Consider the following 72089-nt stretch of genomic DNA (forward strand, 5'->3'; position numbering starts at 1 on the left):
TTCTCCTTAAGGTTTGTTGAATTCTGATAACAATCAACAAAGAAAAGTTACATGATGCTCTAAAATAACCGTCAGAATAAAAGTATATGCTATATTAGAAAAAAATACAAATAAGTTTCTAATTATTGTTTTTAAGAAACACATTAATTCCTAACTAAATTTAAATACTTATAAATCTTTAATCATTGAAAAGCAATACATATAAATTTTTCTGTTGACTGATAAACAATTTCTCTCTCTTTTTTAATAGTAAAAAACTTATTTATAATTAAATTTTGTAAATAGCTTGATTGTAGTTGCGACAGAAAGTTAGAAACTTAATTATTATTTTTTAATTATTGTACAAACTGATAAAACTGTGGCAATATATATATACTACGGTAATTATTGCATAAGTATTGTTAAAATTAAAATGATATTTTTTTATATTTTGATCACATTTTTTTAGCAACACTTTTAAAAAAACATTATTAAATAATACAAAAGCGATACTTTAATTTTAGCAACACACAGTAATCATTTTTTTTTCGATTATTGTTAGAAATTTCAACCCAAAAAGAAAGATTGTTTAGACAAATTACAAATAATTCATAATCTCAAAAAGACTATCTCCTAAGTACCTATTATACTTAATCACCTAAAGAGATATTTTCTTCGAACAATCCACGTAATCATTTCATTAATCTCTGTAATGTCTCTTCGGCATTGCCATCAAGACACTAGAAGACTAATTATATATGTAAAATTATAACTGCTAAATCATATACAACTCACATTACTAATTATACCAGTTCGCACAGAATTCATCACTATCTTTTGCTATTTGTCTCCAGTTCTCAATCAAAGAAAATTTCTTGGGCTTTGTCAATATAAATTCAATGTTTCTAACTTCTTGCAGCAAATTCCTTAGCCTGTTTCTTTCAAAGTTTTGTGTCCAGCAACTCCTAGTATCCTCCCTTTGCCATTTGATAATATTTTCTTCTACAGTTCTTATTACAAGTTCCTTAAGTTGTCCTAATGATTCTTCAATAATAAATTGTACAACAACTTTAACATTATGGACAACTGCCATTAACCTGTTACCTGCACATATTAGTTCACTTACAATGGCCAGCAACTTGTTATTAGTACCAAAAACATATCCGGACTACTGTATATCTCTGTTTTTCTGGAATAAATTCAATACATAACCACCACTATAGTTTATGAGCCGATTGTGGTATACGAAGAGAAAGAGTTGGACTCGCTTGATTTTTTGTACACACAAACCTCTTATTTTGAATCTTTTTCCACTCCTTCCAATGACTCATTATCTCCTTGCATGCCTACTCTTCCTTCGTTTCTTTCAACTCGAAGACTCTACGATTTCTAATTCTCCATGTCACTCATATAATTGCAAAGAAGAGATTAACCCATTTTCTAAACCCATGGCCATACCCTTTTGTGCACACCAAGCTTCAAAAAACTCTCTAATACTACTCGGACTTACCCACACCACACCCCCAACATTAAAGCTAAACACCACAACTTGTAAATGAATTTACAATGCACAAACAAGTGATTCTCAACCTCTTCATCCACATTACACAGCATACATTTAGATTCATCTGTACTTATAATATTAATTCTAGCTAGCCTTTCTTTGGTATTTAGTTTACCAAGTAAAGCAAACCATCCCCTCATCTCCACTCTAGGTGGTACCATTCCTCTCCAAATGTTGCCAAAAAATGTCTTGATTCTGCCACCCCCAGCTTTTCTTCCATGGCGGTACTAATTAGCGATTTCACCGAAAAGCACCCATCCTCAGAAAGAGACCAGATAGTATCATTTTTAGTACCTGCATTAAGGATAACATTATGTAAAATAGTGTGTAATTCCTCACAGTGTTTACTCTCTCACTCAAAGAAACGCCTTCTCCATAAAAGGTTCCAGTTCCAACATAGACTATCCCAAAAGCCACAATTTAAGATCAGCTCAGATTTTTACAAAGAAATAGAATACAACCTTGGAAACTTATTTTTCAGATACTGTCCGCGCGCCCAGACATCTTCCCAAAATTTTGTTTTGCCTCAATTTCCCACACACATTCTGAAGCCTTTCATTGGTATTTCTTTAAAAAAAATTATCTTCATTTACCACTTGTATAATATCTCTCCATGGTCCATTCGATTTTGGCAAATCACTCTCCAACACATGGTTATTCAGATGTCCCTTATTACAAGAGATGACAATCTTTTTCCATAGTGGTTTATCTTCCTTTGCAAACCTCCACCACCATTTGAACAATAATGCCGCATTCTTGATTGTGATATCACCCACTCCCAAATTGCCAAACTCCTTTGGTTTTTGAATGTCACACCACTTTATTGTTGGCATCTTCTTCCTTCTATCTTTGGAATCCCAGAAAAAGTCTAATTGAAGAGAGATGATCTTTTTCGCCACCGTCTTTGGTAGTTTGAACAAACTCAGATAAAAAAGCAGTAGGTTATTGACCACCGCTCTTATCATAGTTATCTTCCCTGCCCTTGATAATAAGCCTGATTTCCACTTACTTAATTTCTTCTCAATTTTGTCTAATACTGGTTTTCATGTTTCAATTCTTCTCGGATTAGCCCCTAGTTGAATCCCCAAATTCTTCATTGGTAGACAACTTACCGGACATTTCAATTCTTGGGATAGATATCTTGATTTCGAGTCTAAAATATTTATTGGAATAAGTACTGACTTTTGATAATTGATTATTAATCCTGACATGATACCAAAACACGCCAGAATTCTCTTGTGGTTCTTCAAGGTTCCCTTGTCCGGCGCACAAAATAGGATAGTATCATCAGTAAATTGGAGATAGGAAAGCGGTATTTTATCTTTACCCACCTCCAATCCCTTGATGAAACATTTTTCCTTTGCTAACTCTAACATCCGATTCAACACTTCAGCCACTAATATAAAAAGAAAATGTGATATTGGATCACCTTGTCTGAGTCCTCTCTTCATCGGAAAAGGATCCGACGGTGAACCATTGATGATAATTGACATAGCAGCAGTTTTGAGAAGTCCTTGTATCCATCCTCTCCAAACTACTCCAAACCCCATTTTTTCCAAGATGTGATATAAAAATGACCACCTTACCATGTCATATGCTTTTTTGAAGTCCAGCTTCACAATTACTCCATTTTTCTTTTTTTTTTCAGCCATGCTACTGTTTCACATGCGATGAGAGCACCATCCAAGATTTGCCTGTCCTAAATAAATGCTGATTGAACCTCCCCCACCAAACAATTCATAACTCCCTTCATTCTCTTGACCAGAATTTTTGATATGACTTTGTAGATACTTCCAATCATACTAATTGGCCTGTAGTCTTTCATCTCTGAAGGCACATCCACTTTTGAAGCCAAGGTTACCAATGTCATGTTGAGATTCTTTGGGAGGTAGCTTGTTCTGAAAAAGTTCAGCACGGCTTCACTAAACTCGACCCCGATAATATTCCACATGTTCTTGATGAAGAACATATTAAATCCATCAGGACCAGGAGCCTTAGTGGATCCACAACTCCACACCGCCTCTTTAATTTCATCAAGAGTTGGCATTTTCTTCATTTCTCGCGCTTGCTCCCATGATATCTTATTCAACAACCCATCTTGAATGATAATTTCCTAAGCTTTCTCTTGTGAATATAAGTTTTTATAGAATCTCCTGGCCTCTTGCTTTATTCTCCTAGGGTTCCTTATAGCTCTGTTTCTAATTTTAAGTTCAAAAACCAGCTTTCTCCTGTTTCTAATGGTTGCCACAGTATGGAAGTATTTCGTATTTTTATCTATGTTTTGAATATATTTGTCTTTGGACATTTGTCTTCAGTACTCACCTTTTTTCTTGTACTATAATTCTAGTTGACATTCCAGCGCCTTCCTTCTTGCCAAATTCAATTCTAGTTCTGCATTCCTTTCAAAGTTCGAATCCACTCTAGCCATTTCCTCTTCCAACTTCTTAATTCGGTCATCAACATTTCCAAAAATCTCCCTATTCTATTTTCTAATACTTCCTTTTAGTAGTTTCATTTTCTCTTGAATTGGTATGTTGTTGAGCTGGTTTCATTCATTTTCGATCATTGGCATAAATGATGGATGAGAAAACCATATATCCAATGACCAGAAAGGTTTAGGTCCCCAATCAGTGTCATCCACCTTCAAACATAAAGGTACATGATCTGATCTTGAACACTTTATCGCCTCTATTGTAGATTTTGGAAAATTTTGAATCCAGCTCGGATCTACACATATTCTATCAAGACGGCTAGCTTGACTTCCTCTCCTCCAAGTGGATTTTCTTCCATTCAGTGGTAAATCCACAAGGTTCATATCCTGGATCCATTGTTTGAACTCTGACATGCCCACCGCACTACCTCTACCACTATTCCATTCTTCAGTGTTCAATACTTCATTAAAATCCCCTATTACAATACATGGCATCCCACAACTGTTTTTAACATCTACCAATTCCTTCCATAAATTTCGTCTTCCCACTACTGAGTGATCACCATAAACAACCATAATTGCTAGATCCATTACTAATTGTTTTAGTTTTCCACATACACAGATCCACCTACTCCCCTTTAATCTGTCACTTTCAGCAAAAGCTTCCGTATCCCACACACAGAGAATACACCCCGCAGATCCAGTTACATCTATCTTATCCCAGCCAAAATCTCCTTGACCCCACATCTTATTAACGCAGCTAACAGATATAATAGAAGACTTCGTTTCTACCATTCCAAAAAACCATGGACAAAAATTTCGAATAAACTCCTTCACACACCCCATTTTTCCTTTTCCCCTAATACCTCTACAATTCCAAAACAGAATCATTTTAAAAGGTTAACAACACCAACCTGGCTAGTAGCTCGCTTCTTTTTTCCTCTACTTCTTATCTTGACCTCAATGTCTTCTATTATGTTCTTACCTCTGATTTCTCTTCTCAACTGTTCAATTGTTTTTTGTTCTTCACTACAATCCAGCTTTAATTGAAATCCTATCTTCCATGCCTTCCTTGCTTCATTTTCCGTATCTTCATCTTCCACATCTTTGTCTTCACTAAACACTTCTTCATCAGATTGTCCACCGGGATCATTATAACTACCGTTGCATTAGTAGAAGCCACTATATATTAGTTTTAATGCATTGATAGTATAAAATATTTTACGCAGTTGTTCAATCGTATTCATTTTTTTAGATAACTATTTACATTATCTATTCTTAATATATAAAAGTAGGTACATAGGATTACCCACATTACTTCTAAGTTATTTCTCTTCTTCTACTTACGCTATGTTAGCACTATCGTTTACTTGGCAAAATTTTAGAACCCATCACTCAAATCTTGCCAAATCAACTTTTATTTTCAAATAAAATAAACACAAAAAACAAAACCAACAACTTAACTTTTTTCAAAAAACTTTGAAAACCAAAGAGCTTATTACCTTTCTCATACTTCTCTAAACCCTCTTCCTCTTGGCACTTCTTCCTTACCAAGATCCTATTTCCTCCATCCACTTCCGGTCCCATGAGCCATTATTTTTTTCTCAAAACAAATTGTCCATCGCGATGTTCATCCCCGACGGAGCCGCATTGCATAAATTGTAGAAACCAGGGCAAACTATATTCCTCCTGTTGCAGTTTTTCTGCTGGAGCTTGATTCTGTGTCTCAGACCAACGTCACCATTCGGCATCGCCAACGTAGTAAATTCGTCCCAGGTATCTTCCTAAAGATTTTCGACTTTGCCATTTATTCTTCTCATTCTGTTGTTCAATATCATTTTCAATAGTCCTATTTATTTGTTATAAATAATATTTTAATTGTGAACTCATTGCAAGTAGCACAGATTTTTCCTCTTTTTTAAACAGTTCTGTTTGACCGTCACAACCAAAATTAATGTGCTTTCACAATTTACATTTATGTGTTCTTCTTTTTCAAATTATTATTCCACATGTACAGTATTGCTTCCATAATTTACTTGGAATGGATTATCATTTTTTGACCATGTCTTATTCTCTTTGTTGTAGAGGGATTTGCAGTGGTAATGATAGATGAGAAGAGTTAATACCCAAAATTGCTAGATTAAAGAGGCAGAGAGCAATCCTTTCAAAGAAAGGAAGACAAGAAGATATGTGCCTCCAACATATGATTATGCAGCTTGATTTGTTTAACATAATTTTTATTACACATTCCTTATTTTATTATAAATTGATTCATAAGGTGATTTTGATGCTTATTTTGAAAATGTAGAAACACAATTATTTGAAACACTTATATCTATCCAATTTAGACAAGCAATGATGAGGAGAAAGCAATATCTTCGGTCAAAGAGGAGTGCCAATTTACCTTCCACTTCAGGTTAGTACAAAAGATGAAAATCAACCAATCACTATTTAGTAAAATGTTTTAAAAAAATTAAAACAAAAAACTCTTATCTATTATTATTCAATTGAAACATCAAGTACTAATTAAATGCAATAAACTACATTAAAAGTGTCATAATAATAATAATTATAAAAAATTTCAGTTACAAATATTTAAATTCTACAACTTATACATATTAAAACTCTTACTACTCTTCATTTTTTAATCTCTCATACTAATTATCAAAAATTTCTTAAATTTAATGTAACATTTTTTTTATGTTTTTCATTCTCATTCATTTATTCTTTTAATTATTTACAAACAAAAAAAACTGCAGAAAAGACAAAGAGTAGCCATTAATGCAAATCGAAAAATAAAAAAAAAGGAAGAAAAATACAGTTTTATATAACTCTAATATAAATAACTTATGTCTTTTTTAAAAATAAATAAATTCAAAATCTATTTATAACATGTTCTTTAAAATATTTTTAATATAATATTTATTAAAATATACTATATAGTATAAATAATCTACTTCTCTATGCATTGCGCGGGTCTCATTCTAATTAATATAAAAGATATTTATTTTTATTGGCATGGAATGTCATCAGATATATGTATAAACTATTTTATACTGATAATGCATTAAAATACATCAAAATTAAATTTATATATATGCCTATAAAAATAAATTACAAAAGAGAATTCCTAACTTTATCTTAAATTTATATAATTAATTTAAATTAATATTAGAATTTAGTTATTTATTTATACAATTCATAATAAACCACTTAAACTTTATTATATTAAAATAAACATTTACAATGTTTTCTAAATACCTCATAATTATCTTTGTTCTCACTTTCTTAATCAAATCATAGCCTCTTAATTTTTTTCCTTAATTTCTCTTCACAACTAGATTCTAGATATATAATACAAAGATACATAAATACAAGAGAATCTTATTTTCCATGTTTGATTTGATCACAAGAAACATTTGGACGGCCTTAGGAAAATAGTAAAAGTAAAACCAATCATGGTCTAATCATTGTTTTGTAACCTTTTTCAGTTTCCTTTATATAAGATCTATGTCTGATTTTACATATGGTAATGAATTTCAGAAGATTTTACTTTGATTTGGTCGGAATATGGCAAATATTTATATACATTGAAGATTCAGGTTGCTTACGTAGCTCACTAGTCCCAAAAAGAATTAAATAATACATGCAATGATTCTTCCCGCATCTAAATCTTCTCACGAGACTGAAAAAGTTGAACATATCTAATTGTCTGGTGAATTTAAACCGACGGTAGCATGCTTTAGTTTGTTTATATTTGTTTCGTCTAAGATTGAATATATGCACTTCCATAGTTACTTTAATATAATCTTGGGCGGCTATTATATAAGTGGACAATGCAATACCCTCCCATTTGAATATACATAATGTCGGTTAACTTGATTAATATTTTAAACTAAAAGTTTTATCAATAATTATTACTAATGACACCCGATTATGATTGACCAAACAATATATCTTTTAACCTTAGTCGTAAAGATAGATATGTAACAACATGGACTTTAGTATAACTTTACATAATTACCAAACAAACAATATAACTTTACATCAGTAACTCGTAATAAACCTACACCAAGTAAAATTTGGTGCATTCAACTAGTTTCTCTCAATCAAGAAAACAGAAAAGCAGCTGGAAAATCAACCACCAAGCATATCATAAGGGGTCTCAACCTTCATTCAATGTTGATCCTAACTACTTTCTTTGTTCTTCCACTTTGATCGGTTCCTGTTTCATGATTTGATCCAAATCCTCTCCCTCTTCCAGCATTCTCCCAAGATGGAACTGCCCAAACCTGGTTTCTGTTCTGCTCACTACCACTAGAACCTATAACAATCATATGCTCAAAATTTAGGTAACGCTTTATATTCATGTCAAATATTGTATTGATACGAACATGGACACGACACCATTTCAAATTCAGAAAAACAACGAATTCATAAAGTTAGCGAACATAAATGCGACAGATATACATATGTGAGGGAAATTCAGAAACTCAGTTTGCACATTTTGAAGTTTAAGACTTTAAGGGCTAAAGTACATAAGCCTAAAGTTCAGAGGTGAAAAGTGCAATTAACCCTTGCTTCATACAAAAAAGCATACCATATATTCATAAATATAGCTCAAGCTCATCAAACACATGTTTCGAAATAGAGTAACAATTCATGGTCCTAAATTAGGTTCAAACTATTTAGCATCATGATTCTAGCCAGTAATAGCCACATTACAGCAGAGCATACAACATTATAGTAAACATAATTTTCCTAGAGTTTTCAAAACAACAGATATTGAGCTGAAAGAAACTTGATTATATCAACTGGAAGCATACAAAACTTACCCTGGTTTGAGTGGTTTCTATGCACATCAAATCCACTCTTCACACCATGCTCCATATTTTTTCCTTTCCAAGCTTCCTCGAAGCCGGCAAGCTCATCTGCAATGTCAAGAAACAAATACATATATATTCACAAAAGAAAAGCCTCGCTACATGTGAAATTGTCAAATACAGCAGGAACAAACCTTCCTCAAGATTATGCAGTGTCTGTTTGGTGTCAAGCTTGCCGTCCGACCCAAGCTTCCTCAAAAGGGAATGACCCTACATAAGAGACGCAAAGAGTATAGTCTCATTATTTAAAACACTAACAAATTTGTTTGATTTCTTTTCACACAAATGCACATCATAACAACCACATGACACAAAGCTAAACAAGGTTACCCAACTGATGAATTTCAAAACTCTTTGCAAACTCAGTTTTGGAACCTAAACTAGTAAAATTGAAAAAATTTTCCATCAACTTCGGAGTTTGAAATTTAACAATGTGACACTAGTAACTGCAGAATGCATTTTTCTGGCAGTCATATTTACACACCTTATCATGGATTCCTCTGCTTATCCTATGTGAAGCCTCCCCCGTTCTTGTGTCGGCTTCTTTCCTTTCCTCAATTATCGCCTAACTCGCATTAACAGAGATGACATTAGTTCTAAACCATAATCAACGCAACAAACCACCATGCGAGTAAGTTACATACCCCGTCCGTTCCTGTCCTTCTGGTTCTAGTTGAAGTATAATATGCACCATCCACGCCGCCATACGTTACTCTGCTTGTCTGAAAAGAAGCACTGCGAGATTTTGGAGGTTCCACCTTGTAATGATCATTCTTGTAAGTTACATTACTCTTCTTTTTCTCTAATACATAATCAACAAATTAGTAAGTACATGTAAGTGAAACATATATGCAAGTTAAACAAATAAGTCTTGTCCTACTAAGTAACATCGGTTCTATATAACGAAACAAATGATCTATTTCAAAATAACCCTCATACAACCAAAAACACATTGATAAAAGTACTAGACAGATATTGGTAGCAACTAACATAGACAGAATTACTCAAAAATAAGTAAATGCATCTAATTAATGAATATTGAATCATCAAATATTAAATTAAAGGTGTCACTGAAAATACTAATTAATATTATCTTGACAAAAAAGAAGCTACTATAGTGAAACTTCACTGTTTTTGAAACTTCACAGATATATTAAAACAGAGGAAGTATATAATAATATATATAAAATTACCATTATCATCATCATCTGGATGCTCCACAGAAGGTTCCATGGTTGATCTATGAATGTTCTGATCAGGGAAATCACCATTTCCCTCTTCATCATCTGAGCCTAATTCCTTTATGACAACTCCTTTTTCTTTGCTTGGGTTTTGCTGCATTGTGGTTCTATTACTTGGACCAAAAAAGCTATCAAAAGGGTCACTGAAAAAAGGATCATCAAATGGATCTCTGCTTCCAAACACACTTGGCATCATCATCATACTTCTACCGAATCCAAAATCTCCAAACCCATATCTGGATTCAAAAATATTATCTCCAACTTCTCTACCCTTCTTCATACTCATTATAATCTAATCTTCACAATACAAAGCAACAAAAGTCCAAGAAACAAAAATTAAATAAACACAATCACGCAGAAGTTTGTAGCCAAAAAAATTCACCCTTCTGCCACTCCTAATATCTAACATCTAACATCTAACATATATATTCATAAGATAAATATTTTAAACTACACAAATTGCATGTCTGCACGTAATAAATGGTTTGAATAGATTAACACATTGTATAATTCAGTTTAAAATTTCATTTATTTATAATTTTGGATAAACCAATAGGTTATGATCACAAAAACATCAAATTAGATTAAATTAAATATTATACATAGCACGAAATCGAGGATGAAATTATTACCTCAATAGATTGAGTATTAAGATTGAAGGAGGGGAGAAGACAAAGAAGTGAAAAACGGAACAATCTACGCTATTCTGTTGGATTGTAATTTTTTTTTTTTTTAAAGATTTGAAACTGAAGGGAAACAAAAGGGCCAGTTTATATGTTAGAGGCACATCACGGAGAGACTGACACGTGTATTTATTTCATTTCATTTGGCGAAAGCTAGAACCTTCTGGCTCCCTCTCTTTCTTCCTCACCGGGTTCAAATTTTAATACGTAGCTAAACTTGTAGCATGTTCTTGTAAGTTGCAACTTGTAACACGCTGGCAATTAACATTTAATGCATTTTCTTTTTTCTTTCATAATTTTAAATTTGTTCTTTATCAAGTGATTTTTTTTAGTATTAGAATTTAAATTTAGTTTTAATGTATTTATTATGGTGAAAATCTATATGCATTTATTTTCATGTGAAGTTGATATTTAAAAATCATTAAATGATTCAATAAATTTGACTGAATAATTATTTAACGATTTTTAACAATCAACTTCATATTAAGACATCTGTAAGTCTTCACCATTTATTATAATAATATAAAAATTGTTTAAAGTATGATTTAATAGAAAAATAATTAAACTGGAGCGATTTTCTCGAGTGTTGGAATGTTATTTGTAAATAAATGTTGTTGGAATGTTATTTGTAAATAAATGTTAATGTCAACATTTATGGTGAATTCAATTATGGAAGAGTTTTTTACCCCCCCCCCCCCCCAAAAAAAAATTCCAACTGCGTTGTACTTTTGCAATGATTAAAAAATTGTCACGTTTTAATTTTTAAAATAAAATGATGATAGATATTTGTTTATTTTTAATATTACATATTTGAATATTTTATTTTACTTAATAAATATGTTACATTTTTGTTAAAAAATTTCTTCCTCATATTTGTTGCCATTTGATTATACAAAATTAAACTGGATAATTTTCCATTTTCATCGTAATAGCAGATCCAAATTCGCAAGCTTAAAAAACAACGTTTAAAAGTAATAATTTATGTGAATATAAAATGTTAAATATAATAAGAAGACAAACTCGTTAAAATAATAACGACCATTTGAAGGAATTAATACAACCGTTAACCTTTTCCTTCTAAAATCATAATCAAAGATAATCATTACTAAGCTAAAATTCACGGAATTGGATTAGATTTCAAATTTCCAATCAAATATATGAAAGCTAAAGAAAAGAAAATTGCATTACCTGTTGAACATTTCCTAACATTATGAATTAACTAAAAAAAACAACAATGGCTCCCTCTTCAAAACACACCAACAACTTGCACCCCATTGATCTCTCCTTCACTTCAACATTACACAAGCATCCATTTTGAAATGACCCCATTTTTTTTTCTCTAAATAATTGATGCTAAGTGCTTATGCCTATGAATTGCTAGGAGCTCAAATCAGATATACTTTACAAGTTACATCTCTGTTAGAGACAGAAAAGTAGACAAGGGTTGTGGAGTTACCATGTCATTTTGTTACATAATGTGCAAATATATTTAGCTTCTTTCTGTTTTCTTAATAACTATTGGGAATCAAAGTCTGGTTTTGATGGATAATCAAGACCTTGTAGTGCTGGCATTTTTCGTAAATCTTCGTCTGAATATGCAGGGATGAACCAGTATTTCTTGTCCATCCCAAATACCTGATACCAAAGCAAAGAAAAAACAGAATTTAGCTTCAACTCACTACATATTGTTTAAGAGCTCTCTACAAAGAACTTTCTATTGAGGAATAAGCGCACTGCACAACTGTTGAGGAACTTTCTACAAAGAACTTTCTGGGTGGATAATCAAGAAGAAAAATATCATGGTATAAACATGGGATTAGAACATATTCAGCATACTTACAAAGGACGCAACTTAATCAGAAGCAGAAGTGGAAGCAACAAATAAAATAAGACAAGGCTGACATATTTGTTTTCGCTCTTGTAGAGCCCCAAATCGATGAGTTTGACAAAAGCTTCCTACATTACTTTTTGCCTAAAGCATGGTTTTGGGATTCTAAAAGCAAAGTCGAACATGTTATAAGTTCCAATGGTATTTAGCACTGCTACTTAGGACCCAAAAAAAGCTACAACAATCATTTGTAGTTACCATAGTAAGGATATTAACAACATTTATGCCAGATTTTAATGCAGCGGGTACTGAATAAAGAACATCTAATGATGAAAATATACTTAGAAGAAAGAATTCTGAATATAATATCACACACAAACCTGTTCAAAATTTTTTCGACGACCAAGATCATAACGCCATTTTGGAGTTGTTTTCTTCTCATATGCCTGCTCACAACAAGAAATAAAGTTCTGTCAGCTACATAACCCAACTTTCATACATCAAAAAAGAAAGAAAAGCGTATGAAAGACTTATATATATCACAACCCACATAAAATAAACAATATTAATTAATAAAATAAAAGGATCTACATTCATACAGCACAAGGATCTACTTTCCCAAATCCAAGAAGCAAAATGCAAAAGAGAGAGTTTACCTCAATAGTTGTTGTATTAGCAGCCACCAATGATATGTGCATGATTAGAAATCCCATGACACTCAATGCGAAGGCCAGATTCAAAACTGCAGTTAATCCAGCGTTATAAAAGTTCACAGATGGAACGTAAAACAAAAGCAGTGTTTTGAAACCCTACCAAAAGCAAGAAAAGTTGTAGCAAGAGATCCAGGTGTTCCAGGAATTTCTCCATCACTAAAGAACGCTATGAAATGTGGCAGTAGGCATGCAGTCACAAGACTTGTCTCAAGAAATGTATAGAACTGCACCAGTAATTGACCCGATGAATTAACCATGATGTGCATTTTGCAATTTAAGCCACAAATAAAGAACAAATAAATCCACAACCACTCATGTGAAAAGTACAAAGACAAACTACACGTCAAATGCAAAGTTCATACCGACAGCATACGTAAAGAAACTCACAACTATAACCTTTTTAAAGTATCATTCAATCATTGCCTCAACTGGCGAATTAGCTACAGTTCATGCAGGACAGGACACTTGTATAAACTAAAGCACATAAGCCAGAACTAAAATGACATTTCCATTATCTATCCAGTAGGATTAGACTACAAAACTGAAATTATAAAACGTTCAGCTATTCCAAAGGTAGAAATTAGCCTAAGCCATGAATATAGCAATAAAAGTAACGGTCCCCTTTTAAACGTTAGCCGCTTTGCGTTGTAATAAATATGCTCCGAATTTCAATCCACATCAGTCTAACATTATTGTGCATGAATATCCCCTATGGCAGTCCAGAATAAGAGCAACAATCCAACTTTAATAGCCAAAACTTTTATCTGTTTTAAATTTCAGTGTTATGCAATAGAAAAGGAAATTTCAAAGTAATAAAGGAGGTCAAAGTATAGTGTGTGTTTCTATGTTCTATGCTAGCATAGCTTATGAAAGTGTTAAAGATATCAAAACACCATCCTAGCAAGCCGGAAGCAATAGCTAGATAACAAGATAATAAATAACTCTAGTTAAGGCACCATACCAAGAAAAGGAGGAAATACTTGTAATTTAGAGCACCAACACAGTTAACTACCCAGACGCAATGGTGGTCCATCTTCAGCACACATCGTCCACCTAGTAAAAAAAAAAAAAAAAAATGAAAAAGACGTCATCCTGGCTCGGCATTGATGTGTCAGTACAAATATGGAAGATTTTGTCCAAAAACTCACAAACTGAACAATGATGGCATCGAGGCGGCTTGAGCTGGTTGCACTTCCGGCAGTAACGGACACGTTGACCAGAAGGATCAGATTGCAGATTACCAAACTCGGAGGCAACCAATGGATCGTCCTCTCCTCTTTCCTCATCAATTGCAGGCCTCCAGTTTGGAGGCACACTTCCCGGATCCGTAAATACGACAGAAAAGTAACTCCACAACAGCATAATCAACTGCATATCATCAAACAATTTTCAACCACCACATTATTTTTAAGCTAAGATACTTCATTAATCCATCTAACTAACTAAATAAATCAAAACACAAGCTATACACATTTTTGTCAACTTGATGCAGGGTTTCCAAATCAACAGTAAGCTGAAGATATCATACAAATGGGTTCCATTTAATAAAGTAACAAGCATTTTTTATTCCATCCTCTTCCCAAAAAACTCAACTTTTCAGTTTCATCTACCAAACAACACAGTCTAAGCCATTCACTGTACCAACATATCGATCCCTATTCCCTAAGTGACAACCATTTGCTAATTGCAAGTTATAACAAGCTGAGTTTCAAAATTAAATTAGCAAACATCTCATCCTGAGCTAAAAAAAGCTCACATTTTCAATGAGCTTTAGCTCAAATTCAAACAAACACAATTTTGAAGGCAAAAAAGAACAAAAGATGTGGAATTCAGGAATTGAAGTTTACCAAACCATGAAACAAGATCAACACTGCGATGGCAAGAAGACAATCAAGGCCTCCAGCAGACAACACAGGACCGTAATTGGTCAAAACAACAGCATAATAAGTAACACCAACAACCCCAAGAACCAAAAGTATCATGATCGAACCCAAGCCTCTGAGGGCGGTGCAGAACTTGAACACGTTCCAAGCCATTGTAGCTCCAGATCTATGCATAATCGAGGAGCAACAGTCCCACCACGATTCAACACCAAAGATCTTAACTTTCCGATAATCGGAGCCACCCCAGAATCGGAACACGACCCGATAGTGCTCAAAAAAATTATAAAAATAAAAAATCAGCCGCTTTTTTGCACCCAAAAATAACACATCGCGAGAAAGTAGAAACAACGTTGCTCCGACACCAAGAGAATGGGAGCTGTGTTTGTGTCGGTGAGTTTGGTGAATCTAGGGTTTATGGTGAATTGGGGCGAGATTTTCTGTTTTCGGTGAAGAAGATTTGAAGAAAACACACCACAGAGACAGATGCTATTATGAGACGAAAATGGTAAAATTTATTTCTTTTATTTTTGTATTTTCTGTTATTTATTTGTTGGGAATTTATTACAAGGACTGAGGGATTTTTATGTGCTAAAGTTGATCTCTTATTTATTTTGGTGATAAATTAACTATGATGATGATGTTTTTCTCAAACTAATAATATCCATTGTTGTTACCAAAAATGAATAATTAAGAATTCAAAAGTAGAAGCTTTTTACTGTAGTACAAAACAAGATAATATTTTTAACTTTTAAATAATATTAAATAAAAATAACAATTTAAAATTTTCTACTTTATTATTAGGTTTTTTTTTCAGACAATGTTAGTAAGAGCTTATAATAAAGTGATTAGTTGTTTAGTAATATTAATTAGAAAAAATATAGGTAAACAATGAAAATATTAAACAATGTAAACAATGATATATCGAATGTTCATTTTACTAGTGTACAGATGGTTATTTTAATATTAAAATTTAAAAAATTAATTTAGAGGTGTAATGTATTTTAATTTAATTGATAGTTGTTTATATTGTTCAACAAAATTATTGTCTCCTAACACTCCCCTATTAATTATATCATTGGTATCTAGTAGTGGTTGTTGATAACTAATAATCAGTGACGGAATACCTAATTAGTTAATTACGGCTTCATTTTGGTCAAAGAATCTAGAAGGAGACTTGGATAGAATTACATTACTTGAAGTACTCAAAATTATATGACAAATTGAAATTTTCAAAGCAGTGTGGAAAGTGACCAAGGAGTTTTTCATTGGGAAAAACCGTATCATAGTGTATTTTTGGGAGATAATAGCTTAGATGGGTTCATATTCACCATCTTATTAAAGTTGGGACATTTTTTCAAATTTAATGTGTGTTTTAGAGGTATTAAAAAGCCTTAAAAGGTACTTTAATCTCTAAGTATTTTAAAATAGAGTATAAAATTTTTTTTCTCAAAGATTAGAGTAAGTCTTAAATTTATTTTTAATACTTTAATCGTTTTATTTATATTTCTAACATTTTAAAATCATATCAATATTATCCTTTAACTGAATATAAACAGAAACATCAAAATGCGACTCTAAAAAATGTATCCGTCACATAACTCTCCAAACTTAAACCCTCATAAGAGAATAACCTTCTTTTAAATTATGAGTTTATTATGATGGATATTTGACATTCAAAATTTAGATTTAGTATAAATAGAAAATAATAAATTCTTATGTTAATTAGGTCAAAATCTAAATCATAACGAATTCATTTCAACTAAGCAATACAATTGAGAAGAAAAGAACTTAAAATATATCTTCTATATTCTTTTCAGATTTACTTCAATTAGCATATGCATATGTTCTTATTATCCGATCCGAAGGCAAAAAAAAGGAGGAATAAATGTGATTGAAACCTATGTATTCTGAAATGTTCATGAACTTTTTCCTCACAATATATCTCACCACTCCCTTCTTCTGAATTATTATCATGTTTTGTTTTTTCTTTTGTGTTTTTCTCTCTCATTTGATCTTTGTTTATTCTGTTTTCTGTATGCTACTCAATTCAGTACAATTTTAAAGAAAGATATGATTTGATAAAATTCACAAAGATAATACAAAAAGTCAGTCTCTACGTTCATCTTTGCATTGGTCCTGATCTATGATAAATAAAATTTCGAGTACTTTTATTTTTCACTACTATTTTTATAATTTTTAATTTAATTTAATCTATTATTTTTTAGTTGTATATAGAGGATTTCTCGTGTGATTGAAGTATGTTCTAGGAATAAGCTTTAAAATAGACAATAAATCTTTTAAAGTGTGCCACATAATTAAATTCAACATTTTTTTTGGTTCTAATGAATTAAACCAATTGAGAACTTGATTTGCAAAGAACAATACAAGAATTTTTCAGAAGAATGTAGGAAAAAATGTTTGCTTCTTTAGCTGCTTTTGAGAGACCTAGACATGGAGCTTCCAATACGGTATGTTTTATTATTTTATGCTTTTTTTCATCTTTGATAGAATCAAATAGCTCAAAAATATAAAAGAAATGTTATTGTTTAAGTAATTTGAGCTAATGCAGAAATGATTTGATAGAAGTTTGAGCTCAAGGAGGAAGTTTTAGTTTTCTTAGTTAAGTATTCTTAGTTAAGTGTTGGTTTTCTTGATGCATTAGAATTTTCTCTAGTGTATTTAGCTAATTAGCTTATTCTAGTAAATATTGAGAATTTACTCTAGTGTCCGTTCAAATATGTTAGATTTGTAGATGTTATTGAAAAGAAATAGCAGTTTTTAATGTAGAAGATTTAAAGGATTAGGGTATAGATATCAAACTGATTGAGAAGTCTCTATTTATAAATTGAATGCATTAATTAATTGAATATGCTAAATAAAACCACTAATACACTCATATACTGATCTGCATTGTGAAAAGGATGAAAAGCAAATGAAATAATAACTGTCTTGTAAACATTGATATTTGATGGATCTTTTACCTGGATGATTCTAGCATCAATTTTTGTTACTCTTCCTCCTATTGTTTTATTTCATTGTCCATGCTGGATTTTTTTAGTTATTATTTTTAATATTGAATTGTCATTACTAATTTTTTGTTGTATTTTTCTTTAGCAAATTTTGATAACTTGGAATAGAAATTTTACAAGGCCGGATTTACGTAATGAAAATTTGGTTTGAGTGAATATTGTCTTGTGTATATATAAGAAATTGTTATCCTTGTATAGTTATAGTTAAAAAATTATGTTATATTTGATATTTTGTATACGAGTTATTTTTTATTTTCTATGCTAAAAAATTATATATTATATTTAATACTTTGTTTATGAGTTATATAATATTTTATTTATGGGTTATGATTTTTGTTATTGTGAAATTTTGATAAAAAAATTATTTGTTTAACGCGATAAAAACTGCATTTTCAAACAATAAAAATGGTCACTTTTACTCGGTAAAAATAGCAGTTTGTAACTGTCATTTTAAACATCATGAAATGCCATTTTAATTCGGTAAAAATGACGGAATCAAATATCATTTTAACTAATAAAATGCCTTGTCAGGATTAAAATGGGGTTCAAAAAGCCGTTTTAACCAATCAAAAATACAATTTTTACCTTGAAAATAACGGCGGTTTGAACTGTCGTTTTAACCTATCAAAAAATTACCGTTTTAACCAACAAGAAAACGCCTTTATTTGGAAATAATGGCGGTTTGAACTATTGTTTTAACCTATACAAAAATCGCCGTAATAATCAAAATGGCGTTCAAAATTACGTCGCTTTCTGAAACTGACGTTCTTGGTAATAATGGCGGTTTAAACCGCCGTAAATACTAAAAAAAACTGCCGTTTTTATCAGCTTTTTTTGTAGTGTCCAAAGTAAAACAAACATTGTTCAAATCATATAATTAAACATTATCAAAGTCTCTAATCAATCAAATATAATCCAAATTATAACTTAAAGTAAAATGAACAAACATTCCAAATATAAGAAAAAAAATAACGTTTCAAATTCGATTAACATATTAAAGCCAAAAGTCCATCAGACAAGTCCACCCACCTCACCAAAACCCATGAATTAGGCGAGCTTTTTTGTTATAGCGGTCTCAAATTTTTATCATGACCTACCTTTTTTAGCGAGTTATACGAAATGGCTCGATGAATTTCGACCCTTTTGTCACCCCTATTTTACAAAAATAAATTAGAAAATAAAATTTATCGACGAAAGCGTTAGATTTACATAATTTACGTAAAAAAGTAAATATTTTACTAAATAAATATAATATAATAAAATTATAAAATTAAATAATTACTTTATCTTAATCAAATATTTAACGGGATATAAAGTGATTATTAGTGATATTATTTTAGTTTAACCAAATTCTTTTTAAATAGATCTTAAATGGATAATATACTCAAATCAAATTCTTGATACAAAAATATAAAATAAAACTTTGTGATATTATATCTAAAATCAAGTTTCAATTATTTTTTAAAATACTAAATCAAATGGTATAAACACTCAACCTAAATATAAAAAGAATATACCAAAAAATACAAAATTAATTCTTCTCTAATCAAACGAGTGACTAATAATATACCCAACAAATATGGAGACACAACTTTCAAAAAAAAATCTTATAATTTTTTTTTAATATTCGTTACATTATTACTTTTATCATACCAAACTAAACTACCCAAACTAACTATTTATACTAACTGATAAATAGTAAAATCACATGGCAAATATGACAACTTGTTTATCAACTTACATATTTATGAATTGTAAATTGATAACTTCGAGTTGAAATCTTTGATCAAGTAGATTAAATTTTGACCTTTAAATATAGTCACACTTTGCAATTAATTCACTCTCTAGTAATATATATGTTTATCGACTTGTATCTAGGGGTGTCTGCGGATCGGATCAGATCGGATATGGCTAAAAATTCGATCCGATCTGCATTAAAATCATCGGATCGGATCGGATCCAATATCCGCAACTTTTAAGGTTGGATCCGATCCGATCTGATCTGCACATTTGCGGATCGGATCGGATATCGGATATATCCGTAAAACACAAAAATATTTTTAAAGGCTTGTTTTTATTAAAAAATATCAATAAAATTCATTTTTTTTATTCTTTTAAATATGTTTACTCTTAAGATAATATTAAACATACTTTTTTTAAATAATAAATTAAAATAATATAACATATATGATAATTATTAATTGAAATAAAACATAAAAAGAATATTTATTTATTTATTTCTTTAATTTTGCGGATACGCGGATATGCGGATACCAACACAAAATCCGCAATCCGATCTGATTAGTGTGCGGATCCGATCCGATCCGATCCAAAAGCCTTGCGGATCGGATCCATATCCGCAATTTTCGAATCGGATTCGAATAAACACCGCGGATATGCGGATCGGATCCGATCCATGGACACCCCTACTTGTTGCATCATTATTTTCAACTAGTAGATAAAGAAAAAATGATTTCCAATTTACCACAATAAAATTGATTTTTTCTAAGCTTTATGTTTCTTCTAATTCAAACTAAGTTGTTTAATCGTCAAAATTAATTTTACTTTTTTATAATCTCAACCTCAAAGTTAACTTTTATTTGTTAATTGCTTTATAAACTCCACTTAAAATAAAATATTAGTACTTAAAATATAAAACATCAAAATTAAATCTCTACGAATAATCATCCAATTTGGTTAATATCTAAAAAACATCTCTGTCTTTAAGAATATTTACTGAAACATTTGAATCGTCTTTTTTCTTTTTTCGCCATAAAATGTTGTTCTAACATCGTGCTGTGTAAGTATTGTTGTCGTACAAATTTTTTACATTCCATAATTGATAGGGTCATCGAACTATTGAATCTCGAGCATCATGGACGACATTTTTGAATAATTGGCCTAGAAATATGCGAGATTTATACAATTGACACAAAAGGAACACCAAATATTTTATTAAAGAAATATAATATAACAAAGTTATAAAATTGGATAATCATCCTACTTTAACTAAATCTCTAAGGAGATACAAAATAGTAATTAGTGATGCTATTTCACCTTAACCAAACCTCTTTTAAAGAGATCCTAAACACGTAACTATTTTACCCAAATCAAATCCTTGACACAGAGATATAAAATGGTAATTTGTAATACTCCTCTCAAAATCAAATATCGATCACACTCTAAATATTAAATCAAATGTAGAGATATAACACTAAAAAATCTTACAATTTTCTTTTTAACACTTGCTATATTGTTATTTCCATCATACTAAATTAATATAGCCAAGCTACCTATTTATACTAATTCATAGATAATGAAATCGCATTGCAAATATGACTTGTTTATCAACTTACATATGTATGAGTTGTAAGTTGATAATCTCAAGTGAAAATATTTGACCAACTAATTAATTTTTTATATTTGAATATAGTCAAACTATGCAATTAATACAATTTTTAGTAATATTTATGTTTATCGATTTGCATCATTATTTTTAACTAATAGACAAATCAAAATTAATTTCTAATTCATCACAATAAAATTGATCTTCTTTAAAATTTTATATTTCTTCTAATCCAAGTCAAATTGCTTAATCACCAAAATTGATTTTGCTTTCTCATATGATATCCAATTTGGTATGAAAAATAAATAAATAAATAAATAAATAAAAATAATGGAGCTTTTAACAGGTCTATATGTCTCGAAACAATCATTGCAGAAATCTTCTTCTCTAAATGAAGTCATCGGCTATAATATGCATCATTCTTAGTATCACTGTTAGTAAGTCAGCCACCATAAAATAGGCTAAAATACATTTTTCAAATTCTCTAAAATATATTTTCAATAACATCTCATTCAACATGTCAATGAAAATTTGCTTGTTTTGCACCAAAGAGAAGATATTGGACGAGTTTGTCTCACAATGGCCTTGTCAAAAATTCGCTATCTCAAATAAAAAACAAGTCTCTTTAAAAATTTAATAAATTCATATTCGATCTGTAGAATCTGTATTCGATTCAAATTTTATGAATATTATTCAATTCACAATTTTATTAGATTTTTTTTATTTGATCTAAAATAAGTTGAATCGAATATCAAATTTTATCAATTTAAATTAAATGTGATATAGATAAAAATGTTAAGATGGATGAGTGTTCATATCTGATTGGATAGAATAAAAAATAAAGATATAAGAGAGAATTGGAATAACACTTATTGTAAAAAAGATGGTAGAATTGCGTCTCAAGTGATTTGGATATGTGAGAATAAAACCGAAAAAGCACCTAATCAAGAGGGTGGATGAGATGGAAATTTGACATAGAAAAATAGAGGAAGATCTAAGAAGACCATTTATAAGGTGGTCAAACGAAATCTATATGTAAACAATCTTTTTATAGATATGATACATGATAGAGTCCAATGGTTTAATCCATGTAGCCAATCTCATTTAGTGGGACAGGACTATGTTGTTGTTGAATATCAAATTTTGCCAATATATACACGTAGATCCGATGCAATAGAATATGACATTGATTCGACTAAGAAAACAAAAGTTAAAATTAAATAAAGTATATATATATATATATATATATATATATATATATATAGTATAATCAGTAATTATGGTAGTCTCTAATCTTTCTCTCATTTTTTTTTCTAACTTAAATGTCCAAACACAATGTTGTAGTCTATTTTAGGGGTGTATATGGATCGGATGAAATTAAATTTGTCTTAATTCAGATCCGATTCTAAATATATACCTTGTCTATTTTTTTGACCCCAATTCGATCATAAACCCGATAAAATCTAAACATTTTCGGACCATGATTATAATGGGTTCAAACTGGGTGAAAATCAGACCTTTAAAGTTTTAACAATAATTTATAAAAAAATTTTTTATAAAGAAACTTATTTATGATGCACTTATTTATAAAGAAGAAATTTATTATCGAGAAGTTCATATCCATATATTTGAACTTAAATTTGTCCATAAATTATAATTTGATACTTTTTTAATCATTTTTCTAATTCAACAAATACGATTAAAAATAAAACAATAAACTTATAATTAATATAACATAATATTAAAATTAATTTAATATATATATATATATATATATATATATATACCTTTTTTAGTTTCTTTTGAGTGTACATAAGTCGGATAAAACTAAATTTGCTTTGATCTGAACCCGACTTTAAATAATGATCGAGTCTATTTTTAAAACCCTTATCCAATCCTAAATTCAGTAAAATCAGACCAAATTAACTCTTAAAATATTTGAGTCCGAACCAAATTTTGAAATCGAGCCGAACTATGTACACCCTAAGTCTATTTCCTAGTCTCCCATCTTTTTCTCTCTGTCATTGGCCCCACCTTCTCTTCATTTTGTTGGTCGTTGCTAGTTGCTAAGCTACACGCCGCTCCTCAGTCCTTCATCACCACTACTCTTCCCTAGCAAGAGGCCTTGGCCCACATTACTCCTCCCTGGCTAGTGCAATAGCTCACTATTCTGTTTCTGCTTCTCATATCTTTCACAATTTTGTCAGCGCTGCATCTAGATCTCCTCACTTCATCACGGTTTTTATTGTTGACTTAAGTGTTGTTGCGGCTGTTTGGTTGAGTCTTCATTCTTGGTGCTATTGTGTATTTTTTCTTTAGCTGATTAGTGATTAACGTTGCTTCAATTTCTTTCTTTTTTTTTTTAATTTTGGGTCTGTTTTAATTTATAATCTTTTTGGAGAAGAAAGTTCAAATGAAAAAGTGGGAAAAAAATTAATGATCTAATAAAAAGATTGATGAATCGAATTGCAAGACTAAAAACACCAATATCAAATCTAATATGAGATTTTAAGTGTAAATTGAATCACGAATTTGATTAAATTTAATTCGATTCCATCTATGTACATCCTTATCACAAAAAAATTGGCAAACAATTCATAACATTTGATTGCACACTTACACTTTTAAATATCGTTTGGATAAAATATATTTTTTGTATTTAAAATTTTTTAAGAGAAATTAGGATGGATATTCATGGTGGGTGTGACAAAACTCTAACGCACTCTATAAAGGATAGAGCTTCATTTGACAAAAAAATTAATAATAATAAAATAAATGGATAGAGCTTTATATATTTTCATTCCCAAGGTTTGTGATATGTTCCTTGACTTCCTTATTTTTTGACTAAATTTCTGTTTTGATTACACGATTATTGATTTTGGTTTTTGAAATTTAAAATTCCTTATATTGGTCCTTTAGATTTAAGTTTGCACACCAATGTGATTCTTTAATTCTTTTCGACGATGATTAGAAAAACAGAATGTTGGGATGACATTCTTCTTATTATGTTAGAGGATGAGTAAACGATGTAATTTACCATTGACATTCAAACAAGTCAGAAATGTAGTCGCTTTGTATATGAATGAAGAAGAAACGATAGAGACCCAAAATAACGTATTCTTCTTCTTTTCTACCTCTACTATTCTTCATTTCTGACTTGTTTGGGTGCCAAGAATAAATGACGTCCCTTACTTATCATCCAGCGTGATAGAAAAGATGTCATCTCAACACTCCATTTGCTTAATCATCACCAAAAAGATTCGAGGGACCATATTGGTGCCTGAACTTAAATCTAGAAGACTAATATAAGTTATTTTAAATTTCGAAAACCAAATTGAATAATCGCGTGAATCTCAAGACCAAAATAAAAATTTATCCTTTATTTTTCTTTTGGTTTTGTTTTATCCACCTTGCTTTTTTGGTGAACATTTCAATAATGTTGTCAAAAAAACCTTCAATCTTGATTGCAAAGAGCTAAAGACCAACAGAATAATAATAAGCTAATACTATAAGAGGAGATTAGAAGATATACAGGGGATCACCTTTTCTTGGTTACTCAATTAGTATCGTTGACACTTGAAACCCAAAATTAATGAGATATAGGCTGGTTTGTTTTGTTGTTCTTTTAAGTTATTATCATTTTGTGAATAATAAGAAAAACACTTTTTCCAGATTAAGTATATTTGCGTCATGAATGATAATTAAAATGTAAATTTAGACTACGTTTCTCTAAAAGATGTTGTAACAAATGCTAACTACTCTTAGATTTTTCTATGCACAACAAGTAATATATTTTAATTTAAAAAACGTTGACTCATCTACCAAATGCTATTTTTGTCATTTTATGTTTATTAGAGAAACTCGTATTTAACATTATCCATGTCATGATCCTGACATGGACAGCTACTAGTCTTTTGATTTAGGGAGGGGCACTGATTTTTCGGCTCTTGTTCAAAAATATCTGAAACAGGCTTTAATGTTCATCATAAAAAAATGTTAACTTACATAACAAGATCGTCATGCAATTTTAAAGCTCATGAAATCAAGTTGGCATTAATATTAAATGAATTTTATTATCCTGTACTCTAAAAGTATGGATTACGCATCTCATAAAAAAATATTTTAACATTATTTATTATTTTTATACATTAAAAGCGTAAAAAAATTTATTTTTACAATAAATAATACTAAAATATTTTTGTATGATCTGTTTAACCTATATTTTTAAAGTATATGATAATAAAATTCATATTAAATATAGTTTGCTTACAACTACTTAGGTATTTACTTCTTTTGCATTTAAATAAGTATTTATTAGTCTTCATTTAGCAAAATTAAGTAACATTAAATGAATGGAATTTATATACTTAATAAAAAATAATTTCGTCCAACTAATCTAAACTATCTAAAACAAAGCTATAAAATTATTTCTTTAATTCACTTACGCAATTATGATTAAACACTACTTATTTATAACCAAAGTTAATAATCTCTAATTCTCTATTTTTTCCCCCATTTTTGGGATGAATTTTATTAGACGTGTGTATCTTTTTTCTTCTAAATTTCAGTTTCAAACGTACAGCTCAAAAACTTGTTAATAAAAACATAGAAAACGTATCTGGGAATGAATGATTTGTGGACGCACTAGACATAATATAAACATCTCTATGAATCAAACTACATACACATTTAAAACATGACAACATGGAGAGTTAATTAAAATATGTTACTAAAAATATAAATAAAATCAAATCCTATATCCATAAACTAAATGATCGATGAAAGAACACCTCAAAAAATGGGAATACATACATACTTTAATTTCAGAAGAAGTAACATTATAGTACAGCTAGCATCATAAATCATCATAATACCATTAATTCAACCCATATATATATGTTTATTAACAATATACCTAAAATAATAGCTGGAATAGCCTGTGAATATGGCATTAAATGTTTCATATTAAATATGTGACACCCTTTATTTAAATCATCATAATATATATATATATATATAGTTTACCAGCCACTGAGAAGAAATTAAAGTAGAGATCAGAGGGAAAGAGAAGAGGAAGCAGATCGAAGAGAGAAATAATGGAAGAGGGAAAAGGAACCGTTTGTGTAACAGGTGGGACAGGGTTTGTAGCATCATGGCTAATTAAGAATCTTCTTCAACGTGGTTACTGTGTTCGAGCCACCGTTAGATGCCATAGTAGTCCTGATGATGAAGGAATAACAACGGGTATGTATGTGTATATAAATAACCATAATCTTCTTTTCTTAATTAGTTATTATAAATTTAGTTTTAATTTAACAAACTTCACCTCTAATAATTAAGAGTCCACTGCTTGGGTTTAGTATTTTTTTTTCTTTTTTAGACGTCGTGAATTTGAATTCTATTTAAAAGTTTGTTGTTGGTTAATAAATTATTCTGTTTAATAATAAATTATACAAAAAATAAAATTGCATTCTTGCTAATATATAGTTGTATTTTTTTAATCCAAAAAAATTAGCATTAATTTAAAGTTGTTAAGAATTTTTTGCCTAAAAGTTCAACTTGGTTAGGAAAAAAGGAAAAAGAAAGTGAGTTGTAAAACACTTAGTGTATAATCTTATTAGCTTTTATAATAATTGAAATGAAAAGTTGAGATTTAATTTTATGGACAGAAAAGAAGAAAGACCTGAGCTATTTGAGAAGGTTAGAAGGAGCATCAAAGAGGCTGAAAATCTTCCATGGGGACCTTGAAGAATTGGGTAGTTATGACGAGGCCATTGAAGGGTGTGTAGGGGTGTTCCACCTTGCTCATCCAATGGATGTGAACGGAGAAGAGGGGGAAGAAAAGGTGACAAAGAGAGCCATGGAAGGTACACTTGGAATCTTGAAAGCTTGCCTTCGCTCTAAGACTGTCAGAAGAGTGGTTTACGCTTCCAGTGCTGTCACTGTCTTGTACAATAATGGTAACAACAATCTCTCTTAACTACAAATACATGCATAATTATCATTATATAAAGAATTTGAAATGTATCTAAAACACACATGTTTTAATAGTTTTAATGTTGATTTTAATTATAAAAAATATATAATATATATTAATTAAAATTAATATAATATTAATATTTTAGGTACATTTAAAATTTTTCCATACTTCAAATTTTATTGCTAGCTTATAGGTATATGTGTGTTAACTATTAAATACTGTTACTGCTTTATAAATTTTTATTTTTGATTAATTTTTTTTAACTCAAGAACAGATTAGGTTCCTTATTTTATATTTGTTAAAGAAAAATTTTTTATATTCCTTACTTTATTAATATTTTATTGGATCTATTTTAAAGAATTTAATTCATTCGTCTTAAATTGACTCGAAAACTAATTGAGTTGATCTGATGTAAAATTAGTATATACAATTATATAAATTAAATTTAACAAATGTGATATTATATTTACACTAAAATAAATTATTTTAAAATAAAAATAATAAATTTTAATATTAAAATATTAATTAAGATATAAAAATATAATATTTTGGTATTAATTTTATCTTAAAATATATTTTAATTATAAAATATGATTTTGGACGAAACTAAATTTATCCAAAATATGACTAGAATCCAACATAAAAAAATAATACAGAATAAAAATGACAAATTTAAACTCAACAAAATATGCTTTGAATTTGGATTATGTCTTCTTTTTCTCTCGTTGAAAAAATCTCTGCCTCCATAACCCCTCGAATCTTCTCCTATTTTTCTAGCTGCCACCTTTATCTTACAATATTCTAGCATGGATTTCGCTAGGGAGACAATAGATTATTTGTACAATGTGTACAATGGCTATTGAGTTATGAAATGAACATCTCCTATACTATTTAGAATAACCATCCGAATACAAAGGATAATAAACATCTTCTCAAAAAATTAGTTTAATTTCGGATCTAGTGCTTTAATATCATGTCATGATACCACTCATCCCAAAAACTTCAGCTGATGAGAAAATATAACACTAATAATTATATCTTTAATACTCCATAAATCTCCATTGTACACATTGTATAAATATTTCATTGGCTCCTCATACTTTCCCTTCTAGCATACCTCAAAGTTGTATTTAAATCGGGATATATATATATTATTCCTTTTCTATTCTTAATGTAGCACTCCATCCATCTCTTTAATAAAGATAAATTAAAAGACATTATCAGCATTATCAGCATGAGACTTTATTCTAAAAGTCTTTAGTTAGTTTCAGATAGCATTAAAAGCTAATCTCTATTGTACCGACACAAAATCCTCCATCCTCTATGAGTTTCGCCACTAAACTCCGTATTTTATGCGTTTATAAAATTATTGTATTTATGTATCGTATTTGTCACGCAACCTAGGTAAGAATGCGTTGGAAACGGTGGATGAAGAAACATGGAGCGAAATTGAAGTTTGCCAAAATGGTAACAATATTGTAAGCTCTTCATATTTGGTATCAAAGATCTTAACTGAGAAGGCTGCATTGGAGTTTGGACAAAACAATGGTTTGGAGGTTGTGAGCTTGGTTCTTCCTCTGGTCGTTGGACCATTTATTTGTCCCAACATCCCATCATCCGTACACATCGCACTCGCCATCATATTAGGTATGCATTTCAATTTCTCTTCATTATTCAATAATATTAACAATTAACATTATAACAGTCCATTTTAATTAAATTATTAAATAAATTCAATATAACATTTGCTAAAAATAAAATTTGTTAAATTTAGATTTGATATTTTTTAATTGAATTTTAAATAATTTTATTTTTTAATATTTTAGAATTTCTTTTATATTAAATGTTGACTATGTAATAATTTATTATAAGTATCCATATTTTAAAAGAGTAAACACCTAGAATTTTTCTTTAAAAGACTACACTTTCTCTCTGCCATAATAATTAACTAATTTTATAATGATAATTCTCTCAAAATCTCGTAATTCGTCATTTCATAATAATAATTTAATTTCAAAAGATTTTACGTTTTTTTCTCGTCATAAAATAATTTTACATGTGTATTCAGTTAGGTAATACTACGTCAATGAAAATAAATACCTTTAAAAAAATAGATATGATTGTACAACTTTATAAAACGTTTTACATTCTCAGTGCATCAAAATTAAACTAAAAAATTGTTAGTAAAATTATATACGTACAATTATATATCTTTTGTTTTTATATGTATTTTAATATTACATTGATTAAATGTTTAGTTTTAAAAATAATTTTAAATTTGAATAAATCCGTACGTATATTCCTCACCATCCATAGACTTTTATATATATGTGTGCAGGAGACCATAGTAAATACGAGTATCTAACCAACTCATACATGGTGCATATAGATGATGCTGCCAATGCACTTATATTTCTTTTTGAATATGCTCATGCTAATGGAAGGTACATTTGTTCCTCCCACCAAGTATCATTCTATCAGGTTTATCAACTACTTTCTCAAAGATACCCACACCTTCATATCTCACTACCCAAGTAAGTTCCATATTTTATTTCACTTTTTATTTTTTTTACCCCTTTTTTCTTTAATTAAGTTTTTATTAAGCATAAAATTAGCGATTTATTTTTTTATATCATACACTATTTTGATATTAGAATTTTTTAAATAGCCAATATACATTAATTTCCTTTGTGTTATTAATAAAAAATCTAAATATATAATTAATTAATGATAATCGTATTTTTTATATGGATTTGTTTATTTGGTGTATCAATAATATTTTTATTTTGCAAAAATGTATACTAAAATGTTTATTCAGCACTGGTATTTATTTATTAATTTTACTAAGAAAAGAAAAGCCTATTGATGAATATAAATAAATAACCTATTTTCTTAACTGTTTTGTAGTAAGTTAAGGGAGACAGCAAATGGTGATCTGAAGTTCAGTGATCTATCATCAAGAAAGCTGTTGGATGCAGGTTTCAAGTTTAAGTATGGCATAAATGAAATGTATGATGGAGCTATACAATGTTGCAAAGAGAAGGGCTTTCTATAGTTCATTTAGTACCCATTATCATTATTATATTAGTAGCTAAGAAGGAAAATAGAATGTTTATAGTATAAAAATTACACTACAATTTTCTTCTTTTTTTTTCACCTTAAAACTCCACTCACAAATAAATCCTAAGAAGAAAATGCACTTATCACTTGATTTTTATATGAATTAAGTGATATGTTTTGTTTTTTTTTTATGACATTCTTTTTGTTTGAAAATTATCTATGACTTATGAAAATAAAATACGAAATATTTAAAAGATCATAATGTAGATCATCATTCAAGTGAAGATTTATATAGGTAAGGAATAATGTATGCACAAGCCGTAAAATATAAGGGGTGTTATTTAATTTAGGAGATAAGAATGCAATATGAACAATATTCATTATTAGCAATGCTACATACATGTTACTAGAACGGTTGCATGCACATGGATAGATTTGTCTGCTTTTAAAGTGATGCGTACATCAGGCTTAGAGACTTGTAGACATTATCTAGTTTGACTAGAAATATAATAAAAGAAAAAGGATAGATAAAAATAATGGAGTGAAAATAGTATTTTGTTTATTATTGAGAGTAATACTTGAATCTTTAATTTTTGTCAATTAAATTGATTAGTAGAAAAATTCAAAAGTCAAAGAATTAATCTAGCCATGTGTGTTCTGATTTTGTTTTATTTTTACAATTTTAATTTTAGCAGTGTCACTGATGGAATATATTTTTTAATTTTTTAACAACTTTATAAATTTTTTAAACAATAATGTTTATTTGAATTGAAAAGGTGGCTCCCATTTTAATAGTCCTAAAATGTTTGGACTATTAAATGGTCTTAATAATAAAATATATTTTTAAATTTTTTAATAATTATCAATAGTTTTATTTAATTTTTATTTATTAATTAATCTTTTATATATTATTTAATTTTAAAATTTATTCTATATTTTGTAAATTATTATTTTATTATTCATTAATTATTTGATCTTTAGAATTTTATTATTAAGTTCTATATGGAGATCAACCTTTGAATTAATTTTATTTTGATTTGAAAATTCTAGTCTTATTTTTTTCAATTTTAAGATTATTAATTTTATAATCTATCATCAATTTTATTTTTCAATTACCAAATTTTATAATTGTAATCGATTATCTTTAATTTCCACTGTGATATCAATTTGAAGCAGTGATGATTATCGTTTAGGATTTGGCAGGATATGCGATAGTCGCAGAAATCGCAATGTGCAAAAAATCAATCGATTTTTTCATTAAAGTAATTAATTGGTTAGTGAACAGAAATTCTTTATTTTATGTCGTTCAAAAAACAATAGATTTTTACATTCAGCTAATCGATTGGTTTGCCAAGTATCTTTTTTTGTTGGAATTGCTCGTAGAATAATCGATTTATTTGTTCCAGGAATTGATTGAGTAGTGAATTTTATTTTATTGTAATTTTTTTTTTCACAACAATCGATTGTTTTTTGTGAGGAAATTAAAAGATATGCTGACATACTTAGAAGTCATGGCGATCACCAATTGTATTGTATGTTCTGTACCACTATTTATCAACGAAATTGTATAACCATAAAAAATTAAATAAACAAAATAGATCCAAACAAAGTTTAACAGTTTGTTAATTTGATTTATTTATTTGATTTTGGTTATTGGGGATTGGAATATGTTCAAGCTCTTCTGCAGTTGAAATATTGCTCTAAGCAGTCAATTGATTGGATTCAGATTACCTTTAAGATTAGATTATGTTTTGGTTTGAAGGGTGAAAAGATGAAGTAGAACCTGATACGAATCCGTAATTTTAAAGTTGTAATTAAATAATAAATAATAAAAAAGAGAATAAACCTTATTTGCAAATAAAAGTTTTAAAAGATTAATTTAAAAATATATTAAAAATATAATATAACAGTTTTAAGTGGTACCACTTAACGGTCTCAAAATTAACGAGATCATCTAATCCTTTGTAATAGAGCTCAGTATCGCAATAAATTAGTCATTAACTTACTAAATTAAAAAATATTATGAAAATCAAAAAATAAAAAAATCTAATTTTTGCCTGAAAAAATAGTATAGGAGAAAAATGAGTTTACTTGTAAAAAAAAAAAAATTGTTAGAACGGGTGTAATTAGTACGGCTAAGATGATGAGTTTGTGGATTTCAATAACTTCGATGGTGGTAAAACAAAAATTTTACTATAAATTTACCGGTTTTAAAATATAATTGATGTGTTATGAGAATTGATTCTCTTCTAATAATGCAAATTAAATATTGGATCTAATATAATTTATTGATTATAATTACAGATCTTACTGTCTCTAATAATAATTAGGGTTAAGTACTGAAATCGTCCCTAAGGTCTGGGGTGAAAATTAAAATCGTCTCCGACCTTTTTTTTGTTATTAAAATCATCCTCAACGTTACAAAACGTTATAAAATCGTCATTTTCTACTTTAATTTTATTTTTTTACAAAATTACCCTTAATTAATAATTAATATAAATAATAAAAATAATATTAAAAACTAAAAACAAACCCCCCTCCCACCCCCACCCCCACCTGCACCCCCACTCCTTTCTCTTTCCTTTCTTCTCTCTCCCATCCAAATAGAAAATCTACAAGCAGAAAATCTCACAACAAACTTAGATTATGCAATACAAACAGAAATTCCAGTTCACACAGAAGAAGAAGATGAAGAAGACGCAGAAGAAAAATCAAATTTCTGTTTCCTAGTCCAACCACAGCAGTAAAAATCAAAATCAACAGAATGGCAGTTCAAACAACAATTCAGCAATCCTCATTGTCAAGTTATAGTTACAAATATGCGGTGTCACAATTTCAAAAACAACAACAAAATTCATGCCAAACTTCAAATCAGATTTGAACAAAACCGCATTCGCATCAGAGATATCTTCTTCCAGGAACAAGTTCAACCGATTTGAACACACAAGCAACCTGAATTTCAATTCTGGATTCAGATTTCCTGATTCAGGGACCAGCTTACCTGTATGCCGGAACGCAACCTTTGGATGCCGGTGGTCGTCCGGGCGAGAAACAAATCCGATCGAGGACGAAGCAGTGGCAGATCTGACAACAAGTAGCGGCGCCAAGGATGGCACCTCCGTGAAGGGGGAGCAGATGCTCGCGACGCCCTGGGTTGACGGAGTGGTAGCAGCGACCGGCACCAGAGATCCTTAAAGGTGTGGCGGAGGGTTCCGGCGCGTTTCTCCGAAGGGTTTGCCGGAGGGTTCCACCTGATGCAACTCAAGCAAGCTCTTCTCGATCTCTTTCGCCGCATCGTGCCTGTCCTGAATCTCAACCACGGTTTCCATCACTTTCTCCATCCCATGCTCCCCAATCGGCTTCCCCAAGAACTCCTCTTCCTCGCCATTCGAAATGATCTTCTCAATCACCTCTTCGTCCAAGTACTCACCGGTCACCGTGAAGTACCTTCTTCCAACAGTCTCCTTGTACTCTGTCATCATCCTCTGCCTCAGCCCCTGGAATTCCATCATCAGCTCCTTCAACTTCTTCCGGAGCCCGTTCGTGACCGCAATCCGAGTGCGGTAGATGGCAGTTGTGGTCCCGTCCTTGAGTCCCGAAAGCCTCGTTGTCCATGTCTGCCAGATGGACTCGAATGGCCCGGGCCTTCTTCGAGGGAAAGGGAAGAGAAGGGGGTGGGGGTGAGGGGTTTTGTTTTTAGTTCTTAATATTATTTTTATTATTTATATTAATTATTAATTAAGGGTAATTTGGTAAAAAAAAATAAAATTAAAGTAGAAAAGGACGATTTTATAACATTTTGTAACGTTGAGGATGATTTTAATAACAAAAAAAGGTCGGGGACGATTTTGATTTTGGCCTCAGACCTTAGGGACGATTTCAGTACTTAACCCTAATAATTACAATAATAATTCATACAAAAATATTATTACCTTCATGCAAAGCGAGACATGCTACTTTCTGTATATAATTTATTTTATTTTATACGTGGGAGATCATAGAGAAAAAACTATTATAATTATGATTCCTCTACTAATAGAATTTAGATTAATGTAATTTTTTTCCGATTATAGTGTAATGTTAACTATAAGAACTCTAAATATAAATATTATGAAGTTGATATAATTTTTCTTTTATTTTTGACAAGCAAGAGATTATGATGTTTGGTCAATAAATTATAGTTCAAATGGTATAGTCTTTTCATCCTCATCTAAAGATCTCGATTCAAATCTCACTCCTAACTTTAGAAAAAAAGATTATAATGTTGATCATTTAATACCTTACTCTAAAAATTAAAGATATACCATGTGAATTCAAATTCATTCTTACTACACATACATGTGTAAACACAACCCTCAAAATCTATCAAACTCGTTACAAAAACTCAAGAAAATCTCAAAACTAGGTTCAAAATCTTTACCAAATTAAAAAACACAGAAACAGAAGACGAAAGACTATTGAAGATATTGTTCACTAATCGTCCAGTTTTTTCACTTTTCTCGTTTTCATTTTGATTGCGAAACACTAGATAGTCATATTTCTGTTTATTTAGTAGATTCTTTTTGTGTTTTTGCGTTAAAATATATATTACTGTTCTCATTATACTGTTTATTTGGTGATAACTGTATTAGGTTAGTGTAAAAATGTTCTCATATAGTTTAACCTATATTTGCATATGTTTGAGAGATTTGAATGTGTTTTGTGCATATTTGAGTGTTTGCATGTTTCGAACTGAGTTTGTCTATAGTAATCAGTAACAATTTTTGGTGTATTTCATGTGAATTGAGATGTACTTGGTGCTGTTGTCTTCTTTCTGCTGTAACTAGATAACAAATATTGTTCTTGTGCTTTTGATGTTATTCTATACATATTTGAGTGATTTGCATCTATTTGTGTCTATTTTTCAGGAATTTTGTTCATAGATTTGTTGTAACTACTCATAGAATTTTGTTGTAGCGCTTCTAGTGTCATTTTATGCATGTTTGATTGAGTTGTATATCTTTATGAACTCATATTGTATGATGTAATAAAAAAATAATAACAGTGTATTTGATTCGTCTTTTGGTGTATTTCATGTGAATTGAGGTGCACTTGGTGTTTTTGTCCTCTTTTTGTTGTAACTTACCCATAGAATTTTGTTGTAATGCTTCTGGTGTCATTTTATGCATGTTTAATTGAGTTGAATGTCTTTTTGAACTCACATTGTGTGATGTAATCAAGGAATAATAGCGGTATATTTTGTAACACCCTACCACACTTAGCCTTATGTTTAAGTCATAAGGCTAAGGTGGTAAGGTATTACATTATGGTATTGAGCAGTTCATTCCTATAGAGCCTGAGGGGCAGACTGACTACGCTTCTGTGCATTTTCTGTATATGTGTCTACGTGCTATTAGGATATCTAACTGATATATGTGGCATAAATGTTCATGAGCATGCATTTGGGACTTAAAACACCAAACTTGCGATATTGAGATTGATCAACTTGATATCACTTATTTGGTGTGTATAGGAACCAGATGTCGACTCGCGGACGCAGTCGCGGGCAAGGCAGAGGTAGAATAGGCAACTATAATCCTGAATCAACAGGGAATGACCCTATAGACTTCATGGCTGCCCTGGGAAACATGGCTGCAGCTATGCAGGCGACAGCCGAAGCGTTGGGAAACCAGATGAATCATGGGAACAATGGGAATAATAGCGACGAGGGTCCTATGACGCTTGCTTCTTTCTTGAAGGTTCAACCCCCAACCTTCAGGGGAACTTCAAACCCCACTGAGGTAGATAATTAGATTCAGGCGATAGAACGGGCACCGCAGGCTCAACAGGTTCCCGAGGAACAGTGGGTTAAATTTGGGACTTATCAGTTGCAAGGTGAGGCCCAGTATTGGTGGCAGGATACACGACGTATACTGCAGCCATACGGCGTTGTAATTTCTTGGGAGGTGTTCCGCACAGAATTTTATAGAAAGTATTTTCCAAACTCGGTCAGGAATGCCAAAAAACATGAATTGCTTCAATTAAAACAAGGACAGATGACTATTACTGAATATACTAATAGGTTCGAAGAATTGTGTCACTTTTTCCGAATTTTTCAAGGTGCGCCTGAGGATTTTGCCGAATGGAAATGCGTTAAGTACGAGGGAGGTCTGCGGAGTGACATTCTGAACTTCGTTGCACTGATGGAGATCAGGGCCTTTTCCGAGCTTGTAAACAAGAGTCGAGTGGCGGAAGAATGTGTGAGAAAGGCAGCTGTGGCAGAGGATGATAACCGTGAGTTCTACCAAAGAGACCACCATCAGAACTTGGCACTAAGGAGTCAAGAATTCAAGAGGACTAAGAACTACCGTCCAAATAGGTAGCATAAAAACAAGCAAGGTCTGTGTTACCGGTGCGGATCACCAGGACATCTAGTTAGGGACTGCCCTAGTCCACGTGGGATGAGTTATAATGCAGATCGATCACAACGACAAAGTTAAGATAATTGCAATCACCAAATTTAGGGAGCAATGTAACATTCTGGGGTATCATAATTACTCATAGCCTAAGATAGGGAAGAAAAATCTAACAGTGAAATGTCAAGCTTAGTATAGGACTTAGAGCCAAACCAAATCGTTCCAAGTAGGGTATTGCCGTCAAAGCTAGCAGAGTTTAGTGAGGCTTCTGGTTAGCGTCAGACGAATGATCAAAACTCTTAGAGATGAGCGAATCAGAGTACGGCAGCGAAAGCATATAGGATAGGAAGACCGTAGAATTACTATGCGTGAGTATATATATTCAAGTGGACTATGCTCACGTATTCGTTGTGGCAGAAAGAATTTTTTAGGGCAAAAATATCTGTTAGGTGGATAAGATGTAAACCCCATTAAATTAGCGAATAATTAGTCAATAAATTAAATTTTAATAAAGAAAATTAGAAATATAAATTTTATAGCAAAATAAGATAGAGAGTATTAAAACAAGAATTTCGACACTAATTTCAAAGAATTTGGCCCAAAATTAAACCGAACAAGCCAAATCGGTCGAACCGGGCCCATTAAACCCACCTACCCATTAACTAAATGAGCTGAAGCTCATTTCATCCCAAACCAAGGAAACACGTTCCTGGAAAGGGAGAGCAAGGAAGAAGGGTTCCAAACCCTTGAAACCATTCCAACCTCCATAACTTTCCACTCCGAGCTCCGATCGCCGCACCGTTTGCGGCCATGCGACCACTGAGTTGAGCTCTACAATTCTATCAAAATAATTTCATGGGTAGGCCACTCTATCACTCTCAGCCTCTCCTTCCCCCAATTTTTCTAAATTATGTAAGTGGTGGTGAGATTTTGCTTCTTTGATGTTATGGGGCCCAATTAGCTAGAGAAAAACATTCGCTCTTGATTGTGTAATGCTTTGGTAAGGTGAGAATTTGAGAAACCTATCTAATCCTTTGATTTTATATGTTGGGTATTGAATTTTGTATTAGAGCTTCTTCCAATTGTTCCAATACAAAATCACATTCCTCATTTTTTACCGAAATTCCTAATTTTTCCTTCATGCTACGTTCTTCATTAGATTCTCCACATGTAGCCATGAGAGTTCCTTGAGTGTCCAAACGTAGGAAGACTAAATTGTTTACTACCTCGGTCAAGGTAGCCGTGAATTCTAGTACCTCCCTTTGCATCTCTCTTTGCCGTTAAAGAAGAACACCAAGAGTGTCATCCATTGGAGATTGGAGTGGATATGAGGGTTCATCGGTTGGGGGAAAGGGTTCATAATAGGAGGGTGGTTCATCATGATAAGGATGTGGCGGTTCAACACTCTTCATCTTTTCCATTTGTTGCAGAACACACTCTAGTCCCTTGTTCTCAAGTTGCGATTCGTTAGCCATGAGAGCTTCGTGTGCTTTTCGGATTTTCTCTCGCTCCATTTGATGGATGGTTGCTTGAAGTCGATCCATTGCTTCCTTAAAATGATCCATTAGCTCTTGTTCCACTTGGCTATCATAAGTAGGATCATATTGCTCTTGGATTGATGGATTTGGACATGGTGTATATAGAGGTGGTGGTTCTTAGGAGTAATTAGGTTGGAATGGGGTGGTTATAGGTATGGCTCGTATGGCTCATAAGGCTCTTGGTATGGTGGGTAAGGATTAGGGTCATATGGGGGTGTTTGGTAACATGGGGATTGTGAGTACAGTGGTTCAAAACTATGTTGAGGAGGGGATTCATAGGCATATGGTGGGGCTTGTTGGTAACTACAAGTGGGTCCGCCATATCCATTGTCTTGGTATGCATCTTGGAATGACTCTTGCTCACAGTACATTGGAGGGGGTTGTTGCCAAGAGGGTTGATCAAATCCTTGTGGCTCTTTCCATCTTTGATTGTCCCATACTTGATGCATGTTCTCATTGTAATCTCACTTCCTACAACATAATTGTAACCACACTCGTAGCCAAAGGGGGGTGAGAATTCATAATAGCAAATAAAAACAAAAACTAATAAAAATAAGTAACTAAGTCCTAAACTAACAAACAAGCAAAAAGCAAATATATACAATAACCAATAATAAGGCACACATTTGCAATTTCCCGGCAACGGCGCAAAAAATTGATGAGGGGTAATCGTCGGTAAAGAATTTCATAAAAATATCTTCGTTGCAAGTATAGATCTAAACCGACAATTAAACCTCAATCAAATTTAAATTGTTTGTCACTTAAGCAAACCCAATAAAATTAACCGAAGTATTTAAACCCCGGGTCATCTCTCAAGGAATTGCAGGAAAGTGTATTTATTATTGGTTACAAAAAGTATCTTTTTGGATTTTTTAAATGTTGTACAAGGAATGTAAAATGACAATAAAATAAACTAAAACTAAGGGATGTCTTAGAAAGGATTGAGAATCGGAATTCCTATCCTCATTGTCATTGTCAATTATGATAGTAATTGCAAATTGCTCTCACTTAGTTAACCTCTAACAATTGAAGGTAAGTCAAGTGAGCAATTCAACTTGCACAAGTCCTAATCAAAGACTAGAGTTAGTGAAGCTTAAGTCGACTAGCAACTTTTAATCACCAATCAACAAACGATTTTGATAATTCAGGAGTTTCCAAATTACTCAATCTAAGCTAAGAATACCAAAAATCTAATTTAAAATCCTACCAAACATTTTATCAAACACTTGGAAGACACAAAAAAAAAACATAGAAAATTGACAAAACATAAGAAATTCTAAGACTACCAAAGCAAGGAAATAACAATAATAAAGCAATTGAACAATAAGAAACATGAACCATGAATTGCATTAATGAAAGTTGAGAGTAACACATGAGTTCATAAACTAAATTAGCAAAACAAAGGAACCAATAGGAGAAATAGATAACTAAAGTACTAGAATAAATAAGAGTAGAAGAAAGCTAAATTAAAGTAAGGTAGAATTCTGAAATTGAGAATGAACAAGACTAAAAACCCTAAAACTTAGAGAGAGAGGAGAGAGCCTCTCTCTGGAAAACTACATCTAAACCTGAAATTGTGAATAATGAAGTGAATGATCCATTCCCCCCATTATGCTCCATTCTACAGCCTTTAGTCTGTGTTTTTGGGCTTGAAACTGGGCCAAAAACAGCCCAAAAAACGCCCCCAGCGATTTCGAATATGTGCAGCACATGACGCTTTTTCACGGGTACGCGTCGCCCACGCGTACGCGTCGCTGGACGAAATTCTGGTCACGCGTACGCGTCGCTTGCTTGCTGCACCGGTCATGCGTACGCGTAGCCCACGCATACGCATCGATGCCATCTTCCAGAAACTTCAACTTCTTGTGTTCCTTCCATTTTCGCATGCTTTCTTTCTATCCTCTAAGTCATTCCTGCCCTATAAAACCTGAAAACACTCAACAAACATATCACGACATCGAATGGTAATGAGATGGGATTAAAATTAGCATATTTAAGGCCAAAGAAGCATGTTTTCAATCATAGTACAAAATTAGGAAGGAAAATATAAAACATGTAATTTCTATGAATAAGTGTGAGAATAATGGATAAAATCTACTAAATTAAGCACAAGATAAACCCTAAGAATGGGGTTTATCATCTCCCCATGTTAGCTTAGGATCCTGCCCATGGTTATCATTGAGTTTGGGGTGTTGACTCTCCCTTGTTAGCTTGGAATTCTTCCCATGGTTAATTTCATATGGTTATCTACCAGGATATGTCAGACTGGCTACATAATCAATAATTGATATCAACAGCTATAAGATAGGCATACATCATGTGCATATTGTATGATTTACTTGCTTGTGAATTATATGAGATTGCCTAGTATTGTTGATACCTATTAACTTTTTTTTAGTCTTCACAAAAAAATAACAATTAAAAAAGTTGGTGGGAGGAGCACCGCAAAAAAGAAGCACCAAAATATAATGTAAGTATATATATGTTAGAATAATCCATTGATTTTAGACTTCTTGATTTTGCAAATACAGATTGGGGTGGAGATGTTGATGATCAAAAATTGATTTCTGGCTATTGTGTCTATATGGGTTGCAATCTCGTTGCATAGAAGAGTAACAAGCAATCCAAGGTGAGTAGGAGCAGTATTGAAGTAGAGTATTGCGCCATAACTGACCTTCAGTCTAAGTTGATTGCTATTCAAAACCTTCTTTGTGGATTAAAGGTTCAACAGCCCCTTCCTCTCACTATATATTGTAATAACAGTAGTGTGTGCCAACTTACTGCCAATTCTATTTTTCACCGTCACTGCAAACATCTTGAGATTGATCCACATTCTTTGCGAGATATGGTGAATCGCAAAAAATCATATGTCGCTCACATTCCAACTGTTGATTAAATTGTAAATATGTTAACCAAGCCTCTATTATTATATCTGTTTTCTAAGTTCAGGGACAAACTTAGAGTGATTAATAAATTCCTCTAAGTTTGAGGGGTATTGACAACAGCTAGTAAAATTAATATTTCTTTTTAACTTATTTGGTCTATTCTAATTTGGTCCATCACACCGTCTGTACTCTCTCACATTATATATATTGTACTGATGGATGCAATATTCTGAAAACCAGTTTGAACTGGCCGGTCAGACCAGTCAAACTGTGAACCGGACTGAAAAATGGATCGGTACTGGGATTGAACCGGCTGGTAACCGATCGGTCGAACCAAACTGTGACCCGGCCAGTTTTTAAGTAAGCAACAAAACGCTTCCGTTTTTGAGTTTTTTTCCCCCTGAAGTCTGAATCCCTAAATCACGAAAACTCCCAAGGCTGAGACTGAGATCCCTAATTCCCTTCGTTGCTCTCTCTGCTTCAGTGGTTCCCATTGTTGATGATTCTTCTTCGAGCAAGCTTGCTTCACTGAAGTCACTGGCGTCACCACGTCACACGGGTCGAGGGCTCGCCGTCGAGACACCGCCGTCGCGCCACCTAGAGCCATCGAGAACTGAGAAGTGAGAACGCCTCAGTGCCTCACTCTCACACAGGTTGAGCCACCGTCGTTGAGCCACCACAGCAGCCGTGGAGAATTGAGAAGGTGCCTTCGCTGTCTCCCACCGCCTCACTCTCACTCTCCCTGTTGCATGTTCTGCCTTGAAAGTGGCTTCGCTGTCTCAGTGTCTCCCACTCTCCCTATTTTATTTTTCTTTGAACTGTGTAGTGTGATTAGTTGATTACTCAAAATGATTGGAGGTATTTTACTTTGAATTGAAACTGAGCTGTGATTCAAGATGATGAACACCGAAACTGTGAACTTTGAAATTCTGTCTCCCTGTTTAATTTTTCTTTGAATTGTGTAGTGTGAAACTGTGAATTGATTCAAGTTCATCATGAAACTGAACTGTGATTTTCCCTGTACTGTGATTATTGACTAGTGAGTGATTAGTGAAACTGATTAGTGAAATTAAACTGTAATTCAACACGATGAACTGTGAACTTTGGTTAATAATTGTTGTTTACTGATTAGTGATTAACTGATTACTTAAACATAGAACTGATTTTGGTTTGTTTACTAAACTGGATTTTGTTGTTTGTTGGATAATTGTGAATAATTTTAAATAATTTTGAATGTTGTTTGTTGTGAACTTGAATTTCAGAACTACTCTATTCTAGGGGTATTTTTTTCCCTTCTTCTTGTTCTTTCTTGTATTAATTATTCAGTTATTGTTTTATTTGATTGTTGTTTTCATGATTAGTATGTTTTTCTAGTTCTTATTTTGTTGGTTTGCTGTAGTTTAAAATTTTAATTGTTCTTGTTATTTTGCACGGCCTCTGATCTCTAGTTGTTCTGTTAGGCAAATCCACAAACAAATCTCGCAAGCCACAAGGGTTTAGATAAGTGAGATATTAATTTATATATAGAGGTATTAGAAAGAAGCTTGATTTGGAGGCAATTAATTCATAATGACGAGCCATGATGTATTACATTATGATTATAATGATGGTGGTGGGGGTTTGCTTACCATACAGGGTTGTAAGTGTAGTAAGATCAAAAGGGGTTGGTTGATGACTCTAGTACTAATAATAACTGGTTTTGAGAAGGACCTCAGAGATAATAGATATTTTCATCTCGTTTTTTTTTCTTTGCTCACAAATTAATTGTTGTTGCTGGTAGAGTAGGAGTAGTTGTATTTGCACAATAAAAATTAAATCTAATTCTATATTTATATGTGATTGATGCTGATTTAGATTAAAGTGGTAGTGGTGGTGGTAGTAGTATATGTTATACTGCACCACTTGATTTTTATGGTCTAAGTAATTGATGTATCAAGGAAGCAAAATTGCTGCAAGTTATGGCAGATTTTGACAATTGATGACAAATTTGGATGTTGGCATTTTATGGTTGATTAGTTGTTTTTGTTATTTGATTTTTGAGTTTGTATTTGAATAAGATTATAACATTCTAGTTTATATAGTATTTTTAATTTGGATGATATTTTTAAGTTCATATTAGACTATAATTATGTTTTAGTGTATTTATTTATATTTTATTTATTATTTTATTATAAAATAGTTTTTTTCGGTTCAACTACAGTTAAACCGATTGAACCTATAAACTAATAAACTAATAACTAGAACGGTTCGATGACCGGTTCGGTTTTCAGAACCTTGGATGGATGTCATTTCTAGTGAGATCAATAATAACTTAAACTTTTCTTTACTCATGAGATAACCTTATTCCTCCCTCTTTGCTATTTAAATATTGTAACAAGCTTTCAAGTACGGCTAAGATGATGAGTTTGTGGATTTCAGTAACTTGGATGGTGGAAAAACAAAAATGTTACTATAAACTTACCGGTTTTAAAATATAATTGATGTGTCATGAGAATTGATTCTCTTCTAGTAATGCAAATTAAATATTGGATCTAATATAAATTTATTAATTGTAATTATAGATCTTACCGTCTCTAATAATAATAATAATAATAGGAATTTAAATTCATAGCAAAGTTACTATTATTTTTGTCATTATATCACTTCTTTCAAAAGTTTAAGCTAATAAAAAAAGGTAACATAGATGATTATGTTCAAAAGATTTAGAGTTCGATTATCAGTAAATTTCAAAAATGAAAAAAATAGCATAAGATAAAAAAAAAACTTATACAAAAATAAATATAATCGTTCATATTATCTCATCCTATTAATTTAAATTTTTTAAAAAAATGATTTCACGATGAATACAAAGCGAGACATGCTACTTTCAGTATATAATTTATTTTACTTTATATGTGGGAGAGAGGAAAATTTATTATGATGCCTGTACTAATAGAATTTAGAGTAATGTAAATTTTTTTCTTATATATAGTGTAATGTTAACTTTAAGAACTCTAAATATAAATATTATGAAAATGCTATGATTTTTCTTTTATTTTTGACAAGCAAGAGATTATGATATTATTGACCATTTAATACTTTATTCACTTTAAAAGTTAAAGATATACCATATGAATTCAAATTTACTCCAAATCTAATGTTACTTGCTTCCATGAAGAGAAAAAAATGTTTCTATATATTCTGTGTATATCTTTGTTTTTGTTTACTACTTCTAAAGTAAGAGGAAAAGAATAAAAAACAGTATGGTGTCTAAGTATTTTTCATGGAACAAAAAATGCTAACTATATTAAGCAAGGTATATATAATAAAATTAAGTTGAATATTTGAATTATCATTATTAGAAATAAAAGATTAGATTACAACTTTACACGAGACGAATATGTTTTTTTTAAATTATCAGATCAATATTAACCAGCCAATTAATAATAATACAAATAAGATGGGCCCTTAAAATTGAAACCAGAAACTCATCTAATAAAATTATGATTGGGGAAGCTACGGCTTTTTGTTATTAATATATATATAATATTGTGTACTTTGTAAGTAATTTATGTCCTGTAAATTTGCAAGACAATGCGATCTAGTTACACATTTATATATATTATTTTCAAAATTATTATTAATTAAAGTAAAGTTAATTTTCACACGTATCTAGGAATACTTGCTAATTTTTGTGTAACTTTTATTCTTTTACCTTTTATGTTGGGAAGAAAGAATAAAATAAATTTTGTTGCTTGACTATGTGTGTCATACTTTAATGCAATGCATTCTAACTAGCTATTACGCAAGGTATAATCATTGTTCAAAATAATATTACAAGATTTTCTCTATATAATTTTCTTTTTCTTTTGACAGGGAATTATATTGAAGAGAGTATATTAATAATAATCCTTTGATAATACTATATTCTAAAATTAAAACGCAGAATATATGCATTTAAATGTGAGCAAATAATATTCACATCTTTTAATTTTCTAAACTAACATTAAAGATTAATGTGATCAAACTAGATTATATTTCTTCATCATAATTATCTTTTTGATAGGAAAGAGCATAAGGTGTTGACTGTTGACCATTAATATATTACTCTTAAAATTAATAATAGAATGTGTGCGTGATTTTAGAATTATTCCAAAATGATCGTAACTTGACATTAAATTATCTCTTCATACTTACAAACATGTTGCTTGTGTATGTCCTGGTCTTACTGTACAAACATCCTTAAAGTAAGATGCCTTTGTAATACTTCATTGTTACTATACTCTCTATAATCCCTATATATAGCATGATGATTGCACATTATTGTTACAACAATAAATTAAATTATTTATCATATAGTGTAAGTGTGTGACCATCATCCCTCCTCTCCCTCTTAATTTAATCCTTGTTCTAACTTTTAATTTAGTAATGCTAAGAAGATTAAAAAAAAAAAAAAGCCAGCACTTATTTTATTTAATATTTATTAATTATCGCAACAATTAATAAATATTAAATAAGATAAATTATGATCATTTTTTATTAATTTTTTTATTACTAAATATTTCCATTTTTAATTATTGTCTTTAATGCTCTTTTCATTTCCTCTCTCCATTGTCAGCTTATAAATCAGAAGAAATTCGAAAAAGCAAAAACTTGTGTGTAGATTAATTTGCATTGTACGGTATGTCATTCTATCACTTAATTACTAATTACTAATTACTACAACAAATGCTATATCAAGTAATTAAAAGATGTGGTGTTATTAGCTAGCATTGCCAATTTATATCTCTTGCATATTCTGATTTTTCATATTTGATTCTCTAGCATTTTCATTATTATATGATAAAAGTGTTAGTATTGATTAAATTTCCAAATCTCAATTATGTTTAGTATGTTACTTTCGTTATAATTTTAAGAATTATCTTGACATTCAACATTGCATAACCCAGAGTAATTATCTATTATTGGAATATGATTTGTTGACACTTGACATAAAATGAAAACATTTGGGTTAGTAAATTACTTCTCACCTCTATCTTGAAAACTGTACTCTGATGAACTCATTGAAAAATTGTATTTCACCCTATGTTATACCACAAATCCAAACAATGCTTACACATTAATATTTTCTTTTTTGTTTTTTAAGGTTATTATTCTTTTCTTTTAAACAATTGATTGGTTGAAATACTACTTTGTTCCCTTGATCTCAAGGTGAAACTGTTGGCATTCTTCAAACTTACTAATAAAAACCCAATCAACTTTACCATAACTTTTTCTCTACACAAGCTTTAATTAATTTTAGTTTTTAATTAATATATAAAAGTTACTTTGTCATAATTTAAATCGAGACACTTGCTTTTCAAAATTAAACTCTTAATAGCAATTACTAACCTTATTAACGGACTCATCTTTAAATATTTTTTAGGTTTGATTTGGTTTTTAAAAATAGCTTATGAAAACTAATTTTTAAAAGAAAAATTTTAAAAATTATTATAGCATTTATATTTAGTAAATAAAATTAAAAAATAATTTTTAATAAGTCCAAACAATAATTATATTTAATAAAATAATTTTTAAAATTTTAAAATACTATAATTGACATAAATATAATATCTAAATTTAAAAATTAATTAATATATGAGATTATATTATACTTTTTAATTTTGATAAACTTAATCTAACTGTGAAGAATTACGTCTTAAGTATTTTAAAAAATTTTCTAATTTTTAAAAGTTACAAACACAAATAAATAATCTTTTTTATTTACCAAATACAAAATAAAAAATTTATACTTTTAAAAAACACAAGGACCTTTTTAAAATTTTTTACATAAGTAAAGAGCACTATACACTTTATTAGGTAGACAAATTTTATTTTTTAACTTTATTATATTTTATATAAAAATAGTTGAGATTTAAAAGGATAACCTATTAATAAAGTTAACTATATTTGTTTTAAAATTTTCAAATAAATTATATATATATATATATTAATAAAAAAAATTAAAATTCATAACTTGTTACTTGATTTATTATCTCTAGTAAAGATGACATTTTTTAAAGAACGTACGTCCGATATTTAGAACACATTAGCATTTGACATTATGATTTATGAAAGAATATTTAATTTTAAGAAACGAAAGATGCTTAACTTATTAAACCGAGCACACAAAATTATATTACGGTAATGTTAGAAAAATAAAAAACAAATATTAAATAAAACAAATTCTAATTAATTTTAACTAATTTATTTTGGTTATCGAATATTTTTTATTATATTATACAAACAAAAAAGTGTAAAAAAATGTTAAATAACGAACAATTTTAAATTGTATTTGCAATGTTATCCAACTTTTTTTTCCCACTAAAAGTTTTTCCTCTTCAATTACGTCCGTACTGGTGCATACAGCAGAAAGTGATGGAGATCTTCCCGGCGTCCATACTATCACTGTGGAACAAATGTGAGATACGTGTTTTGGTTTTACTAAGCCTGTTATGGCAAGTTATCCTGATCATATGTGGTCCAATGAAAAAACACAAAAGAGGTGGCATCAAAGGTGTGATCCTAAATTTTGTTGTTTGGGTGACATATTTGACGGCAGATCAGTTAGCAACTGTAGCATTGGGGATCCTTGCCACGAACCAAATAGAAGTTGACAAGTCCAATTCCAAAAGAGAGAGCAAAGACCAATTTCTTCAAGCATTATGGGCACCTTTTCTGTTATTGCATCTTGGTGGCCCTGACACAATCACTGCTTATGCCTTGGAAGACAACACCTTATGGTTAAGGCACTTGCTTGGTCTAATTCTCCAAGTTAGTATTGCATTCTACATCTTCCTAAGGTCATGGGGCAACAATGCACTAACATTTGTGGCCATTCCGGTGTTTGTTTCCGGAATCATCAAGTACTCTGAGAGAAATTGGGTTCTAAGGTCTGCTACTATCGACCAATTTAGGAAGTCTTTGCCTTCAAATGTCACGCTACAAATTCCAAATTCAGATCACATCCTTAGGGACCCTGAATTGGAATGTATTCACAAAGGATATTCTTTGTTTCCCCTAGTCAAACGTCTTTATGCAAATCTAGGCGTAGAAGATCAAGATTTAACTACAAGCTTTAATTTGGCAAAAGAATGTGTGCTTGAGATGAAACCAGCAGTCCATGCCTTTAAAGTGGTGCAAGTGCAACTTGGATTTTTATTTGATGTGCTCTACACAAAGGCCTCTAAAATTTATACCAAAAAAGGTCTCTTTCTAAGATTGGTGAGTGCTTTATCCATAACATGTGCAGTGGCTGCATTCATTCTTGTGACTCATAGTAATGATGCCTACTCAAGGGTTGATGTTGATATAACATATGTTTTGTTTATTGGGGCAATCTTTCTTGAGCTTTATGCATTTTTTGCCATTACTTTGTCTGATTGGACAATGTGTTGGCTAACCAAAAGAGAAAGGAGGAGTTGTTTGCTAAACTTAATGTACTCTTCCATTTCTCGCTTTCGATTAATTTTATCAGGCAGTAAAGACAAGTTATACATGAGTCAACTCAGCCTGATGGATCTTTGCTTAAAAGAGACAACCAGATCTTGCATGGAAGACTACTTGTTCAGAAAAATCTTACCCTTGGAATTTAATCTGCTCCGTAATGAGCGATTGGAAGAGGTGGATACCGATATGAAAGAAGTTATATTTGAACTAATAAAAGATAGATCCAACATGGGCTGGGATAATAGTTCAGCAGAAGATGTGCTTATATGTCATGTTGTAACAGAGATTGTGTACCACTCCACTAGTCCTAGTCCTGGTGAGGAAGGCAAACGCAAACGTGAAGCATGCAAGAAGATATCTGATTATCTATTCTATATATTGCTTCAACACCCTTCCATGTTGCCTCCATGGATTGGTGGTATTGAATATATCCAGGACACCATCAATCATGCCCAAGAGTTATGTCATCATGCCAAGTCTCCTGCTCAAGCTGCTGAAATTCTAAAGCAATATGTGAATACAAAACATGATGGACTGAAAAATCGCAAGTGGTCACTGTTATATGTATTTTCCAATGAAGAGAAACTAAGTTTTCCAGACTTGGATTCGCTATATGGTATCTCGTTAGGTATCTTGACTTCCGCTATAGCTAACTTTGAATGGGGTTCACATGCTCAACAACTACCAAGTGGAGGGGAATTCCTTACTCATGTTAGTCTTCTCAAGACGGATCATTTTTTAAGTGAAATCTTGTCGGGAAAGCAAACAGAGGAAACAGAGGTGCCGATGAGGGATGGGCAAGAGCCATAAACCACAAACCAGCATCTCCACATTCTGCTTTTCAGGCTCTCTAGTTCTGTGTTTGCGGTTCTTGTCACACAAAAACATACATAGTTAATCAGTAATGTACATACTACTAATATTATATATCATTCTTTTTGTTATTGTATATCCTCCACCAGTTATGCACGTTTTTTTTCGGTTTGTACATCACATTCATTTTTTGAACAACAAAAATTCTAACAATTTCATAATTAACATGGCAGGAACAAGATACACATAACATGTTATGAGTTTTAGAGAAATTTGTATTGCATAACATTCGTTTTTTTTTAATACTTCATCAATAATTTTCTAGTCTACTAAGTAATATGAGGAGGGTCAGGGCACTGATCCTGAGCTCTTGCTCCATTGAAGAACTTCCACAGCACAAAGGAATCATATGAAGGTAAGCCTTACCCCATACTGTCCTTTGGTAAATGTTGTCAGAGTTGTTCATATTCCAAAATACTTATCTGTGTTACAGTATCTATCACTTTAGATATGTGGTACATTTATAACTCAAAATAGTAGTGTCACGTACTCAATGTTTTTGGATACATTACCAGATTCTTAAAAATGATCTATGATAAAGTATGCAGAGAGTATTATCTTTTAAATTAAATTTGTAAACTCTGCATAGCATGCAATAATCATCAGTTGGTATTTCAGTTTCACCGTTGTCGCAATCTCAGCAGCTAATAAAGGACACACATCAACCGAATATTTTGAAGAGTTCAAAGTTCGACATGTTCATGATATGTTGGTTGGTTTTAGTCCACATTTTTTTCGCAATTTCTTTTATTTCTATCTCTTGTTTTTGTTGCACTGCACTGTCTCCTACGTAGAACATATTAACGGGGTACTGCTCCTTGTATTTCCAATTTCTGCCACTTAAGCTTAGGATTTTGCCTTCCCTTCTTTTATATATATATTGAAGTACTTAAGTTAAAGGGAAATGAGTGGTTTTGATGTGCACAAAATGTTAATGAAATTATGAATGCAATGCTTTTTTGGAAATTTACTGGGGATGTAATGTCCCAAGTTTTTATTTACTACCGTACCCTCCAATTTCATCAAAATTTCTATACTACCCTTATTTCTTTTACCAAACCCTAATTCTAATTTCCAAATTAAACCCACTAACACTCACTCTATCACATACACCCCCACCCCCACCCCCACGTACAGAAGCGATAAAGAGAGATGGGGAAACAGAGAGGGGGAAAATGGGGAAGAAGAGGAAGGAGAAGAGAGGGAGGGGATGGAGGAAAAGGCGCCGGGAAGACCATCATCGCCGTTTTCGCAGAGTGGAGGTGGAGGAGTGACCGAGAGAGACCCTGACGTGAGGAAGAGAGAAAGTTGCGCGTGAGGGAGACAGAGGCTTCGACGGAGTTGTTCTGCCACCGATGCCGCGTCCTATCACCGTTGCCAAGCTTCCATAGCCGCCGTCGTTGAGGGAGTGACCACTGTCGAATCCTGGCCGTTGCTGGTGCTACTCCACGCGAGAGGAAGGGGAGCGATGAGACAGAACATGACCGGAAGGAGAGGAAAAAGGGGTTGTCATCGTCGCCGGAATTCTTGGTTGCCGCCGTTGTTCCTGGTGAGTTAATCGTTCCTAACTACCACAATCACCACCTCTGAACCTTATTTGCTCTGTAACAACCCTGTGTTTGCTTATGATGTTCTTGGTTCTGTTGGGTTTGTTGGAATTATCACAGTTGAAGCTTGTCACCGGAGAAGACAAGCTGCCGCACCATCCTTTTCATTCCGACACCGAACCTTCTGTTCGTAATGCTTCCATTCATGCTTTGCTTAACACCCTATTTCTCTGCCATGTTTTCATCTTAATTTCAATACCTTTTAGTTTGGTACTTCGAATTCGGTCTCTTCAGTACCTTGGGATCAAATTGTGAGTTTACATTTATAATTATTTGACTTTACATCTATAATTATTTTGATATGTGCTGCCTGAATTTATGGTTATACTTACAAGTTATCAACCAAGGATTTGAATTTGATTTTAATAATGGATTTATTAGAATTAAATATTTATTTTTGTAAAATTCAGATGTTTAATCTGCACGAGACTGTATATATATTTGATGAAGTTTTGCATTATTTCAGAATATTCGATTTTTATTTGAATGTATTTTTGTAACATTAAAGTATTATGGATTGGATACTCATTTATATGCTCTGAATTTGTAAAGTATATTCGACATTAAAGTATTATGGATTGGATACTCATTTATATGCTTGTGATACACATAAAAATGGCACTAGTAACATGAAAAATCACTTGTTGTCGCAATGCAAAAAATTTTCGAAGGAGGCATTAGATCCTACCCAAAAGATTCTTTGTTTTCAAGATGTGGTAAAAGATGATAGGAATGGGATAGGTAGTTCACTTTCTGCCGTGTCATTTGATGTTGATCGTTGTAGACAAGCACTTGCTAGAATGATTATTGTGGATGAATTGCCTTTTTCACATGTTGAGGGGGAGGGTTTTCGTTATTATACAAGTTGTTTGCAACCCAAGTTTCCAATTCCTGGTAGGCTCACAGTTGCTAGGGATTGTTGGAAGCTTTATTTGAATGAAAAAATTAAGCTGAAGTCTGTTTTCTCTCAACCAAATCAAAATGTTTGTTTGACAACTGATTGTTGGTCATTTGTGCAAAACTTGAACTATCTTTGCCTTACTGTTCATTACATTGATGCTAATTGGAAATTGCAAAAAAGAATCTTGAATTTTTGTGCTATCAAGAATTACAAGGGGGAAACAATTGGTAGGAAGATTGAGAGATGTTTGTTGAGCTGGGGGATATCCCGGATTTTTTCTATCACTGTTGATAATGCTAGTTCAAATGATGTTGCACTTTCTTACTTGAAAAATAGAATGGATGACTGGAACTCACATCCATTAAGGGGAGAATTTTTACATGTTAGATGTTGTGCTCATATTTTAAATCTTGTTGTGAATGATGGGTTGAGAGAAATGCATGAGTCAATTTTAAAGATTAGAAATGTAGTTCGGCATGTGCATGCATCACCTGGTCGTACTGAGAGGTTTAAAACTATGATTAAGGAAGCTAGAATTCTGGAAAAAGGCACTGTCCATTTAGATGTTCCTACCAGGTGGAACTCTACCTTTTTAATACTTGAAAGTGCTTTGAAGTTTCAAAAGGCATTTAAACGTTTGGGGGAGAGAGATTTTGAATATGCTATGATGGCTGGTGGGATTCCTAGGTCTGAGGATTAGGAGAATGCAAGGCATTTTGTCAAGTTTTTAAAAATATTTTATGAGGTTACTAACAAAGTTTCTGGTTCAACGTTTGTGACATCTTCTCAACACTTTAATGACTTTTGCAAAATATTGTCTATACTTAAGTATTGGATGGGAAGCTTAGATACGGTACTTTCAAGCATGGCTGAGAAAATGAAGTCCAAGTATGATAAGTATTGGGAAAATATAAAGAACACAAACATGATGATTTTTATTGCAGTTGTTCTTGATCCTAGGTATAAGCTTCAATTGATTAAGTGGAGTTTTGAAAAGTTGTATGAAAAATAAGATGCTGAATTCTTAACTTCAAAGGTGAAGGAGACACTTTTCAAGGTGTTTGATAGCTATAGGCTGTTTGGTGGTGACTATCTAAGGTCTACTCGGCAAGATCCTCCTGAAATTAGCACACAAGAGCTTGAGGCACATGAAACTTCTTTTGCTATGGAATTTGAGAAGGAAATGCAATTCAATGCGAGTGTTAATAAGAATGAGGTGGAGTTATATCTTATGGAGGCATTAGAGAAGAGTGGCGTGCAATTCGACATTCTAAATTGGTGGAAAGTGAATTCCACTAAATTTCCAATTCTTGGGTAGATTGCAAGAGATGTCTTAGCAATAAATGTGATTCATTGGCATGTTGTAACAGAGATTGTGTACCACTCCACTAGTCCTAGTCCTGGTGAGGAAGGCAAACGCAAACGTGAAGCATGCAAGAAGATATCTGATTATCTATTCTATATATTGCTTCAACACCCTTCCATGTTGCCTCCATGGATTGGTGGTATTGAATATATCCAGGACACCATCAATCATGCCCAAGAGTTATGTCATCATGCCAAGTCTCCTGCTCAAGCTGCTGAAATTCTAAAGCAATATGTGAATACGAATCATGATGGACTGAATAATCGCAAGTCAATCTTATATAGAATTTATGAACGTAGAATAATTCTTTCATCCTTGGATTCGCTACATGGTATCTGGTTAGATATCTTGACCTCCGCTACTGATAACTTTGAATGGGTTTCACATGCTCAACAACTACCTAGCGGAGGGGAATTCCTTACTCATGTTAGTCTTCTCATGACGGATAAATTTTTAAGTCAAATCTTGTCGGGAAAGCAAACTTCAGAAACAGAGGTGCGGATGAGGGATGGGCAAGAGCCATAAACCACATGTTGCTTTTCAGGCTCTCTAGTTCTGGTCACACAAAAACATACATATTTACTACTTATACTTTTTCTTATTGTATATCCTCCAGACCTCCCAAGATACACATAACATCGTTATGAGTTTTTATCACATTTAGAGAAATTTGTATATTGCATAATATGAGGAGGGTCAGGACACTGATCCTGAGCTCTTGCTCCATTGAAGAACTTCAACCAAAGTTAGGCAAATTGTTTCATCCAAGATACCTTGACTTGTTTTTTCAATCATGATTTAAAGCGCTTGCCTGGAGTAATATGCAATCTGCTCGATCTTCAAACTTCAAATCTTAATGGATGTCGTATTCTTCGCAATCTTGTTTTTGTTGCACTACACTATCTCCTACGTAGAACATATTGACAGGGTACTGCTCCTTGTATTTCCAATTTCTGCCACTTAACCTTAGGATTTTGCCTTCCCTTCTTTTATATATATATCGAAGTACTTAAGTTAAAGGAAAATGAGTGATTTTTATTTGCACAAAATGTTAATGGAATTATGAATGCAATGTTTGTTCCTAGCATCTAGTTTGGAGAGGTAAGAGTAAAACTAATTTTTGTAATTTGAATTTGTTTAATTGCTGGTCCCCAAAATCGATTCTTCTATAATTCATCATGAGAAAAGTGATCATTTGTTAATTTCTATCACATTTATTTTTTTAGGAACTACTACCAAATATGAAATATTAATTGATCATACAAATTTCTGCTAAATCAAGAATTCATCTTTCTTATTATTGACCCAAAATTTTCATGTATGAGCATGGAATCTAGCAGAGAGGGAAGTGCTGATTCAAGCTTTCTGCTTTTTATAACAAAGCTGCAGTTTACAAATAAAATTGTTGCCTGTTGAGCTACTTCCGATTTGGCAAATATTTTATTTAATATCTATTAAACTATGAGTGTCAGTAGTGTGTCCTTGCACGACTATGTCTATTTGCTTGATTTGCTTTTTTTTCCCTTTCGGTTTTACTCTATTTGCTTGGATAATGCTTCATGTTTCAGTTGACAAACACTACTTGTGCTCTGACAGAATTTATTTTTCATATGAAAAGTAGGTTGGTGTATTGGCGGAATATTGGGGAGAGGGGGTGTTTTGTAGGTGTATGGATCAGGGTCAACACGCCGGGAGTGTGGAACAGGTGCCGGTGTCAGCTCCCCAACAACACGCCGGGGGTGTGATGACATGGCACGCATGCAGGGATTCCACGTAGCACGCCGGGGGCGTGGTGAAGCAGGGCTCGCGGATTCCCAACGCCTGCAACACGGGGTGGGCGTGGTGGAAGCTGTCTGCATGCAGGGGACAGCTCCTCCACCCTGGTAAGCAGCAACGTCCATGGCTCTATAAAATGAGCCTCTCACCCAGCCAGTATATGCATATAGAGTATGAGGTTTATTGAGAGAAGGAAAGGTTGCTGGGGAGAAGAAGTTCGAAGCACATAAAGAAGTGAAAAAAAAAATTATTCTTTGTATTTATATTTAAAAATGGTTTGGAATTATACTGTTCCGGATGAACATATTATAAATTATTCGGATCATCCAATATATGTAAATTGGTAAATTAATTTTTTATTATGTATTTAATTTTAGTTTTTGTTATTTAATATGTTAGAATATAATTTTTTTGTTATTTTTGGATTAATGTTCTGTTTTATAAAAAAAAATATTTTGAAATATATATTTTATAATTTTTGTTATGAATATAATAATAAAAAAATAATAAATATGTATGAATATTAACAGCCATAAATATTAAAATATTTTATAATTTTTGATATACTAATTTTTTTATTTAATATGCTTGTTTCGAACATGCTTGAAAATTAAAAAAATAAATATATAAATATTTAAAAAATATACATTGTTATTAAATATAAAAAATAAATATTTTGAGGTTCGAAAAAAAAATCAGTTATTTATATTTATTTAAAAAAAGTGTATATAAAATTTAAAGAAAAAATATATTTAACGTTTTTATTATTTTTGTAAGAATAAAATTAATTTTATGTGAGTTTAATTAATAGACAGTTTGTATATTAATAGATAAATAGATACACTTTTTACATAATAATTAATAAATATGCTAATATACGTTAATTATTTTAACAAAAAAAAATTAAAATACGTTTTATTAATAAATATACTAATATTTGTATATTAATAAATGAATATTTATTGTTTATCTAATCTAACAAATATATTTTTGTTGATGCAGCCTAACAGGAATTTGTTGGTGCGTAAACTGGATCCGCCACAGACGTGGAATCCGATGGTGGAAAACTACCTACGCGCCACGAGATTCTACCACGTATCTAGGATGGGGTGATAAGAGGATTTCACCCCCTTATTAGCTGCTCTGGTTGAAAGGTGGAGGCCGGAGACTCACACTTTTGTGTTGCCGGTGGGTGAGGTTACAGTGACATTGGAAGATGTCGCACATATATTTGGCTTACCCATCGATGGAGAGCCTGTGAGTGGATGGACTGACAGTAGTAGTGACTTCATTCAGAGTCAGAGCATGGCAATATTCAGACGTGAACCAGTACTCAGTGGTAATTCAAAATCCTATATAAATCTTGGTTGGGTTCGACGTATCTGAGATGCGGAGCCGTTGGACACTGAAGAGTCCATAAGGAGATACGTCAGATGTCACATTTTCTGTTTGTTAGGGTCGACCCTATTCATAGACTGATCGAGGGATGAACCACTACATTCTCCGCTGCTGTCTCAACTCCCACATCACCATCCTCGTCTTCGTCGCCGGCTTCATAAGTGGCTTCGAAGTCCTCTTCGCTGTCACTATTCATTCCCTCGTACACTGCAGCTCTATCATCCGCCACCTCTAAATCATTTTGAATCCCTTCCGCCTCTACGGTTTCAAACTCAACATACAGCTCAATCTGTGGCTGTCGCATCTGAGTCTGCCGGTGAATTTGAAACATATTCTGCATACTCACTTCGTCTGTGATTGCCATAGTATCAAACTGTATTAGACCACTAAAATCTACAACTGGATTCCGGTACAGAATTCTACTCACTCTCATTAACGTACCGTTCTCCATGCTTTGACAGAGACCATTATGAAGCTCCATTAACGTCATGGTGCATGGAACCACAAACGAAAACGGATTCTGGCACACAAACCTCACTCCATCATGAGTATTATGTATTATATATCTCACCGTCGCGATACACCACCAAGTTTGTGGTACCCTCCATTACACTACAAACACACTCGAAGAACACTCACACACTCTTACTCAGAATGAAAATGGATCCGAGCACTGCCTTATATAGAGAGGAGCTTGCACCACGCCCCCCACGTGTTGATTGCCTCAGCCAATCACGCCTTGCCATGTGTCAGAACGCCCCCGCGTGCTAACTCAGCATGCCCCCCACGTGATATCCCAGGAAGCCAATCACGTTCAGCCACGTCAGCACGCCCCCCATGTGCTGACGCAGCACGCCCCCCACGTGCTGCGCGAGCCAGTCAATCCTCTTCAGCCACGTCATCACGCCCCCAGCGTGCTGACTCATCACGCCCCCTACGTGATTCTTTCTCCGTCCAACCACATGCTGCCACGTCATCTTCACGCCCCCCACGTGTAGCAGGTAACACGCCCCCTGCGTGTTGATCTTGCACCAGAGACATCCACCTATACGTAATACACAATTTTCCTCCATAAACAACCAAAACACCAAGTTCCAAACCATATTCAAATTCTTGAGCCGTGCTCTGAACACTTATTATTATTATTATTATTATTATTATTATTATTATTATTATTATTATTATTATTATTAGGGTTGCTACATGTTAGGTACTAGATAAATAACGCAGCAAAATATAGAGATAAAGAATTAGATATTTGTATAAAATATGAAAACAACTGAATAACTTTTTTTGAGAATTACAACTTCTCTCTTTCACAAGGAGACTACAATAACATTCTCTCTTGACAAAAGAAGAACACACTTCTCTCTACATATTTAGGAGAAAACTACTCAAAAAAATATTATGTTATTCTATCTGGATGACTTGATTGAAATGAATTAAAGAAAAACTCAATTTATAAGTGAGTCTCTTCAATATGAACCATCCGTCAATTAGAGGCATATAATTCTTCTCTTTTTCAACCATTAAAATTCTAAGGTTATAAACTAAGATTGTTTATTACCTTTCATTTTATTTAGTTATTATTTATTTATTTATTTTCTAAAATTAGCTTTACTAATTTTCACAATCTCTCACTTAAAGCTAATTTTGATAAATTTTTAAAAATTCATGTTGCTCATGTATTCCATAGGCCGTATGAGGATCTACACCATTCAAACTTTTCCGTGTTGATTGGTTTTGTCATAGCATCTGCTAAGTTATCTTTAGTGTGAATCTTCTGCATATGAACACTTCCTTCTTCTACTACTTCCCGAATAAAGTGATATTATACTCCAATGTATTTTGTTCTTGAATGAAAGGTAGGATTTCTTACAATGTGCAAGGCACTTTGACTGTCACAATACACAGAAATCTTCTATTGTTTGTGCCCGAGTTCTTCTATCAACCTTTGGATCTAAATAGCTTCTTTGCATGCTTGTGTAGCTGCCATATATTCAGCTTCTGTATTCAGCTTCTGTAGTAGATAAAGCTATAACAGTCTATAATTTGGATAGCCAGCTCACAGCTCCTCCTGCAAGTGTAAACACATAGCCTGTAGTAGATTTTCGTTTATCAAGATCACCTGCAAAGTCTGAGTCGACATATCCATTGACAATGAATTCTGATCCTCCAAAACATAATGCAACATTCGAGGTCCCTTTGATGTATCTCAAGATCCTCTTAACAACATTCCAATGCTCTTTACCCAGATCTACCATAAATCGACTTACCACCGCAACTGCTTGAGAAATATCTGGCCTTGTACAGATCATGGCATACATAAGGCTTCCCACTGCTGATGCATACGGCACTCGAGACATTTCCATCCTCTCTGCTTCACTACTAGGGCACATACTTGAGGATAATTTAAAATTCATAGGAAGTGGGGTTGAAATTGGCTTACATTCTTGCATGTTGAAGCGTTGCAAGATCTTCTTCAAATAATTCTTTTGCGATAGCCAAATCTTCCTATCCTTTTTGTCTCGGTGAATTTGCATCCCTAAAATATTGTTTGCTGGTCCCAAGTCTTTCATATCAAACTCCCTAGCCAACTGTGCCTTCAATTCTTGGATTTGATCTTTGTTGGGACCTACCACCAACATGTCATCCACATACAACAGCAGAATGATGAAATCATTATCACCAGACTTCTTGTAATAGGTACAATGATCTGAACTAAGTCTGTTGTATCCAAGGCTAATAATGAAAGAATCAAATCTCTTGTACTAACACCTTGGCACCTGCTTTAGGCCGTACAGAGATTTAGTTAACCTGCAAACCAAGTTTTCTTTTCCTTGTTCTTCAAAACCTTTTGGTTGGAGCATATATATCTCTTCTTCAAGTTCTCCATGAAAGAAAGTAGTCTTTACATCTAATTGCTCTAGATGTAAATCAAATACAGCACACATAGCCAAAACTACTCTAATAGTAGTTAGTCTTACCACTGGAGAAAATATTTCATTGAAGTCAACACCTTCTTTCTGAGCATATCCCTTGACAACCAATCTTACACAATATCGTTCCACCTAATCATTACTATCTCGTTTAATCTTGTAAATCCATTTGTTACCAATGATTTTCTGACCTGCTGGAAGTTCAACAAGTTTCCAAGTATGGTTTCTATGTAATGCCTCAATTTCTTCTTGCATTGCTGTCATCCACATAGAAGCATCTGAATTGCGAATAACCTCCATAAAATTTGTTGGCTCTCCATCTTCTGTCAAAAGACAATATGCATCATGGTTTGTCAAAACATAATTTGAGTGCCATGATGGTGTTGTTCTTTGTCGAGTGGATTGACGAACTTCTATGTCATTGACCTCTGCTTCTTGTTCTTCGTGCTGTGGTTCTGCTTCAAAAAGATCACCTTCTCTACATTTTTCATCTATTTGAACAGTGGTTATCTCTTTAACAGTGCTTTCATTTTCTTATTCTTTTTGCAATTCATCTTTTGCAAATATCACATCTCTACTGACAACTATCTTGCGGGCAGTGGGATCCCACAGGCGATACCCTTTAACTCCGTCAGCATAACCCAAGAATGTACATTTTCTAGACTTTCGGTCCAACTTTGTTCTTTCCTAGGAATTGTACATCACGTACACAGGACAACCAAATATATGTAAAGAAGAATAATTAGGTGGCTTACCTTGTCACATCTCCATTGGTGTCTTCAACCTAATTGCAGTTGATGGTGACCGATTTATCACATAACAGAAGGTTTTAACAGTTTCTGCCCAAAAAGATTTGGCTAAACCTGCAGTTTGCAACATAGCTCGTGCTCTTTCTAGGAGAGTCCTATTCATTTGCTCTGCTACACCATTTTGCTGAGGCGTATATGCAACTGTGAATTGCCGTTAAATACCTGGTTGCTTGCAAAATGTTAGAAAATCACCATCGACATATTCTCCTCCATTATCTGTCCTTAAACACTTGATCTTCTTTCCAGATTAAAGTTAACTTTGTTTTGAACTCTTTGAACATCGCAAACACGTCTGAATTCTTCTTGATTGGGTACACCCATAGCCTCCTAGAGTAATCATCAATAAATGATACAAGATATTTTGCTCCTTCTAGGGACATCTCCGGCGATTCTCACACATCAGAATGAATCAACTCCAATATGTGCTTACTCTTAGCAGTTGATCTACCAAACGTCAATCTATGTTGTTTGCTTGTAACGCAGTGCTTACAAAACGGTAAGTTTACCGATTTGAGCCCGGGAATGAGATTACGTTCCACAAGAATCCTCAAGCCTCGTTTTGACATGTGTCCCAGTTTGCAATGACATATCATCGTCATTTGTTCTTGGCTTGATGAAGCAACTGATGCCTCTGCCTCTTGTAAAGTATCTCCCACAAGCATGTATAGATTTGCTGCAATCTTTTCTGCTTTTATTACCACAAGAGCTCCTTTAACAACTTTTAAGATCCTACCTTCAATATGGGTCTTACAACCAAGTTCATCCAATTGCCCAATCGACAACAAATTCTTCTTCAAGCCTTTCACGCGTCTTACCCCTTGAAGTGAACGAATAGAACCATCAAACATTTTTATTTTGACAGTACCCATTCCAACAATTTCTAAGGCATAATCATTTCCCATAAACACCGATCCTTCCAAGACAGGTTCATATGTACAAGACCAATCACGATGAGGAGTCATGTGCCATGTTGCTCCTGAATCAACAATCCAAACATCAGTGAGTTGTTTGCTGCCTTTAGAACCAATTGTTGCTTCGGCATACAGGATTTCTCCATCATCAGAGGTACTCGCAATACATCCTTGAGAACTTGATCCTTCTGGAACCTTCTCTATACTCTTCTTATTCCAACAATCTTTCTTGAAGTGCCATCTCTTTCCACAATTGTAGCATTTAACCTGCTTCTTACTTTGTGACTTTGGTCTACTTTGACTCCCATTGGAACCACGCTCCATTGATCTCCCTTTTATCATCAACAAAGCTTTTGCTTGTTTTGAGTTCTCTAATCTATCTTCCTTATTTTTGCGCCTAGATTCTTCTTCAAGAATTGCAGCAGCCATGTCATCAAAAGAAAGATAATCAGTCAAAATATTATTAGTTAAGTTAATGATAAGCTGATCATATGAATCTGGTAGACTTTGAAGTAAGAGCTCTGCACGTTTGTTTTCAGCTATGGTATATTCCAACGATGAGAGTTGGGAAAATAGCGTATTTAGATTGTTGATGTGATCTGTTGCCGATGTGGACTCACTCATTCGAAGAGTATAAAGTCTTCTCTTCAAGAATATCTTGTTGTGAAGTGACTTGACCTCATATAATTTGGTGAGAGCATCCCAAATTTTCTTTACTGTCTTTTTCTTTGCCACACTTGATAAAACTGAGTCAGCTAGTGCCAAGTGTAAGTTTGCAACAACATTGTTGTCCATCTCCTTCCATTTTTCATCTGTAATTCTAGTGGGTCTACCTTCAATTGCTGTCACGCAATTGTCTTTTCTCATAATGACTTTTATCTTCAATTTCCATACGAAAAAATTACTCCCACTAAATTTTGGAATTTCATACTTTGCTGCCAATTTTTTTAGACGGTAACTCGCAGCGGAAAAAAAATATTAATCAGCAACCTTTGACTCTGATACCACATACCACTGTTAGGTACCAGATAAATGACGCAGCAAAATATAGAGATGAAAAATTAGATATTTGTATAAAATATGAAAACAACTGAATAACTTTCTTTGAGAATTATAACTTCTCTCTTTCACAAGGAGACTACAATAACACTCTCTTTTGACAAAATGAGAACATTTAAACTACAATAACTTTCTTTGAGAATTAAACCACGTATATTTAATAAATTGAAGGATGATTCTCTAAGTTATATTTCTAATGTTTTCTTAAGGATGTACAAAGATCTCTATTTAAGGATGCTTGTACTAAATTCAATTGCTTATACTTGTTAGGTAATAAATCTCAAGCTATTACAGCATTCAAAGAGTATAAGCTGTACATGGAGAAATAAACTGGTTGTGTCTTAAAGGCTTTATAAACAGATTGAGGCATAGAATTTTTATCAAAAAAATTTACTGAATTTCTTACTGGTTAAGGAATTCAACATAGAAAATCCTGTGCATACACTCACCAACAACAAGGGAGTGTGGAGAGGAGATATAGGCACATAACAGAAGTTGATTTGTCCCTTTTATCTACTGCGTCACTACCAATGTCATTTAGGGAAGATGCTATCTCCACTGCTGTGTTCATCATTAATAGGCTTCCAACAAAAATTCTACAAAATAAAAGCCCTTTTGAGGCTTTGTATGGTAAAATTCTAGATTATCACTTAACGAAAGTTTTTGAATGACTTGTTTTCCATTCTTGAGACCATATAAGTCTGAGAAGTGTATTTTTTTGGGATATGATAGTCAGCATCGAGGTTACAAATGCATGAGTAAAAATGATAAAACTTATCTCTCTAGACATGTTATTTTTTATGAGAAAGAGTTTCCTTACATTACTTTGTTTACATCCCCTCATGATAGTCATACTGATAGTCCTTTTACTTCTAATAACAATTCTTCTATTAGTCCTGTTTTTACATTTCAGTATCCATAGCAACACTCTACTCCAGCCACATCTCATGATTTGCAATCGTCCTCTACAGATATTCCTAATGATACACCCTCTGCCACTACTATCCATAGTTATTCTTCCTCTACATCAACTACTTCACAATCTGATTCAATGCATCAAGAACCTCCAATTTCTATTACTGGGATTGAAATCTACCTACCTTTTCTACTGATAATACTCCTATGTCATCTAATACTGCTCAAGAATCTTCTGCTACTCTAAATGTTCATAATATGGTTACAAGATCGAAAGCAAAACAAACTGCACCTATTGCTCTTATTATTAATAGTTCTTCTAACACTTTTGATTTGGTTAACAATGTCCCTAAGAATGTTCAGCAGGCTCTCACATGCACACATTGGAAGAATGCTATGAATGTAGAGATGCATGCTCTCATGAAAACCCAAACTTGGGAGCTAGTTCAACTACCACCCACTTGCAACCATAATTGGTTGTAAATGGGTATTTTCCATCAAACGAGACCCCAAAGGCAATATTTTGAGGTATAAAGCACGGTTGGTAGTTCAAGGCTTTAACCAACAAGAAGGTATTGATTACAGTGAGATCTATCGCCCTGTTATTAGACTGTCAACAATAAGGATTATGATCACGTTAGCTTTATCTCTTGGTTGGATACTTTGACAATTTGATTTTGACAATGCATTTTTTAATGGAAAACTTGACAAAGATGTCTATATGTCACAGCCATATGTCTATATCTAGGAATACTTGCTTATTTTTGTGTAACTTTTATTCTTTTACCTTTTATGTTAAGAAGAAAGAATAAAATAAAATTTGTTGCTTGACTATGTGTGACATACTTTAATGCAATGCATTCTAACGAGCTATTACGCAAAGTATAATACTTTTCCAAAATCAATCTCATCAGGTAATTGAAAGGGTCCTATCAATTTTTATCCATTTTTATTGGATTGGATTTCAGAATTTATTTAAAAAAAATACATGTCTAAACTTAATTTATTTTTAATTACTACTAATAAATATAATTAACCCTATTTTTTACCATTCAAGTCTAGTTTTATCTTTTAATTTCGACAGTTGTCTCTTTCCGACCTCCCTCCTTCATCTTTGGATGCGTTTTTATCGCTAGCATTAACGTCAGTGCTGCTCGTACTTTCGTCGGCAAATAAACAGTGATCTTCGAAAATGTATTTGAGTGCCGTCATTTATAAAATACTTTCTGTATAAGACACATGCATAAGAAGATACTTTCTATATAAGACACAATCACAAAAAGACACCTTTTATACAAGATACATTCGTAAAAGACACATCTACAAAAAATATTTCTATTAAAAAATATATACATAATAATGAGATACTTCTTAAAGACACATGCATAAAAATAATATTACAAGATTTTCTCTATATAATTTTCTTTTTCTTTTGACAGGGAATTATTGAAGAGAATATGTTAATAACAATCCTTTGATAATGCTATATTCTAAAATTAAAACGCAGAATATATGCATTTAAATTTACTGAAAAATCATTGTTAATCCACACAATAACGAAAAATGTGAGCAAATAATTTTCACATCTTTTAATTTTCTAAACTAACATTAAAGATTAATGTGATCAAGCTTGATTATAAACTTGTTTTGGTAAGTTTTTAAGAAAAAATCTTTTTTCGAATTATTTTTTTTTAAAAATTTTATGGAAAAGTAAAAGTAATTTTATGTTTGGATATCTCATGCAAAAAGATCTTTTTATTTATCAATTATGTTTGAATATAACAATATAAAAGTACTTTTTTATTTATTTATCACATGAGAAATATCTTTATTTTAAGAATTTTTTTTAAAAAAATATAAATTAAAAAATTTGTCAAATACGCTAAAAAAAAAATTTACTAAATTTTTTTTTTTATCAAGATAATAGTGTTGATCATTAATATATTACTCTTAAAGTTAATAATAGAATGTGTGATTTTAGAATTATTCCAAAATTATTGTAACTTGACATTAAATTATCTCTTCATACTTACAAACATGTTGCTTGTATATGTCCTGGTCTTACTGTATAAACATCCTTAAAGTAAGATGCCTTTGTAATACTTCATTGTTACTATAGTCTCTATAATCCCTATATATAGCATGATGATTGCACATTATTGTTACAACAATAAATTAAATTATTTATCATGAAAAAAATTTGGTAACCAAAAATTTTAGTCATAATTAGCCAAAATTTTCTATAATATACTTCATTTACATCATTTAATAACAGTTTTATTTTTTAGCCCACTCTCTTATCATTCTACTTATCATTCCACTTATCATATTCTTATCAACTCCACTTATTAATAATATTAATTATAATATCATATCCCTTTTTTTTTTTTTTACCAAAGATAGGAGACTCGAACCCGCAACCTCTTAATTGAGTATGGAGAGACTATGCCATTTGAACTATTACTCATTGGCTATAATATCATATCCCTTATTATTATGCATTCTTGTAATCAATACTTAATATTCCCTTTTATACTTTGATTTTTATATTTAAGAATAAAATAAAAATGATTATATGACATTAATTGTCCTAAGACACACGTAATAGTATATATAGTTTCTCTGGTATGTTCATATAAAGATTAATAATAATAATGGTTATGATTTATCATTGTAAATTTGTAATTGATTCTTACTTTATTCTTTCGCCTAATAGAAATACGATAATATCACATAAATGTAATTGATTATTATCATACACGCTTTTTTATTTTATTATTATTATCATTATCGTTTTTTATTGTAATTAATTTTCTATTTTTATTAAGTCATTTATCATCATTCAATGGAGAGATACAAAATCTGCTACCCTAATATGATTTTATTTCCGTTAATTTAATTATTTTCATTCAGAATTCACAACTCTAATACCATTGCAAGCACAATTTGAATAGGTCAAGAAATTTCATAAGAAATCATCTTTATCATTACAAATAGTATGGCATTTGAATTCGACCTTAATACGGTACCTATGGTAGAAAGTGTTGAAGAATTTGAACAACAAATGGACTCACCCGACGAGGTTATTGCCAGTCAATCAATTTTCGAGAATATGAAAAACTACACTAGCTTTGATGAGGTATGATAATAAACTGTTTTAATTTTTTTTTGTGTTTTTATGTGCATTTATAATTATATTGTACTAACTAAGTTCATACACATAACATTCATACGTTTATATACATAACATCCATAATTACATACAACTAACATCTATAAATTCAATTCATGTTTATTAGATATTACATCCATACACATATCATTTTCTAGTTATTGCATAAGTAACTATAAAATTAACACAGATGTTTTTAAATTTTATCATAATTGAATTTTAAAAAATATCAAATTCTTAAATTAATTTATTCAATTGATAAATTTACTCATAACATCCATAGATTCATACACATAACATCCATTATTTCATGTTAATAACATCCATAATTTGTACTCATAATATTCATAATTTCATACCTATATGATGTCTATAATTAATAAATTTTTATAATTAATATTATCAAATTTTAAACTATACATCTTATTGTATTTTTCAAATTATCTCATATGTGCACTAATAGGTCATGATTTTAATTATTTTAATATTTTTATTTAATATTCATATGTATGCTTATTTATTGATTTTAATATAACAAGTTAATAATTATTTTTAAAATCTTATTTTTTAATTTTTGTTTATATTTTATGTTTTATTTTTTAATAGTTTATATGTAAAATATAAGTTGTATAGTAGAAGTTGTTAAAAATTTTTATTTTAATTTTCATAATTTTTGCAGAGAATTATTGCATTTTAATGGATAATAATGTGATTGAGAGATATTAGGGATTTGATTTGGGAGAAACTGAAATTGATTTTGGAAAAACATTAATGACTCCAAACATGCAGCAAAATAGTAGGTGATAAGGAGAATAAGTGATAAGGAGATGTATGTTACTTGCTTATCAAGAGAATGAACATTTTTATGTGACATTTTATATTGTAATTATTTTTTGGTTACCTAACATCACCCATTTACCATATAGTGTAAGTGTGTGACCATCATCCCTCATCTCCTCTTAATTTAATCTTTATTCTAACTTTTAATTTGGCAATACTAAAAAAAAAAACTAAAACTTATTTTATTTAGTATTCATTAATTTTAATAATAATTAATAAATATTAAATAAATCAAGTTATGACTATTTTTAATTAATTTTTTTTTCGTTACCGAATATTTCCGCTTTTAATTATTGTCTTTAATGCATCTTTCATTTCCTCTTTCCATGGTCAGCTTATAAATCAAAAAAATTTCGAAAAGCAAAAACTTGTGTGCAGGATTAATTTGCATTGTACGGTATGTCATTCTATCACTTAATTAATTACTAATTGCTACAACAAATGCTATATTCCGCTAGGGAGATAATGGACTATTTGTACAATCGATTATTGAGTTACAAAATAAACATCCTCATACTATCTAGAATAACTATCCGAATACTAGGAATAATAAACATCTTTCCAAAAGTTTAAACTGATTTTGGGATTCACCAAGGATCAAACTCATGATCTTTCAAATCTAATGCTCTAATACCATGTCTTGAAATCACTCATTCCAAAAATTTCAGCTGATGAAAAAAAGTAACACTAATGGTTATATCTCTAATACTCTCTAAATCTCAATTGTACACATTATACAAATATTTCATTAGCTCCTCATACTTTCCCATGATTAAATTTCCAAATCTCAATTATGTTTAGTATGTTACTTTCGTTATAATCTTTTATCTTGACATTTAACATTGCATAACCCAGAGTAATTATCTATTATTGGAATATGATTCGTTGACACTTGACATAAAATGAAAACATTTGGGTTAGTAAATTACTTCTACACCTCTATCTTGAAACTGTACTCTGATGAACTCATTAAAAAATTGTATTTCACCCTATGTTATACCACAAATCCAAACAATGCTTACCCATTAATATTTTCTTTTTATTTTTTTTTTAAAGTTATTATTCTTTTCTTTTAACAATTAAATGGTTGAAATACTACTTTGTTCTCTTGATCTCAAGGTGAAACTATTGGCATTCTTCAAACTTACTAATAAAAACCCAATCAACTTTACCATAACTTTTTCTCTACACAAGCTTTAATTAATTTTAGTTTTTAATTAATATATAAAAGTTACTTTGTCATAACTTTAAATCAAGACACTTGCTTTTCAAAATCAAACTCTTAATAGCAATTACTAACATTATTAACGGGCTCATCTTTAAATATTTTTTAGGTTTGATTTGGTTTTTAAAAATAGCTTATGAAAAATAACTTTTAAAAGAAATTTTTTTAAAATTATTATAGCATTTATATTTAGTAAATCAAATTAAAAAATAACTTTTAGTAAGTCCAAACAATAATTATATTTAATAAAATAATTTTTAAAATTTAAAAATACTATAATAGACATAAATATAATACCTAAATTTAGAAATTAATTAATATATGAGATTATATTATACTTTTTAATTTTGATAAACCTAATCTAACTTTAAAAAATTACATCTTAAGTATTTTAAAATTTTTTCCAATTTTTAAAAATTACAAACACAAACAAATAATCTTTTTTATTTACCAAATACAAAATAATAATTTTGTACTTTTCAAAAACACAAGGACTTTTTTAAAAAATTTTATCTAGGTAAAGAGCACCATACACTTTATTAGGTAGACAAATTTTAATTTTTAACTTTATTATGTTTTACATAAAAATAATTGAGATTTAAAAGGATAACCTATTAATAAAGTTAACTATATTTGTTTTAAAATTTTCAAATAAATTATATATATATATATATATATATATATTAATAAAAAAATTCAAAATTCATAACTTGTTACTTTATTTATTACCTCTAGTAAGATGACATTTTTTAAAGAACGTTACTTCCGATATTTAGAATACATTAGCATTTGACATTATGATTTAGGAAAGAATATTTAATTTTAAGAAACGAAAGATGCTTAACTTATTAAACCGAGCACACAAAATTATATTACGGGAATGTTAGAAAAATAAAAAATAAATATTAAATAAAATAAATTCTAATTAATTTTAACTAATTTATTTTGGTTACTGAATATTTTTTATTATATTATACAAACAAAAAAGTGTAAAAAATGTTAAATAACGAACAATTTTAAATTGTATTTGCAATGTTATCCAACTTTTTTTTCCACTAAAATTTTTTCCTCTTCAATTACGTCCGTACTGGTGCATACAGGAGACAGTGATGGAGATCTTTCCGGCGTTCGTACTATCACTGTGGAACAAATGCGAAACACGTGTTTTGATTTTACTAAGCCTGTTATGGCAAGTTATCCTGATCATATGTGGTCCAATGAGAAAACACAAAAGAGGTGGCATCAAAGGTGTGATCCTAAATTTTGTTGTTTGGGTGACATATTTGACGGCAGATCAGTTAGCAACTGTAGCATTGGGGATCCTTGCCACGAACCAAATAGAAGTTGACAAGTCCAATTCCAAAAGAGAGAGCAAAGACCAATTTCTTCAAGCATTATGGGCACCTTTTCTGTTATTGCATCTTGGTGGCCCGGACACAATCACTGCTTATGCCTTGGAAGACAACACCTTATGGTTAAGGCACTTGCTTGGTCTAATTGTCCAAGTCAGTGTTGCATTCTACATCTTCCTAAGGTCATGGGGCAACAATGCACTAACATTTGTGGCCATTCCGGTGTTTGTTTCCGGAATCATTAAGTACTTTGAGAAAAATTGGATTCTAAGGTCTGCTACCACCGACCAATTTAGGAAGTCTTTGCCTTCAAATGTCACGCTACAAATCCCAAATTCAGGTCATATCCTTAGGGATCCTGAATTGGAATGTATTCACAAAGGATATTCTTTGTTTCCCCTAGTCAAACGTCTTCATGCAAATCTAGGCGTAGAAGAACGAGATTTAGCTACAAGCTTTAATTTGGCAAAAGAATGTGTGCTTGAGATGAAATCAGCAGTCGATGCCTTTAAAGTGGTGCAAGTGCAACTTGGGTTTTTATTTGATGTGCTCTACACAAAGGCCTCTATAATTTATACTAAAAAAGGTCTCTTTCTAAGATTGGTGAGTGCTTTATCCATAACATGTGCAGTGGTTGCATTCATTCTTGTGACTCACAGTGATAATGCCTACTCAAGGGTTGATGTTGATATAACATATGTTTTGTTTATTGGGGCAATCTTTCTTGAGCTTTATGCATTTTTGGCCATTACTTTGTCTGATTGGACAATGTGTTGGCTGACCAAAAGAGAGACGAGGAGTTGTTTGCTAAACTTAATGTACTCTTCTATTTCTAGCTTTCGATCAATTTTATCAGGCAGTAAAGACAAGTTATACATGAGTCAACTCAGCCTGATAGATCTTTGCTTAAAAGAGACAACCAGATCTTGCATGGAAGACTACTTGTTCAGCAAAATCTTACCCTTGGAATTTAATCTGCTCCGTAATGAGCGATTCGAAGAGGTGGATACCAATATGAAACAATTTATATTTGAAGAACTAATAAAAGTTAGACCCAACATGAACTGGGATAATACTTTTGCAGAATATGTGCTTAGATTTCATGTTGTAACAGAGATTGTGTACCACTCCACTAGTCCTAGTCCTGGTGAGGAAGGCAAACGCAAACGTGAAGCATGCAAGAAGATATCTGATTATCTATTCTATATATTGCTTCAACACCCTTCCATGTTGCCTCCATGGATTGGTGGTATTGAATATATCCAGGACACCATCAATCATGCCCAAGAGTTATGTCATCATGCCAAGTCTCCTGCTCAAGCTGCTGAAATTCTAAAGCAATATGTGAATACGAATCATGATGGACTGAATAATCGCAAGTCAATCTTAGGTAGATTTTATTATGAAAGTTTTGTAAACATGGATGAGCTACATCGTAGGTGGTTAGATATCTTTGCCTGCGTTGTAAATAACTTTGAATGGAGTTCACATGATCAACAACTACCAAGTGGAGGGGAATTCCTTACTCATGTTAGTCTTCTCAAGACGGATTATATTTTAAGTAAAATCTTGTTGGGAAAGCAAACTTCAGAAACAGAGGTGCGGATGAGGGATGGGCAAGAGCCATAAACCACAAACCAGCATCTCCACATTCTGCTTTTCAGGCTCTCTAGTTCTGTGTTTGCGCTTGTTGTCACACAAAAAGATACATAGTTAATCAGTAATGTACATACTACTAATATTATATATCATTCTTTTTGTTATTGTATATCCTCCACCAGTATTATATCTGTTATGCACGTTTTTTTTTGGTTTGTACATTACATTCATTTTTTGAACAACAAAAATTTAAACAATTTCATAATTAACATGACAGGAACAAGATACACATAACATCATTATGAGTTTTAGAGAAATTTGTATTGCATAACATTCGTTTTTTTTTATACTTTATCAAAAATTTTCTAGTCTGCTAAGTAATATGAGGAGGGTCAGGGCATTGATCCTGAGCTCTTGCTCCATTGAAGAACTTCCACCAAAG

At 31.8% G+C, this 72089-nt stretch overlaps 3 protein-coding genes across 5 annotated transcripts; 1 reads left to right on the forward strand and 2 right to left on the reverse strand.

Annotated features, from left to right (window-relative positions):
- Window positions 1–7901: 7901 nt before the first annotated feature.
- LOC130961613 (uncharacterized) lies at window positions 7902–10846 on the reverse strand. Of its 2 annotated transcripts, none has more exons than XM_057887578.1 (7): window positions 10731–10846; window positions 10051–10390; window positions 9502–9659; window positions 9342–9422; window positions 8992–9067; window positions 8810–8905; window positions 7902–8298 (listed from the first exon to the last, which is right to left on the reverse strand). In XM_057887578.1, the coding sequence occupies exons 2-7, from the start codon at window positions 10382–10384 to the stop codon at window positions 8147–8149; spliced, it is 897 nt and encodes a 298-aa protein (XP_057743561.1). In that variant the 5' UTR covers window positions 10385–10390; window positions 10731–10846; the 3' UTR covers window positions 7902–8146. The 2 variants fall into 2 exon arrangements, with proteins under 2 accessions (XP_057743561.1, XP_057743560.1); XM_057887577.1 differs by having other exon boundaries at window positions 10051–10395; window positions 10731–10845.
- A 958-nt stretch (window positions 10847–11804) lies between these two features.
- Window positions 11805–15759, reverse strand: LOC130957464 (probable protein S-acyltransferase 14). The gene is made up of 7 exons (XM_057884324.1): window positions 15170–15759; window positions 14471–14690; window positions 14284–14375; window positions 13423–13546; window positions 13266–13351; window positions 12990–13055; window positions 11805–12416 (listed from the first exon to the last, which is right to left on the reverse strand). The coding sequence occupies exons 1-7, from the start codon at window positions 15377–15379 to the stop codon at window positions 12297–12299; spliced, it is 918 nt and encodes a 305-aa protein (XP_057740307.1). The 5' UTR covers window positions 15380–15759; the 3' UTR covers window positions 11805–12296.
- A 10875-nt stretch (window positions 15760–26634) lies between these two features.
- Window positions 26635–30745, forward strand: LOC130962147 (protein BRI1-5 ENHANCED 1-like). 2 transcript variants are annotated; one of them, XM_057888248.1, is made up of 5 exons: window positions 26635–26824; window positions 27250–27540; window positions 28965–29207; window positions 29899–30094; window positions 30468–30745. In XM_057888248.1, exons 1-5 carry the CDS (start codon window positions 26677–26679, stop codon window positions 30613–30615), a joined length of 1026 nt encoding a protein of 341 aa, XP_057744231.1. In that variant the 5' UTR covers window positions 26635–26676; the 3' UTR covers window positions 30616–30745. The 2 variants fall into 2 exon arrangements, with proteins under 2 accessions (XP_057744231.1, XP_057744232.1); XM_057888249.1 differs by having other exon boundaries at window positions 30472–30605.
- The last annotated feature ends 41344 nt before the right edge of the window (window positions 30746–72089 follow it).

Source organism: Arachis stenosperma, chromosome 2, assembly GCF_014773155.1.
Source record: "Arachis stenosperma cultivar V10309 chromosome 2, arast.V10309.gnm1.PFL2, whole genome shotgun sequence".
NCBI lineage: Eukaryota > Viridiplantae > Streptophyta > Magnoliopsida > Fabales > Fabaceae > Arachis > Arachis stenosperma.

Bases quoted from the DNA above. Each gene is read 5' to 3' on its own strand.
- LOC130957464 (XM_057884324.1), bottom strand. From the start codon at position 15,379: ATGCATAGATCTGGAGCTACAATGGCTTGGAACGTGTTCAAGTTCTGC. The intron at 14,376-14,470 runs GTGAGTTTTTGG...TTTTTTTACTAG, and splicing joins ATGCCATCATTGTTCAGTTT to GTGGACGATGTGTGCTGAAG. The intron at 13,056-13,265 runs GTAAACTCTCTC...TGTTGTGAGCAG, and splicing joins CTAATACAACAACTATTGAG to GCATATGAGAAGAAAACAAC.
- LOC130962147 (XM_057888248.1), top strand. From the start codon at position 26,677: ATGGAAGAGGGAAAAGGAACCGTTTGTGTAACAGGTGGGACAGGGTTT. The intron at 29,208-29,898 runs GTATGCATTTCA...ATATGTGTGCAG, and splicing joins CGCACTCGCCATCATATTAG to GAGACCATAGTAAATACGAG. The intron at 30,095-30,467 runs GTAAGTTCCATA...ACTGTTTTGTAG, and splicing joins CTTCATATCTCACTACCCAA to TAAGTTAAGGGAGACAGCAA.
- LOC130961613 (XM_057887578.1), bottom strand. From the start codon at position 10,384: ATGAGTATGAAGAAGGGTAGAGAAGTTGGAGATAATATTTTTGAATCC. The intron at 9,660-10,050 runs GTAATTTTATAT...ATTATGTATTAG, and splicing joins TCCAGATGATGATGATAATG to AGAAAAAGAAGAGTAATGTA. The intron at 9,423-9,501 runs GTATGTAACTTA...AATGCGAGTTAG, and splicing joins GAAGGACAGGAACGGACGGG to GCGATAATTGAGGAAAGGAA.